The following is a 72,089-nucleotide window of genomic DNA, read 5'->3' on the forward strand; positions in this document are numbered from 1 at the left end:
CTTAAAGACAATATAAATGGCAAATATATTTTAACATGAGTTTTTCCAAATAATTTAGATCCGCTTGGCCCTAAATTAGAAATGCATTGTAAAAAAAAAAAATTGTGAACTTTAGGTGCAACTAATATTTCACAGGTGGACCAATATTCTGCAGCTCTTCTTATTTCAAAATCGGAGATCGGATTTTTCTCTTTTTATTTGTCCAACTTTGTCGCATAGAGTTACCAGCTGTAATTAATGGGTGGCGCAACCCATAACATTTTTCCTTTATTTTTTAAAATTTTGTTCTTATGTTGTTAATAAAAAAATTTTTAAATTTTAACTACTAAAATATTCATCTTTCATACCCCATACATCATTGTCTCAGAGCAAGCCTTCATCGCCCGCCAAAAGTTCTCTGGCCTGTAATAAGGAGTTAATTACTGATACGCCGAAATATTCTTCTTCTTCTTAGCTTCAAAGCCCGTGGTGGACCATAACTTCGTCAATAAGTTTTCTCCACTTTATTACCGAATTATTGACGATGGATTTTTCTCTCGCTTTTTCATTGAAGTCAATAATTCGTTTATTGACCAACTTGCCAACTCTATGTAAACTTGTCTTTAGTTATAAATGAAAAGTCGAGAAATAGTAATTAGTAATGAAAATTTGGTCAAAGGCTTAGTGTTTTCTTCATATATAAATATTATGATGAACTTTTTGAGTATGAATTATATACTTTATAAATATTATGATGAACTTTTTGAGTATGAATTATATACTTTTTCCCTATTCTTATTGAAGACATGAAATTTATATTATGGATATTATTATATTTTTTTAATTTTTTATTATTAATTTATGTACTTGAAGTACTTTCTCAAATGATTTCATATCTGAACGATCTAATCAATTTAAAAAGCAGTTAGAAATTTTGTTACCCTGGCTTAAAACCCAAATGAGTTATATATATGTATATATATATAATTGGCGCGTACACCCTTTTTGGGTGTTTGGCTTAGCTCCTCCTCCTATTTGTGGTGTGCGTCTTGATGTTGTTTCAGAAATGGAGGGACCTACAGTTTCAAGCCGACTCCGAACGGTAGATATTTTTATAAGGAGCTTTTTCATGACAGAAATACACTCGGAGGTTTACCATTGCCTGCCGAGGGGCGACCGCTATTAGAAAAAATTAATTTGGGTGTTTCACCGAGATTCGAACCTACGTTCTCTCTGTGAATTCCGAATGGTAGTCACGCACCAACCCATTCGGCTACGGCGGCCGCCCAAATGAGCTGCGGAGCGAAAATTTGTATCAAAATGTTATCTGGTTTTCTTTTTGAAATCATTTTGTATTACCTAAGCATCTGCAAGAAATATCGGTGTTTTATGACATCCTCATGATTTCACAGTCTTGGAATATCTCACTAACGAAACATCTTCGAAAATCCATAGAAACTCTCGGACCTATGGCTAAAAAAAAGTAGCGCCACTATTCTACCAAGTGTCATTCTGTACAATCCGTTATTATTGAAACTGTACTAAAAGAAAGATTTATTTATTATATTTTTTCTTAAACTCTTATTGGAGCACAGGGCGCCAACTACGCCTGTTTGCTAACGGACACGCCAAAACAACCACACACCTGCTTGGAGGGGCAGATAGACATCCTATTACCAAGCTGTGGTAGGCCAACTAGCAATCTCCTTATTTGAAACTTATTTGCTAACGAATCGTCGGCGGTTTAAATTTGAATAAAAATATAACCTAGGATTTCTGAAATTTACTTCTCTTACCGTTACACAGACGGACATAAATAAAACGATTCAGTTAGTTCGTCATCCTGATGCCGAATCACAGCATTCGTGAGCGAATGAATTTTGACTCGAAATTTCAGTTTGAGTTTGAGACACTCTATAGCGAATGTATTTCAACTAACCAAAAAGTGTAAGGAGAGAATATCATTTTGTCTCATTCGATCTCGTGTAATCTAATTTGGTTCCTGTTTGTTGTTGAGCCGACTATTTAGTTTTTAAAACTATCGGAAAACAGTCATGCCTCTGTTAAATTAAAAATGATTAATGATTACTTTCGTATTTAAATTAAGGGGGGGTAAGGGATAAAAATCGATTTTTTTTTTTGCATGTTATTGTAGTAAAACATTTCAAAAATACCGTGTTAAAATTTTAAGTCAATCCGAGCAAAACTTTTTAAGTTATAGAGCATAAAGCCGAGCCGCCTCAAACATCTGCCGAGACGCAGCAGTTGCGCGCGTAGTCCGTTACAAACTTTAAACGCGGTTTTCTCGAACCTTTTTTTTTTAAAGTGCGTAGTCATTGGCATTTAAAAACTACTCAACCGATCCTTTTGAAATTTTGCACACATATTTTACATATAAAAAACCTCCCCCCAACGTTTTTTTATATTAAGGTGGTTTTACACCTACAAAATGGCGGCATTTTTTCGTCAAAAATCACTCTTTACTTCAAACGACTACCAAATGGCTGAAAATGAAAATAAATCGTCAAAATAAACGTTGGGGGGAAGTTTAACTCATACTTTACATACAATTATTCGATTTTTTGATTTCAGATGATTCTACGCTGAGATATGCTGACTACTGCAAAATGTATTTTTGAAAAGACGTCTAGGTAAATGTGCTCTCATTCGCTCATTTTGCAATATTTTTACATGAAAATTTTATCAAATATTCTTGAAATGTTACTTTATAATATGCAACAACTTTTAATAAACTGACTTGAACCGTTTCGCTACAATAAATTCATGAAAAAAGTGTTTTTTTTAGCGTTTATCCCTTACCTCCCCTTAACAAAATCTCTTCATTTTGTACTTTACTTCCTTTGTACTTCATTCAATGATTGACATTTTTTCCGATTGTCATATTTGAATTGTTTTTAGGGTAATTTTGCTTTGGCGCCACTAATTGAACTTCAAACTCGAATATATCAAACTCAATTTCGACTCAATTTTCACAACTCAGCTCGATTTGAAATCCCAATTTTGGATTACGAAACTCAATATGTTTGAATTTCGTTAACCCAATTTCGTTTTAGAGAATCAGACGTATTCGGATAATGAAACGAGTAGTTTTTGGAACAGGAGTTTCGCTACTTTGCCTATCGAAAGTGACTAAGCAATGACTAATTTCGAACTGAGTTTTTAAATATTTTTTGCCAGTGCTACTCGTATAACTCTGCCCATGGCTCGATAACCGACTAAAAAACTTTCTTTCAACAATGAACGGCCGTGACTTTATTACGCGCCCTTTAGCGACTCAATAAAATATAAGCAAGTTTCTATTAAACTACCTGCGTTCAATACACTTCTGATAAGTTGTTTTGGTTGTGAAAAAACAAAAAGAGATTCAATTTTAAATATTATATTTTTATTCTTATTTATAATTAATTTTCGCACAACAAGACGCAATGCCCGCCGATCCGCCGGCTGATTCAGTTTTGGCCTCAGCGTATTTGGGCATTCATGCGAATATTTTTTACCTTCGTCTAAAATACTGCGCTCGTTAAGCAGCAGCATTCCTTTCAGTATTTTCTAAAATGTTTTGTGGCATAAAATAAAAACGTATAGGTAAGTATGTATTTTTTTCTTAATTTTTCGTTAAATTTCTAACACAACGAATTTTACATTTATTTTGATGTATGAAACTAAGTTTTTTAGGACTTTCGTTTGGTGATGCTATGTAAACGCTTTAAAAATGTGGTTGAATAGGAGGACCTCACGGCACCGGAGGAAATGCGCTGCTCCAATCATCATTTGCTCAACTCAGTCCCATCCTTCGCCGACACCTCAGTTGTTTTGCCTTCCACAGCTATGGCGCTGGTGTTAGTTTCCCCCGTTTCGTCGATTTTTGACTCCGCAGCTGGCTCACCGGACTCCTTCGACTCTGTACTATTTGCCTCGCTGGTAGCGGATGCCTCGTTTGCTTGCATGCCTTCTGGTGGTGGCAACGGTATGGGCGCTTGAATTTGTTTCGCATCGGCCGGCTCGGCCTCGGAATCTGCTGCTTTCGCTGTTGCCGTCTCTGAAACTTCAGTTGCAACTGCCTCGACTTTTTCTTTCGACGCACTCTTTCGCGTCGCAGCTTCGTTCATTTGCACTGGTTCTGTAGCTGCGGCGGTTATTGGCTCTTCAGCTGGTGCACCACCCTCTGCTGCCTGTTGAGCAGCCTTGCTGTTCTCGTTTGCTTTCGCTTCGAGCACATTGATCGAAGCCTGAATGCATTTGATGGCCTCCTTGCGTGCTAGACGTATGCTGTCCTTGCCGTTCGTGTCGATTGTGTCCAGCTTGAGTAGATTGCGTGTCAACATCTCATCAAGATAGACATATTCTTTGTCTTGGCGTGTGCCAGTGAACTTCTCAACTTTTCCCATGAGATCGAGCACATCACGTTGAATGTCTTGAATTTTACTGATCGAGTCCAACGTGTGTGGTGTTTGCGGTGGCACGCCAGCAGCGGCAGCGGTTTGCTGTTGCTGTGGCTGCTGCTGTTGCTGAGTATTGAGTGGAGTGGGACGGTGTTGTTGGGGCTGTTGTTGGGGTTGTGGTGGCACATGTGCCCTGGCTGATGCACTGGCTGCTGCCGGCGATTGACCAGGCGCGCTATTTTGATTCGGTATTTCCTTGTGAGCGTTAATGATCGGCTCGGAACGACCCTCGACAAAGATCGGTATGGTGCGCACATAACTGCCGCCTGGAGTTTGCGGCGGTGGTGGTGTCTGTTGTCGTTGTTGTGGATGTGGTTGTTGTTGTGGTGCATAGTATGCCTTATTGAACTGGGGTTGCTGGCCAGTAGTGGTGCCAGCCTGCACGTGTGGACTAGTTTGTGTGCCGAATTGCGAGTGACCAGCCTGTGGTGGCGGTGTCTGACGCTTACCATTCACTGGGATCTGTTGCTGTTGCTCTTGGGGTGGCGCAGAATGTGCGCGAGTACCTTGATCCGACTCCAATGCGGACTTTACACCCATGTCGACTGTGTTGCGCAGACCATGCTGCTTCAGGTTATCACCGTGCGCCTGCGGTGCAGCGCTGTCCACTTGATCGCCACCTGAACGAACAATGGGATCTTCGGTTTGTATGGCGGCATCGCAAAGCTTTTTCGAAGGCGATTGTGGTACGCCATTGGGCGGTGAGGAGGGAACAAATGACTGATAGTAAGCGGGTCCACCACCCTGTACTGGCACCTGTTGCGAATGCTGAGAGCTATGTTGGCGTGGCAAAGTAGCACTTTCACCACGTCTGCTGTGGCCAAACCCTTCGGGTATGTATTGGCGGAATTCCGAAGGCAGGCGATTGAAGAAGTCATCATCACGACCCATGTGGTCGGCAGCACGCCGGCGTCCTAGCGAATTGAATTGAGGAAAGCCAAAATCTGCAATAACATCAAAGAAATGAGAAAAAAGTCAGTATGCAATACGAGGGTCGAGTGCTAGATTAGAATGCTTACGTGAGTTATTGAAACTTCCGAATGGGTCATGCATGCGACCCAGGCGGCTGCGTGGAAACATGTCCATGTCCATATCCATGTCCATGTCCGGTTCGAAACCAAAGCCCTGCTAAAATGAAAGAAGATAATAAATTTATTTTAGTAAAACATGTCGGAAAGCAACTAAGTAACGGTAATATATCACTAGAAATATTTCAGACCTACTACTGCGTCGTTGTGAAGCAAACATTTCATAAACAAATGTTGGTATGGCTGGAATTTACTTCTTAATTGAGCATCCTATTAATCAGCGCAAATTCTCCTAATATATTCCCTGACTGTGGCTACTGACTCTGCAATAGTCACCATTCGTCTTTGTTTGATACCCTATTTGTATTCTAGCACCCACAGTTAACTAAGCATTGAGATACTGAGAGTGAAGAAAGTGATGACTTTCCAATTCTGGAGATATTTGGTGAGTATGCGCGGATAACTGGGATTCAATATGAAGATTGAAACTACGGTCGTGAGTTGGGACATTAGTTCAAAGTCGATGGACATAGTAACTGCCACTATCGGGCGACTCAGTGTTAGTTTCATTAGTAGTCATGGTCTATCTATACCAACCTTATGTACAGGAAGAATAACAAAAAGCCACCCACAAGGGCTGCGAAGGCACAGTTTGTGCCAATATTGCAGAAGATAAACCCTTGTGAAGCGGATTACCACGAAAAAACATAGAACCATAATGCGTATTAAACCCTGAAAGGCTTATGACTGGTTTCCTAGGTTTCTGAGGTGCTTCCGGATGGTTTCTTTTCCAATTGGAGTTCCTTCAGGCCATGCAAGGAGAAGTTAAAAGTCTAACAGCAACTCAAATTTATGATGCCAGTTAGTAGAAAACTTGACGACAAGGTAGATTTCTCGTGCATGATAAGCGCGAACTTTTGAGAGAGCGCAGACTTTTGTAATTTTGTAGAGCGCAGACAACGATAACTCGCATTATTCATCGAATATGATATTCGAGAAATATATCAAATATTGTAACTATCGACAGTGTAAGACACTCACATCTTAGTGTAGGATGTGGCTAACCGCCCATGTGAACTTAAGCAAGATTGGTTAGAAAAAAGGAGGATGGTTCCATATGTAGAAGTGCAGGCATGTGGGGAAAGCCCCTGATCGTCATTCACTTGGGAGTGACCAAGACAATTCTTCTGCATATACAACTTCCGGGCTTCGCCCAAATATCATCTGGGTAGCTTCCGAACATTCGTCCGAGAGAGTGCTAATGTGAGAAGGAGAAACAACCCTGAATGCGCTGTGAACCGTGGGAACCATCTCGTAAAAATCCTCCTCCAAAGCCTTAAGGTTAAGAAAAAAGATGGCGATTGACGGAAATCTGCTTGAAAATCTGACACATATTATAAAAATGGGATGGAACAGTGTATCGAACAAGTATAGATTGATTGAGGTGTTGCGCTTGAAGTCCGAAAAGGAAAAAAATGAACGCTGAGGTGGACATACTTTTGCTCATAATGCGGGGTGACTCAGTGAGAAGCACATTAACAAATTTAAAATCATAGCAATAAGAGAGCTAAGTCGTGGAAATGTTTTAGACTACCCAGCGCGTAGTAGCTTTGGAATTATTAAATTGACCGAGATTAACTTAAGACATAGATGTTCGTATTGGGCATATAATGCCGACTATGTTAAGGCTACGGCAGAGATGTAAAATTGATCGAAAAGAAAGGTTCTAAAAATCTCATTTTCTTAAATCACCCCCGTCTACGTCAAATGATTGCAAAGTATTACTGACCACTATCTAATGCGGAAGCATATCAGCAGCATAGGTTTGTCGACTAACGAAAGCTCCGAAGATCATCTCTGACACTGCCATTGTCATGTTCCGGAGAGGGAGAGAAGCCTCTTCTTTCACTACTGCTTTTTAGTGCTATCGGGACAGTAACATAGAAAGTGTCTAACGGACTCTTTCTCTACCTCATTCTTGCAGCATCTGCAATAGTCGAAATGAGGTACGTTCAATCTTTGATCATGGCGACTTATGAGACAAAGCAACTAACTCTGGAGAGGGAGAGAAGCCTCTTCTTTCACTACTACTTTTTAGTTCTATCGGGACAGTAACATAGAAAGTGTCTAACGGACTCTTTCTCTTCCTCATTCGTGCAGTATCTGCAATAGTCGAAGTGAGGTACGTTCAATCTTTGATCATGGCGACTTATGAGACAAAGCAACTAACATAGAGACGTTTTTCCTTGACCGATTAAGTAGCGCTGGAATTCTAGTACTAAATAACCTATTAATAGTCAACAGGGTGGTTTGGACCCAGACCGAGTGTTATGGGCGAGTGTTCCACCCCTATTTGCGGCAAGTCGAGCAGCAGTCGCAAGCCTGAAATCTGTTTACCAACTAAAGCGGAATCTAACGAAGCCACGTCATAAAATCTGCGTCTTGTATGGGATGCAGCGCGGGGTAACACAATTCAAATCGACTTTGGTTAGCAGAACAGAACACAAATGTTAAAATAGAGTTATTTTGTAAATCAAAGGTATCGAGAATGAAAATATACTAAAATATTAAATGAAAAATAGCAAATTTTAACAAAAGAGTCACCATAAATATTTACTTTCAGGGTCGTTGGGGTTCATCAAATTATTTACGAGCTCAAAAAAAAAACGCATACCAGCTGGTCTAAAATTAAAAACGTACACACTGACAAGTGCAATTTAATAATTGTTCATTAGACAGAGAATATAAAAAAAATATGTGTAAAATATTTGTTGCTTGTTTTTTAAAGCGTATCTGCGCCCACCTCCAATTTTTGGTCACACACAAAGACCACAAATTTATACGATCAACAATCAAAACAAGCAAATATATGTAAGTGTGTGCACACACTGCCAATCGTGACCATAGCAATACCGTTGATGAGTCATATGAATTTTCAAAGCAACTTTTCGCCAATAGTGCGTTGTGAATTTAAGTATTTGTGTATTAAGTAAATAAATAAAAAAAATAAAAAAAATGTATTAACAACATGATAAGTGCACAACATATATAAATATTAAAAAAAAAAAATGCTAAAAAGTAAAATAAATAAAAAAAATGGCAGTGAATATTGAAGTGTTTATCTGAATGTCAAACATTAACGACTCAAATTACATTGAAAACACAAACATAAGTCATCATAAATGCGGCAAAAAAATTTCACGAAAAGTAATAAAGTTAAAAACAGCAACAAGTGACGTCATTTGACTGCTGTGAAAGAAATATAGCTCAAAAAAGGTAATTTAAGACATGGCCAGACAGGTCGGCAGATGGGCAAGCCAGCAACACTGATTGGCAAGAAAGCAAAAGAACTGGATTAATCAGTCTATGTGCACGTATGTATGTATGTGTGTGTGTATATATGTATGCCTATATGTGCGAGTATATTCGCATGTCGGCGCTTTTGCAAATTACGTTCGACTTTTGTACTTGTTCGTCCAAGCCAAACACGGAATTGACACACTGGCATAAAGTGTTGAGCAGCGCGCGACCGGCTTGCATGACTGCCGGCCGACGTCAGGTAAAGGAGTGCGGGAGTTTCGGAGAGACATGCAAACATTTTAAAATTCAACAGCTAACCGCAAATTGGTTTTAGTTTGTGTTTTCCCCATTAAATATGTTTTCTCAATGTGTTTTTGGCTATTTTTCGTGAATAATGGAAACAAATTTATCCAACAATAACAGTCTTTTGGTTCCTTCATTGTTTCTGATACTGATTATTCATTATGTACAAATTTATGAGAGATTAGTATTGAATTACATACATACATATATCCATAAGTATGTACATGCATGCGCTTATTTTGAATAAACAAACAATTAGCTACATATTTACGAGAAATTTATTCTACAAAGCACTTCACTAATAATGCCAAAATGCCACACAATTAGACTTTTTATGAGAAATGTACATCAGTCAACTTGATTGAATGGATTCATAAAGGCCGGAACTGCATATGAATTAAATAAATATTTCGACTCTGCTGCTAGCGCTGCGTTTGCTTCGGTGTACCTAATAATTTATTATCATGTAAGCTTTTTAAAATAAAAATAAAAAAATAAAATAAATATTTCGACCAAAAAAAAAAAAAAAATGTAAATACGCAAAAACAAGTTAAGTTGAAGAAAGAAACATTGGACACCGGATATTTCAATTCCAGACATCTTTTTGAAGCTTCATGTCAGTAAGTACAGGGTGGCTGATGAAAGCCGCTACCAAAAAAAAAAATTGAATAACTTTTTTTCTTTTTAAGTTATCTGTTCCATTTTTGTTTTAATTTGCAGATTGATCTTTAAAATTTATTAAAATGGATAACTGGGACACGCAAACAAGAATTTGGATAGTCCGCCGCTATCACGCACTGGAGTCCGTAGTTTTGTTACAGAGAGAGTACAGGCGGATGTTTGGCGGCGATCCCCCGAGCAGATGGACCATAATGAGACTGGTGAATAATTTTGCTGAGCAAGGAACAGTCGCAAGAAGGCCTTATCATCGAAACCCACCAGTTCGGACGGAGGAAACGATCGCTGCTGTAGCTGCAGCTATACAAATCAATCCAAGGGTTTCAACAAGAAGCTTATCTGCTCAACTTGGTGTCAGCCGACAGTCTTTGCAAACAATAATGCACAAAGATTTAGACTTATTTCCCTACAAAATTCAAATGGTTAACAAACTGAATGCAGCAGACTTGCCGATTCGCTTGGAATTTTGCCAGAAGATCCTGCAAATGGTGGAAGAAGACCAAAACATGTTAAACTGCCTTTTCATGCCTGATGAGGCCCATTTCGATTTAAACGGCAATGTGAACAAACAAAATTGTCGAATATGGAGTACTTCTAACCCACAGATACTCCACGAGACGGAATTGCATCCTCTTCGCGTGACAGTGTGGTGTGCGGTTTCTTCACGCTGTATTGTCGGGCCTTATTTTTTTGAAGAAAATGGTCACACCGTTACGGTTACTGGAGACCGTTATTTGAAAATGCTGAAAGAATTTTTCTATCCAGAACTACACCGAAAGAGAATTCCTTTCAACTCTGTGTGGTTTCAACAAGATGGGGCAACGTCTCACATAGCCCAGTCTGTTATGACAGAGTTGCGACGAAAATTTCCCAATAAACTGATTTCAAGAAACTCCGAATTTCGTTGGCCCCCCAGGTCGCCTGACCTTACTGCACCTGACTTTTTCTTGTGGGGTTTATGTAAACAAGAAGTTTATAAAACAAAGCCAACAAATTTGGATGAACTAAAACAATCCATTCGGGCAACAATTGCGGCTATTCCTGTCGCAACTCTCAAAGCAGCAATGAACAACTTTTTACTAAGATGCCGCACTTGTGTCAACGAGCATGGGGGGCATTTAAATTCAATTATTTTTAAAACTAGTTATGTTACATTTAATAAAATTTAATGATCTTCAACTTGAAAAAAAAATAAATGAATTCCATACACTAAAAAAAAAGTTATTTGAGTTTCTTAATGTAGCAAAATTCATCAGCCACCCTGTATTTTAATTAGTACCTCCATCGAGCGAAATGTGGCACTTTACGCGCGAACCGCTGTGGTAAATATTGCAAATTTACTTCCATTTCCAAACCGAGTACTGCGTTGCTTATTGAAAATAAGTTTTGGTCGAAATAAAGCCTCTATTGGCCATTTGGGAGTGCGGAGGTTCGAATCTCCGTGCGTGAAACAGCAAAATAATTGAAGCAGGTTTTTCTAATAGTGGTCGCCCCTCGGCCTTGAAAAAGCTCATCATAAAAACCCATTTGCCGTTCGAAGTGGGCTTAGAACTGTTGGTCTCTTCATGTGTGGAACAACATCAAGACGCACATGATTTGTCAGCGGCATCTTAAAAAAGGAAAATACAAAACATCGGCTCATATTCTATCAATATTTTGTATTGGAAAACTGCGTTCGTCAGTGCAGTATTCGAATTTTCAAAACATTGTGAATACTTCAGACTATGAAAAAAAGTCAATAGACAACAGACAATTGTTTAAACGCACGAGTTTGGGAAGGGGGTATTCATTTGTGGGCAGTTCAGCTTAGATTAAGCTCTATAGAAGAAGTTGCAAAAATGGTGGATGGTAGCTGTTTGTTAGATGTTTCGTGACAGGAAATTAATGCAGTGGATAGCTTTAGCTCTCGCGTCTTGATGAGAAACACGGATCCACACGTGTAAGCATCTTACATTCCGCATACAAGTCCTTATGAAAAGAGACTACAGTGTTAACTCACATAAAACTACTTAATTAAATCTTTAACTTTCCAAAAATATATGCATCGAAGACTTTTACAGTTAAGTAATTAATACATTTGAGCAAAATATAAAGAAGCGAGCAAATTTTGGAAATTGAAAGTTTTAAAAAAATGCAAAACGTGTGAGTGACTACTAAGAAGATATGACCAAAAAGTGCACATGAAAATAACTAAATTTATGTATTAGTAAAAAGCTATTTTTTAATGTATTTATCGCTTGTTGTTTTTTTAGCTGAAAGCGAACTGTCCACATCAATAACTATGGTTTGACAGCCGAGGATGGCAAACTGTGTTGAATTTTTTATGTTCAGTAAGGTTTGGCTTACTTTGGCTTTCAGGCTTCCAAATTCTGTAAATCTGTTCACGAAGTTCATAGAGCACTGGCGGCATCATCACTTCTTATTTCTCTCGAAATGAGTAAGGAACTGTCGTTACGTTGAATGGAGCGCGCTATCGAGCTATGCTGACTGATTTTTTGTTTCCAAAACCTAATCAGCTAAACATCGACGACATTTGGTTTGGCTTAACAATCGATTTCTTGCAATATTTAAGCCACCAATAACGCCATATTTATAGGAAAAAGTAGACAAGAATTGACTTTGAAGGAGAGGTCAAAGCTCTTGGGTGTGAAGGTAACATTTCTCTGATCTGGGTTCCAGGACATACGAATATTGAGGGAAATAAAATTGCTGATGAGCTTGGTAGGAAGGGGACTGATTTGATTTCAGAGACCTCCTATCAGGTCATCGGCATCCCCCTGACTGTAGTTCAAGGGGAATTGTACAACTTATTTCTCCGGAAAGCGCAGAAAAGATGGCCCCGGTACAATTGTAGGAGCGTTCAGAAAGTCTACCTACCTAGTCCAAAATTGGATGATAGAATAGGCGGTATAAATCGTAGTCGCGGGGTACTTATGCCGGATATCAAAAAATAAATGCTATGAAATAATCTGCCAGATTTTAATGAAAAAAATGCATTCCAACAATATTTCTATTTTGTATATCATTTTAACTTCTGAAGCGCTTAAAAAAACACCCGATACTACGTCAATAATTCAAATAATAAATTTCACTGAAAATAGTTTCTTGTTAAAAAAGATATAAAAAAAATATAAAAGTAAAAAAAAATTAAAATACTTGGCTGACCAAGTCAATTATCAAACGCGAGGCATTTTTGTATCCACTGATTCATGGCACAATTTCGTTTTGTGAGTAGCGGCAATTTTGAAGAAAAATGTATGCACCAAACATTTGTTGAATTAGTAATGCTTTTAAAATAATTTTTTTATAAACAATTTTTATTAAAAACTTGCCACGCTTGAATTAGTAATGCATTTAAAATAATTTTTTTATAAACTATTTTTATTAAAAACTAAAAAAATAATTATAAAAATAAAAAAAATGAATAAGAAAAAGTTATAAAAAAAATCTAAAAAAATAAATATTCGAAAAAAATCTTCAAAAAGCAAATCAATTTCTAAAAAATATTAAAAACAAAAAAAAAGAAATAAAAAAATTAAAAGAAAATTATCAAACAAATTAATAAAAAATCTTATTCAACTACTAAACACTGCACAAAATCCCTCTATGCCAAGTTATGTATGCACATACATTTTCAAATTTGACCATTTCGTCGGCGTGCGCTTGTGTAATGTAGTTTTTACAAATTCGAAATCAAAATTCTGTCCAATTTCTGGAAACTCGACAGTTGTCGGTGCGTTACTCTATTGTTATGTATGTATATATATATATGTGTGTGTATGTGCGCTTAAAAGGCTTGCACAAGTAGCCAAATTTGGTTAGCACAAAAGCTGGTTAACTTGTCTTATTTTGGAGGATTTCGCTGTTTCGCAACCGTTTTGCTGTCTTCTTTGTTTGAAAAATTTTCACCTTACATTTTTAGTTACTACCAAAAAAGTCCAATCAATGCGCAACAAATAATTTTTTTTTGCTTTCAAATAAAATCACTAATACAGCACAAATTTATTGTTGTTTTTGTTTTTTTCTTTCTTTCTTTATTGTAAAATTTATAGAAACAAATAAGTATTTACTTTTACACTTGTTCTTTTCGGCCTTGCTGTTTGTGTGTGTGTTTGTAGCGCTCTGTGCTTATTATACAGTCTTTTGATTACTTGAATTAAATTCACTTAAAATACAAGTCTAATACTGAGTTTCTTTTTTTTTTTGTATTTTGTTTTTGCACTTTTTGCTCTATAAATAATTGTTCGTCTTTTTGTTACGCTCGTTGTGAACACGTTCACGTCTTGAATTCAACTGTTTGTGCCGTCGCCAAATGGCGTTGTTTTTATAGCGACGCCCTCGCATATTAAAACACTGGCAAGCGCGGTCTGTACATTGATTTGTATTTGGTTCGGTTGCTTGTGTGCCGCGTTGGCGTTCGTTTGCCGTTTGCTCACTGTGGCACTGTCCATTTTTCTAGATGTTCTGCGTAGCTTCTACGCTCTTCTCGAAGATAGACATTCACTGCTGGGGATATTGATTTTTCTTTACATACAATTTTCACGATTTTATGCACGGATTTTCAGCTTTTGCAATTTTTTTTTCAATTGTTGTGTTGCGTGCTTTTTATTGTTGATGAGTAAAGCGGTTTTCCATAATAATTATGAAAAGAGTGTGAAAAAGTAGAAGGAGAAATAAGAAAACGAAAATGGAAAAAAAAAAAACGTTAAAAGGCCAGAAGAAAAGTGGCTTTTTGAAAATGCCGAGGCAAAATTGAAAAGTGTGAAGTAATTTTTGGTTTTGCAAAGGAGTATTTTTTTATACAAATTTTTTATTTTGCTATGGATTAATTACAAGTGTGTACATATGTATGCATGTGTGTTTATGAAATTTATGATGTTTACAATGATAATTTGACTAAATTTTTTGCTCACTTACACTGCTATATGAATGTTTGTGAAATACTAAAAAATCTTATCGTAGCTGTTAGAGATAATTCACTTATAAATTTCAAAAAAAAACATATGCACACATTACACACACACATACCTACATAACTATACTACTGTGGGCAAAAAGTAAGGTGAATTTAACTCTAGTTATTTTTTTCATGAGTTGGCAGCACTGTTAATAGCATCTGGCCAGCTTTCATGTGAATGTCATTATCAGTAATATATTTACGCTTGTGTTTCCCAAACGACCAAGAGTGCATTTTTCGATTTTTACAATGTCTGGTTTGTTTGAGCAGAGAAGTGCCATCAAATTTTGTTTGCGGAATGAAATTTCGGCTGCGGCGTTGGTGATTCGACCATGTCGCAGAAAAATGTTTATAAGTGGTACAAAGACTTCAAAGAGGGTCGAGAACGTGTTGATGACTTTGAGCGCTCTCGTTTGGTACCGAAAACTCTAAATTTCTTGGAAAAAAGTCGTCGCGTTGATGTGTGTGAAACAATGCTTTCAGACTAACAGGACAAGCTCAAATGCATCATTACGGGAGATGAGACTTGTATTTATGCTTACGACCCTGAAACAACCGACCAATCAAGCGAATATCGTGCTAAAGACGAGGCCAGACCGAAAAGAGCACGTCAAAGTCGTTCAAAAATAAAGGTCATGATGACAGTTTTTTTCGATTTTCGTGGTGGGGTGCACTATGAATTCCTTCCACCTGGCCAAACTGTTAATAAGGAATATTATTTGAGCGTTATGCGTCGTTTACGTGAAGCAATGCGTCTAAAAAGACCAGAATTATGGGCCAACAACTCTTGGTTTTTGCATCACGATAATGCACCGTCTCACACTGCACTCGTTCTTCGTGACCATTTCGCCAAAAATTCCACGCATATCGTTCCGCAACCACCGTATTCGCCTGATTTGGCTCCGTGTGACTTCTGGCTATTCCCAAAACTTAAGAGACCACTCCGGGGAACGCGTTTCGAGTCGATTGAGGAGATAAAAGCTGAATCGAAGAAGGTGCTGATGGCTATACCGGAAATGGACTATTTGGTGTGTTTCGGGGATTGGAAAAATCGTTGGCATAAGTGTATTTCATCGAGAGGGGATTACTCGTATTTTGAAGGGGATGACAGTAGTAGAGCTGCACAACTGAATGGAGCCACAGTCTTATCAATTGACGAACAAAATACCAAATCATTGCTTAGCATGAGCTTCCATTAATTTGTCGCGCACGTGATAACTTATTTTAGCATGCTTAGTCAAAACATTTCCTTCATTGAGCAGACTACCTCTTATTGAGATCATCTACGATCAGCTCAAGAGAGTAGTCCCAAGTAGTAAAATTACATAATCCACTTACTCAATCCAGCAGATTCAATTCTTGCGACCATTCGCCTGCCAATGGAATGGAATTATGACTTAGGAAATGTTACCAATCATGGGATAGGATTCGAAAGTAGGAAAAAAGAGATTGACAGGCGGAATGGGAATTCATTATTCCTCAACAAACTGCCCAGACTCTTTTGTATGAATCTTAGCCCCTCCCCGGCATGAAACACTAATTGATAGAAACAGTTTTTTCTAGCGGGGATAGCTCTTCGGCACACGATTGCAAACTTCTGAGCGTATTTCTGCCTTTTTCATGGCTTTCATGGCTGTTCATAAAAAACAATTGCCATTCGCAGTCGGCGTAAAACTGTAGGTCCCTCGCTTTTTGGAAAACATCAAAACGCACACCACAAATATGTAGCAGTTTGTTGAGGAAAAATCAGGCGGAGAAGAGCTGGATTGCACTTGGTTGTGACCAATTGGCGCGCTTTGTTGCCCAGCACATAGTGGAACGACGATGATGCCTACGCGTGTAGCTACGGTGAGCATATGTCGTTACCATGGATTGTGCTCCGTCGTTTTGTCTCCATAGATCAGTCCCATCAGAGCTCGTAGCTCACTCCTCCTCGGCCTGAGAAAGAATTCTATTACCACTCTGACAGAAATTCTCAGGAAATACTTGATTTTTTGTTTTAGTAGGAGGGAGAGAGCTTTGATATTCCTGATTGGTTCCACTATACTTGGTCCTAAAATTTTCCTCGGCTACCAATAGTACGTTCTAGTAAAGTGATGTCTCTTCAGTTACTGATTTTTTTGAGAACGTTCCCGAATCCCCAAATTGGAGTCCTCAGCCACACTTCTATAGCGCGAATGATTTTTTGCGTACACAGAACTGAGTACTCAATAAATATGTATTGTGCATAAGGCTGAAATTAACCATAGCTTTACACATCGTTGTGCATATAAGCTGCAGATATAAATAATTTTGCGACCTGAATTGAAGAAGAATTGCAATTCCACAATGCATTATCGTTTTCTGGGTGTAATTGCGATTTATTTGAGGTTTACACTGCGACCTCGTGATCTTTTGTGCCTTCTGCTGATGACAGTACCTCATCCAGACCCAGTTCGCTTATTAGACTTAAGATAGATCTGGGTTGGACTGAGTTTATGTGCCTTTCTTTCAGCTGGAAATGATCGCGATGTCTCAATATTCTGTATTCAAGGAGTAGGTGCACTGAGATTGGTCACAGAAACGACAAGAGTAAGTGGGCCATATGCCGATCATATGCAGATGACTACGCAGTCTGCAATGTGTGTTCCTAGCAGACTCAATTTCACTCAAGAACCAGATAGGACTTAATCTCACAGGATGACAAAGCCTTGAGTGCCATACGACATTGCAAAAAGATCTACAATTGTGAGCTGTATGCGCCTTATAAAAGGCAAAAAAACTCGAGAACGTCTGCAAAGGATCGATAGGTCGAAGTGATTGAAGAAGGCTAAGGTTCAACCCGGACCGTCAAGTCCACAATGAAGATGACAATATAAAAATCTAAGCAAACTCCTCCCACCCCCAAAGTTAAACCAACTCAAACGCTATTTCGATATCTAAAGTAAAATGTGCGAAAATCAATAAAAAAATAAAATAAAAAAATTTACACAAACATATATGTATGTATGTGTGTATCCCCAATTTCAATACAATTCGAATATGGTTCTTCAGTTGCTGATTGTGCAAGTAGTTGTATGTATGACTGTGCAAGTATATCTTGAGTATATGGAAGTGCGTACTCATAGTTCTACTCCAAAATGCGCCTGGAAAATCTTATGTTCCACCGGCGCTTGTTCACTCTATTGCACTTATGAAAATATCCATGACAAGTTGCAAATGTACGTGCATGCATACATCCATACGTGTGGATGTGTGTGTGATTGTATGTACATTTACGCCGTCAGCCATTTGGCAGGAATAATGCAAATGTTTTGAGAAATAGTAGGTCATAACCGACAGACGACGACTTCGCCTAGCACGCCAAAGAAATAGTGGCATTTGATATACGCAAATCATGGAAGCACATACACATACAAACATACATAGACACATACACATGCGTGTATGAAATAATAAACATACGTAAGAATAGCGTAGCGGAGGAAATAGTTTGAGGTGCACTTTATCCACTGGACGCGTATAAATTTCAAAGAAGTAACCACTTGAAATTAGTAGTAATTGAAGTAATCAGATAAAATATTTTCTTTTTTAATTTGTATACGCTTTCTGCCCCCATTTCCCATATGTATGAGTATTTTAGATGACTATTTACTAAACTATTAAATATTCATGTTTTTTTTCCTTCTTTTTCCTTTTGGTGCTAAGTAATGTTAATTTTATGTATGTACCATTGCATATGCAAGTATTTATTTCCTGCTAAACCAAACTGCCTATTCAATAAAACTCATACATTCGAGTGTCATAAGTGCGCCACTGCCCATAAGAGGGCCACTGACGATCAAAGTCTATTAAACTCATTAGTGCCAAGAGGCAGCTGCTTTCCATTGTATTCTTTCTCCGCATACATGCACATACATATATACACATATGTAATGCATAAATTATTTTTCGAATTTTCTTTGTTTATTTCCAGCATTCAAAGTTTAACGATTTTCAAGTGGTCAAAGAGTTGTTTGCGATCTCATTAATTTTGACACGATTTCAAAAGCAAAAGTTAGTTCTCCTCTTTATCCACTAACGTCGAGCTCGCTCTGAACATATTATGTGTTCATATGTACGTATGTATGTAACTATGTATGTAACTATACACATTACAATGAAGAATTTGAAAAGAGAAAATAAATAACGGGTTTTCTGCAAATACTTTACACATGCAATTGTGCAATTTGCTCACTTTTTCCCCTGCACACATGTGCACATACATACGAGTACATTCATTATGCACGAGTAAAATACACTCTGGAATCATTTTTATTTTTCAGTGATCGCTCTTCATTCTTTTACGGTTACCTCTTATTTGATAAACTTTCCTCTTTTTATGAGCTAATATTTTGATAATTTACTTTATTTTCCAAGCAGAATTTTGTTTATATTATTTTTATATGTTTTTGTCTGTCTGTCCGACCACTTTCCGTTGTTGCTGTCATCTGCTGCTGCGGCGACTCTTTTCGACATTTTTAATGGCCGCATTGCTGTTGACAGATAATTTCTTATTTTATTTTTTTTTCCTTGGCGCTGTGACAGTTGCAGCTGCCAAATTATTATTAAACGGTCAAGGTGAGTAGAAAAAAATTCATGTTGGCCACCATAAAATTCCATAGTGCCCACTCGTGATGTGAAATGTTGAGCACCAAGCATTTACGCGAGTGCATTCGTGTAATTTTAGTACAAAAAATATCGCCCAATTCTTTCGAATAATTTCATAACTTTTTGAAGGTAAAGCCATTTTATTGTACTTTGTATTGTAATTTCAGTAAAATATATATTTTGAAGTATTTTTGTTATGATGGGCGAATAAATACCAATTTAAATACCTACGATACGAGCTTAAGGCCGATTCATATAAATATAAATCTAAATGAAACGGGGAAAGGCAACAATAATTCACACGACGAACACTTTGCTCTATGCGTAGCTGGTTAGCGTCCGGATGCTGCGAGTGTGAGCCTCGTTAAAGTATAGAAAGAGGAGTGATGTGCATATGTGGGTGTAAGGTGTTCCCCCTAACTTTTTTTAGATGTGCATAATTTTAACTGTTTTTACTAATATATTGTTGCTTTTTCATTTTTAATGGAAAATCAATTGGCTTTAAGCTCCTAAAGTCGGCGTCTCAAAATAGCGAGGAAATGGATTTTCATCGACTCTATCCGTTTGTTCCCCCGTGCACACGAGGCTTGAGTGAAAATTGAGATATCGGAAGCGAATAAAACTCGGTACACACACTTGTGGTTACATAATTAAGTCACTTTACTTTTTTACAATATGCGTAGTATTTTTTTTGCTAAATTTTTTTCGTATATTTTTTATAAATATTTAGTTCATTGCATAACAGAAAGGCATAAGTCAAAGCTCCAATTTTTATACGAAATTTGCAAAAATTGAAAAGATTTCTAAAAGACTTCATCAAAATTATTAACTTTTTAATTAGTATCTTTGGAAAATTTCTTTGTAAGCAGCTTTAAAGCCCACTTAACTGCATGTTTAAGCAGCTCAAATATTTCCCTAATTTTTGAAATCGGTTTTTTGACGGTGTTGCATGTTTTCTCCTATAAAATAAAGTCTGTAAAAATTCTAATTAAAGAGTTTGAAATTTTGACGATTTTGTTTTTAATTTTATTACAGTGTTGTTTTAAGAAGAATGAACTACATTTTCATAAAAAGTTATTAAAATTAAATCATATGCAAATGAATTGTAATCAATCTATGCCCTAGTTATTTCATACAGTGTATGTTGCCTACGTCCCAAGGTACATAGGTTGGCATTGGTAATAAGCATAATCGGAAATTTTTTTTTTGTGAGTAAGGTAGGGTTCAAAATGTCTGCGCACTTACAGCGGCCGTCGTCTACTGCGTTGAGTGGTGTGGACACTAAAATAATCGCTTCTCCCTTAAAATGCTGAAATGCGATAGTTCTGTAAAGTGCGAAGAAAATGTGCTCAATTTTTTTATTTTTTTTGAAAACACTTTTATTTTATTTATTTATTTAATAGCTTTTTATTTCTTATATAATATTTTAATTTATCCTTCTTATTTCATTTTTTGTTATTTTGGTTTATTTAACTTTTTTTAACTTCATTTTATTTTATTTTATTTTATTTTAATATCCATATTTACTGTAATTAAAATTTTTTTTTTAGCAACGTTCCTCGTTTGCTTTAATTTAATTTATTTTACTTTATTTTATTTTAATTTTATTTTCTTATTCTTATTCATCCATTTTTCATATCTACCTTTTTGTTTTACTTTTTTCGTTTGATATAATTAATTTTACTTTAGTTTATTGTATATCATTTTATTTTAGTTTTTTTGCTCTATTTCATTTATTTTATTTTATTAAAGTTTTTTATTTTATTATGTTTTTTTTATTTTAATGAATTTATTTTATTTTTTTCTTATTTTATTTTAATTTTAATATAGCTTTTTTTTTATTGTTTTCGATTTATATTTATTTTGAATTATGTAGGGGAAAATGGGGAGTTGTGAGACATTGTTACCTTTCGGCATTATTCATTTGTTTGCATTCGATTTTAAGTGTCAACAAGTTTTCTCGATGCGATCTCACTTTTCAGCTAGCATTGGTCATATTTACACGCATTCGACGCGTCTCTCCAGTTACTGTGTTTTGGAATTTCTCGGTAAGTTTTTTTCATCATTTGTTTTGCGATACATTCGATCATTTGTTGAAGCAAATTGCAAATGTTAATATATACAAACTATTAATTGTTCTATTAGCTTTGAATTTACACATTCACTTGGGCATGAACGTTCGATGTGTTTATGACTACGCGGCCATTTATAAAAAAACGATTTGGGGAGTTGTAAGACAACAAATGTGGGGAGTTGTGAGACACCGTTTTTTTCGACGTTTTAACGCATCTTTCATAAGTACCTCGCAATATTCATGCATTGTTTGTATATATATCATGAAATTTTTGGTTAAATTTGAGTTTTTATTGTTTTACGTTAAGCAGAAACAACTCCATTGCAATGTATGCGATCGAGCTGTGCACCTAAAGTGTGCCAATTTACGAACTGGTTATTATACATGTTCTCACTGCGAATCATCAGATTGATGGCATTGCATTTTTTATACACTTTTTTATAACAATTGTCTTTTCTTTTTTATTTTTCATCTTAATAAAGAACTAACAACTAAAATAAGTCATTTTTATTGATTTAAACCATGGTGTCTCACAACTCCCCACATTTTTCTATTTTCTATTATATTTTATATTATTATATACAATTTTAATTTTAAGGAAAATTGCAGTTTTGTTAAATAGGCCATACCAATAGCTTCCAGTATTCATTGACTAAAGATTCCATCGTTGACATATGCAGAATATTAAGATTTTGAGTAATACGGGTCCAAAAACAAAACCCGTCTCACAACTCCCCATTCTCCCTTATTTTTTTTAATTCAATTAAATTTATTTAATTTTTTTATCTTTATTTTTTTATCTATATTTTTTTATCTATATTTTTTTATCTTTATTTTTTTTATTCAAGATTATTTAATTTTATTTTGCTTATGTTTTTTTTTTTTTTTTTTTTTTTTTTTTTTCTTATCGCTCATAATATATTAACATTTTTTTTAATATTTTGATTTATATATTTTATTTTATTTTATTTTATATATTTATTCTTTTATTTAATTTTTTTTTTATTGTATATTATTTTAATTAAATTTAACAAAATTTATTTATTTTATTTCATTTCGTTGTGCTATTCATTTCACACTTCATTTCATTCATTTTAAATTTTATACTTTTCATTTCAATTTTAATTTACTTTTTTTCATTTGATATAATTTATTTTATTTTGTTTTGTTTCATTTTTACTTTTTTAGTATGATTTTATTTGGTCTATGTGGCACTCCGATGCGGGGTCACCCTTAAACCAACCAACCATGATTTTATTTAATTTCATCTTAACATATACTAGATTTTTTTATTATTTTAATATTTTCAATTTATCTTTTATTCTATTTTATTTCTGTTATCTGATTTATTAATTTGCTACATTTTCTTTTATTTTATTTTACTTATAAATAAAAAATAAAAAAAAATAGTTTATTTTATTTTACTTTATCTTTTTATTATAATTGTTTTTAGTTTATTTTATTGTAGGTCTTTTTATTTGATTTGATTTATTTTATTTTGTTTTCATTTTATTTCATTTCACTTTTATTATGTTTATTATTTCACTTTATTTTATTTTTTTTTTCATATTATTTTATTTTAATTAATTCCATTTTATTTTATTTCATTTTACTATTTAATATAGTTTTTACTTTTTAATATTTTCGGCTTCTATTTTATTTAATTTTTTCATTTTGTTTTATTTTATTAAATTTCCTTTAATTTTTCTTAGTTCATTTTATTTTAGATTATTTTAATATATTTCACTTCACTATTTCATATAATTTTTTTTTATTTAGATTTCCAAACTATATTTTATTTAGTTTTACCTGATTTTCTTTTAGTTTATTTTTCTTTATCACAAGTTTAACTTATTTAATTTAATTTTATCTTAGTTTAGATTACTTCATTTTGATTTATTTTATTTTATTTTATTTTATTTTATTTTATTTTATTTTATTTCTCTCTTTTGACTTTAATGTTTTATATTTTCTATTTCTTTATTATTTTGTTTCACTTCGTATAAAATTACTTCATTTTATTTTATGCATTTGGTTTTATTTCATTTTACGTTTTTATATTATTTTGGCTTTTTTATATTTTCCATTTCTATTTTATTTTACTTTAATTCTTTTCATTTGCTTAATTTATTACCTTATTTTTTTATATTTTTTATCTTGTTTTAGTTTATTTTATTTTATTTCATTTAATTTTTTCCTATTTTATTTAATTTAATTTTGGATTTTGCACTTTGATTAATTAATATAATTTAATTTAATGTTTTTTTTCATTTTATATTTCTGTTTTATAATATTTAGCTTCTTTTATTTTACTTACTTCCATTTTATTCTCTTTTTCATTAATTTTTTATATTTTATTTTTGTATATCATTTTTTTTTTCATTTGCTTTAAGTTGTTTTGTTTGTTCTTATTTTGGATTAAATTATTTTAATTTATTTTGGCTTTACATTATTTTACTATTTATTTTAATTTTAATTTGCGTTATTTTATTTAATTTTTTCTTTAATTAAATTTTAGTAAATTTTCGATTTATATTTATCTTATTTTATTTTTTCCATTTGACTTAATAAGGTAAACGTTTTTTGTTATTTTATTTAATTTAATTTCATCTTATTTATTTTATAATTTAATCTATGAGAATTTGACATTCACAGCTGGAATTCAGGCACCCGGATGCGAAGACCAAGGGTTGTGCTCTATTGCGATCTGTTATCGTATTAGTTATCGTTGTTTTCCATCATCTAACCATTAAGTTTACTATATTTCTCTCTCGTCTCTTGTATGATCGATGCTGCTTTTATGAGGGATGCTTTCTGCATCTGGGTGATTATTTTATATAATTTTATTTCACTTAATTTCATTTAATTTTTCTCTTAATTTAATTCATTTTACAATACTATCCTTATTCATACATTTTTTTACTTTTCTATTTTGTTTTCCTTTTTTATTTGATTTAATTTATTTACATTTTTTATCTATGTGAATTTTTTTCCTTTAACTTGTTAAATATTCATAAATAATGCAAATGTCATTAATGTCAATAAAGCAAACTATTATAAAAAAAATAAACCAACGAATAAAAATTGTTGTGGCTATATGTATGTAAGTGGCTTGAATAGTATCTGTGTATGTATGTGTGTGTGCATGTGAAATAGCGAGTCAAATAAAGTAAATAAGTGAAATTCGCGCTTACACTTGATGCTATTTTTAAGCTATTACCAGCGCCGTTTGAGCAAAAACTGATCTGATCACGTAGTGTTCACACAGGCGCGTACATACATACACACATACCTACCGATATTCGCCAATATTACTGCACATACACATGTAAAAATGTATGTTTGTACTGCCATATATTTAAAATAGCCAAATGCAAATTCATAACTTTTTCGAGTTGAAAATCCGCGTCTGAATTTTGTTTACAATTGAAATTTACGCATGAAATATGCAAAACAAGAGCAAATGAGTGGCATGGAAATGAAGGAAGAATGTAAATATACTCGTAAATCATTACTTGCTTTATGTGCTTTCATTGTTGATTTGTTTAACGTTAAGTTAATTTTTGATATACGCTCGTACGCCTGTATGCGTGTGTGTGCGTGTGCATACTCTTGATACTTTCGAAGCATGCATTTTCACAGTTTATTTTCATGATCTGCATTTGTGTGGAGGTATGAACGTGGGTATGAGGATAAGTGAAATTCTACTAAGCACCTCTGTAAACTCTTCTCTTATATCTCTGGCTTTTTAAGGAGCATAAAAAACTAGTCCGGAGCCAGCATCACCACCAAAATGCATTGAGCTTTTTGGAGGATGATGACAATATTTTTCACTTAAAATCCAACCATTTATACCAGCAGATCAGAGACGTTTTTTTATTCTTGTTATTTCAGAAGACGGCCGCCGTAGCCGAATGGATTGGTGCGTGACTACCATTTGGAATTCACAGAGAGAACGTAGGTTCGATTCTCGGTGAAACACCAAAATTAAGAAAAAAAATTGTCTAATAGCGGTCGCACCTCGATAGGCAATGGCAAACCTCCGAGTGGATTTCTGCCATGAAAAAGCTCCTCATAAAAATATCTGCCGTTCGGAGTCGGCTTGAAACTGTAGATCCCTCCATTTGTGGAACAACATCAAGACGCACACCACAAATAGGAGGAGGAGCTCGTCCAAACACTCAAAAAGTAAGTAAAAAGTATATATATATAATTTCAGAAGACCCCTCTGTTTCAGAAATCAGTTTCGACCCGATTGCAGTACAAAGAATTCCTGCAACGAGGGGCAGTCATTGACACTGACACCCTGCAAATCGTCTGGGAATCATTTCTTTGAACCTCGCAGCTAAACTAAAACAAATATATAGTGAGTGCAAAAAGTTTTGGCACAGTGAGTTCTTCTTCAATGTTTGCATGCCAATTTTTTTTTTTTGGTTTTTTTATAAAAATGTATTTCGTACTACAACAAAATCAACATATTTTAAAGTTTCAAACTTTATACAAATTAAAAAACATCATACAATTTTTAACAAAATTTGGCACTTTTTAATCAGAATTTTTAATTGTTTTTCTGCTATGCGGTTTTATAGTTGATTTTTTTTTTGTGACGGCCCTAACGTAACTACATATTTCTTCATTTAATGCTTAGATATACGCTGAAAAAATTATCAAAAAATAACAGGAACTTCCAAATTTCTAGCAATTTTAAACAAACAAAAAAAAAATTTTTTGAAAAAAAAACGATATACAAATTCAGAGCCACAATGCTTGTCTGCCAGTTAAATTGAGCACAGCCATCTCTGGTTACAGGACTGCTAGGGGAAGCGGCAACAAAATATATTATTGTAAATAGAGTATTTCCTTCACTGAAAAATATTTTTCCGTATTTTTCCGATTCAAATAAACAAGTTAGATATGTATAGACAAAGTGGCGCATCACTCTATCGGAAGATTTATAATTTTTGAAAATGACGTCGCACGCTAATCATATTTGACACTATTGACTGTCTAGTTTTACAGTAAATAAATAGGCAAGTAATGGAGCGCGTAACAGTAAAAAGAATAATTTCCATTACTCAAAATCAGATTTTTTATATAACAAAAAAGTTATTAAAAAAAAAATTGAACGATTAATTTTGCGCCACCTTGTAAATATATACCTTCATGTGTATAAAACAGTTTTCATTACGTCATATATTTACATTGTGTGTACGTATCTCAAAATTGCTTTCGAGCTTTAAATACCAAAAAATTTACTTTAAGCTCGTAAAAGAATACGCAAGAATATTTGTATGGGAGGAAGGCTTAAAATAAAATAGAAAAAATGGCAAAATAAGAACAAACAGCACAGAAGCATAAAAAAGAATACAGTTTATTTTCAAAGAAAAAACCAGATACATATTTAGAAATAAAAACCGGCAAAAATTCATTGCAACACAGTAAAAAATTCGTAACGAGGAGGCAGTCAAGAAAGAACAACAAATGAAATAGCAGAAACGTAATTAAATAACAACAGAAAAGTCATAATGAGAGAGCATAAATTAAAAAATTAACAAATAGGCATAGAAGTGTCTAAGTTTGGGCAGAAGTGAACTTTAAGATGATAAGAGGGGTTTCTTGGAAGGCGTGCAAGCTTATTTCGTGTTGTTATCTGCGACTTATAAATAAATGCGACTAAATAAAAATGAAGGTTAGTTAAAGTTACGTTAAGTTAGTTGATGTTTTAAGCTAATACATTATGTTGTTCGAGGCTACGTTGGTAGACAATGAGTTTTCAACTTCCCAAGCCAGCAGAAGGAGATTATTGAGTAGTGATCTCTTTAATTTGTTATGTATAAAACTTTTTTTCTAAGAGCAAGTTTGCTCGCATAACTCCACAACTTGCGCAGAAGTTAACACAAAATTTGACTCGAAGATATGAAGCCTATCTCCAAGGCAGCACAAAACTTTGGTAGTGGGGGTGCACAAATGTTGACAAGAGGAACCCAAATCGTGAAGGAAGGAAACAACAATCCTGCTGTTGATCTGGAAGGAAACCAAAATTCTGTTGTTTGAGATGAAACGACGGCCAAAATAATGCTGAAGGACACCAAAATCTTGCAGCTTAAGACAAAAAGTCCTAGTTGATTTTTACAGCACTTCAAATTACGTTTTACAATTTATTTTCAAAAATGTTCTCCTTTATCATGGTTTAATTATAGAAGGTTAGGTAAGTAAGCAGCTTTCTCGCTTCCTCACATGTTGCTTCTTTACAAGTACACGTATGTACATGTTTTATAAAAAAACTTTTAAAGTGTAGTAAAATTTAAACTTTTAGTGTAAATTATTATATCGGCAACACCGTTTCCATTTTGACGCTTCGCCTTATTATTATTCGTTGAAAATCGTAAACATTCAAACTGTAAACATTTGAGTAAGATAAAATCGAATTAATTTTCAAATTAATAACGTTTTTAATTATTTGGGTCGATGGTGGTCGGATAGACCAGCAGTTATCAAGGTCACCTCGGATATATGGGAAAACTTCAAAATAATACAATATTCCAATTATGTGGGTGCCATGAAAGAACGGAAAAAATAAAGAAATATTTAAAAGAAGTACTTTGGTGAAGAAATTCATTCATTTGAAAATCTTCGGCAGTCTAAAATGTTGACGTCCCACATAGACCAAAGTTTAAATTTCTTTTTACTATTGACGAACTGTTTTAACAGTTGCTCTCTAGATCCTACAAGCTGAAGTGGAACTTAAACTAGGAGGCATTTGGGGCTATTGTTGGTATAATCACACGATCCATTCCTTTGAACAATTATGCTTCGGTAAGACAATCTTCATGAAGGTGGTCCTATCGAGTTCAGCCCTCAGAACATTACTCGCTGTATTAATGCCATGCTCCACCTGCTTGAGTTTCAGAAACTTTAGGAATCATGGGACAATATGGACTGTTTGGAGCATTGCTGTGATACAATAAAAAAACTATTCGCTATGATAAATCTAGCATTCACATGCAACGAGTATTGGAGTGCCAGGTGGAACTCCCTAATAGATATATTTCGGACCAACTGTGTGTCATTAAGTATAAAAGGGTATTTTATCCCTTAGCAGCACTCACAATATATGTATGTACCTATACTAGCAAATTGTCCACTGAAATACGTATGTACATAGATCCATAAATTGAGTCGGCAATTGTAAATGCTTTTTTCATAAGAAAGCAAAATAATAAAATAAATTCCTAGTTACTGTAAAAGATAATCCTTGTGTAACTTAGTAGTGATTACATATAATATTATTAATCTGTGTTGTGCTCAAGTTATATTAATAGTAAATAAAGCTAAATGATTTAGTTCCTGCTGTAGATTAATGCTAAAGTTAATACTAAATGCTTTTTCTTGCTCTTTCTTCTAAATGCTTTCTTCTTAAGATTGAAAAGCTTTTTACACATTTTAAAAGGCGTTTAAATTTACGAATGACTGCGGATTAAAACCATAGAGGTGTAGTCGTTTCTTCCGGCCATCAATCCTTAGTGGGACATAGGGCATGAAGAGGTGTATTCATTGTAAAAATAAGCGACAAATTACCAGAAAATAATAAGAAAACCATACTGAAATTTTTACAAAAAGAGTAACTTATCTAGTTACATAACTTCAAATATCGTTCCCTTAACAAAAAAAAAGCCCCGCTTGACAAAACACTCATAAATTAAATTGTACATAAGCATAACACATTTATTTAAAAAAAAACGCACATTCTAAAGACAATTTGTCACGCATACAAAATTCTTTAAGTGATTCTATACAAATTTGGTGTTTTATTTTCTTTAAATGGGCATTTTAGTGCGTTTTTATATCCAAAGCTAGGTAACAATGCAGTAGCGAGAGAGAGATTTGACTGCCGAAAGCAGAAGAACACCAACAACACATGCACTCGCGGGCAATGCCACCAGATGTTAAAAAAAAGTAAAGCTAAATAAAACTGAGTGAATTATTTAAATAATTATTAAAAAATGTATATTTTACAAAATTATAAACATTACACTTTATTTAGAACAGGCTAGAAAAATGTCATGAAGAAAGAACTAAAACTGCGAGACTAATCTGGCCATATTGGTGCTAGAACCACGTAACTCATTGTCAAATTCGCTGAGAGCAAAGTAACGGAACCACGATAGGCGCCATCTCATTATTCTCTCCATCGTGCATTATGAGTGAATACATATTTAAGTATTTTAACATTCGTGGCGAATGACATTAGGGTGATCCATCACAGCTAAAGGCTGTAAGCTATACTTATACATTTTATAGAATATGTGGCGTGTAGTAAATTGGTATTATAAGCCGCACTTTGTTAGAATCGAATTGGTCAAATAGTTTCTAGGCTATGGCGGTCACGCCTCCATTAAACAGACTGTAGGTCTCATAAAATCGTTTGCTGATCTGCTGCTGTCTCTTGACAGCCCAGCCCAGCAACAAAAAACGCCTGAGTTGGGCTTGAATGCAAACGACCCATTCGAGAGAGCTCTAATAGCCTAAGAGGTAATAATCGGACGGAAGATTATATTTTACTTTTCATTTCAGCCTCCAACTCCGATCAACTAAAGGTGTTTCACCTTGTCGGAGTTTTCATGGACTGCCTTTCAAAAGGCGACTAAATCAAGGTTGAAAATCGTTGAAAAATTCATCACAATTGGATGAACTGTATGAATGATTGAACGAACAATTTTATATATTCTTATGTATACATATGTACATGTACGAACATAAAGATTATCTGAGATGGCAAAGAGAAAAAAAGAGATTTATAGATTCAGCACTAGAAAAAATATAGTGACAAAATTTGAAGAATTTTAGAAAAAAACATGAAATAAATTAAAAATATGGAAAAGATTTCTAACAAAACGAGGCCAGCGAATACGAATTCCAATCAGTGAATTAAGAAAACAACTGATTTTTGTCGCCGGTTGAAGTATATTAACACATGTGTGTGTGTATGTATGTATAAGTTAAAAATGAAAAATGCCCACACAGTCGTGCCTTCGCTCGATCAGCCCACAACAAAATCAGCAAAGCATATAGACAGACGTTAACTCCCACGCGCAAAATAATGGCAAAAAACTAATATTTATGTAGAAACGTCACTGTTTGATAGAAATGCGCGAAGTCGCTGGAGCAGCGCGGGTTAGAGGTGAGAAGTGTGGACGCCACCGTTGTCTACACAACTATGGCGATCGTTTGTGAAACGCTGACGTCTTGAACGTGAACGGAAGTGAGTGAGAATTTACTACGCGCGCATACGTGCATACAAACGTATGTATGTATGTATGTATGTATGTATGTATGTATGTATGTATGTATATTTGTGCACATATCAAAAGTAGGTAGGCGTGGAGGAGAGAGAGAGCGAGTAATCGATTTTTGATTTGAGCGATTTTTTAAAATACAAGTGACGTGTCCCAACCGTCAGATGGTGGAATGTAAACGGCGTAATGTTAAGCTACAAAACTACAAATCATTTGCACGCGAGTGTGCGTGAAGCGCGGAGGGAAGGAAATCGCTCCGCGAAAGATAATTCAATCGACTGAATTATGCACACGTACTATGATTTATTTCACATCTTATTTTATCGTACAGTGCACTTGGCCGGCTGCACCTCCCTACTCAATGTAAATATTTATAAATTTGCTTTTTCTGGCCTTATTAAGCTGGTATGCAAATGCAGCAGTTATATAAACAGAGTACTTCCAAGAACGTTTGCTATTTTTTTATAGTAGGGTATACAGGGGGGCCAAAACAAAAAAAACAACGTAAGAGATTTGAGACAGACACTTGAAAGTGCATAACTCATAGAAGGGAGCGAATAAGTAGCAAAAAGCGAGGCAAAGAAAAAAAGGAATTATATACAAATACTGAAAACAATGAAAAATGTGCTAAAGACTTGTTCTCAATGAAAACTGCAGGCTGGTTGGCGCTGAGTTTCGCAAGCATTGCAAAAATAGTGAAAATGACTCATAAGAAACACAGTTTATGCGAAATGCCACTGTGTCAATTAGTAGTTTTCATACATACATACATATGCACATATCTACATATCTATAATATACTCGCGTGTGTAGTTCATACTTTCAAAGAACCATCACAAACCCGTCTAATAGCGATCGTCGTCGTTGCGGCAGCGCTTCCACACATCCACTATTAATTACATTCATATTTGCGTATGTTTGTACGTATGAATGCGCAAATATACATACATACATATACGTTGTATGTGCATAGGATACTCATGCGCCAATATCTTAATTAAGAATCTCACTAAATCGTTGCAAATTAAATTACTTTAGTTGCGTCTCTGCCTTCTCGATGAACCCTTTATTTGTCTCAAAAGCTAGCCATAACACAAAATCGTCCAGGCGTTCGCAAAATATTGTATATTTGTGATATATACAGTGCACTCGCGATAACTCGAACTAATTAAAACAGGCGCTGTTCGATTTATCGAATTTGTTCGACTTATCAATTGAGTGTGCTATGTTAAAAAAACAGTCATCGATATCGATTTTTCGATCGATTGTTGAAAATGGAAGCCAGTAGAAAATTTCTGTAGTATAGTTTCGTTATACGAATTACATTTTGGTGCATTGGCTGGATCAATGGTGTCGCATTCGGCGGCATAAACATAGTTAAAATTAAACCATCCTCGGACTTTAATTCGATTTCGTTGGGATGTGATTGGGCATTATCAATTAGAAGAAGAGCCTTCTCAGGTAGTCCCCCATCTTTCAAATATTTTCTTACCTAAATATTAAAGTCATTTAACTTGGTTAAAAAAATTGTTTTAATGAATCTGGATTTTACCTGCGGCACGAACGAATTATGAAACCAGTCTTTGAAAATCGCCGAAGTCATCCAGGCTGATTTGGAATTTTTGTACTCCACCGGACAGTTAAAATTTTTGAAAACACGAGGATTTCTTGCTTTGTCAATAACGAGAAGTTTAAGCTTATGGTTGCCGGTAGCGTTAGTGCAAGCCATAAATTGCATTATCTTTCTTTTTTATAAGACTTATGGTGGACTTGGCTACCCCATATTCCTTCGCTAGAGAAGTAACACTACGTCCACGTTTAATTTTGTTAAGGACTTCAGCCCTCTCTTTTAATGTTAAACACTTCAACCTTTTACGATCCATTACTCACGTGCACTGATACACCACAAATGACAAATTTAAAGCAATTTGGTCAATGCAAGATGTTGTTCCCAGAAAACTAACGGGATATTAACGCCGAAATATTCATATGGACAATACACTAGTATACATATAATTTATATACATATATTATTACATATGTATCTATGTACAAAATGTACATGTTTGAAAAGAATGTGTGTACAAATAAATTTGTTTTTTTGTTCGAGTTATAGCGCTTTTTTATTGTTCGAGTTACAAAGAAGTCAATAGGGGAAAAAATGTGTTCGAGTTAGCACGTCGTTCGACTTAGCGGCTATTCGAGTTACCGCGAGTGCACTGTAGTAACTATATGTAAGAGTACTAGAGGGGATCGTTTTTTTGTGTGTTTTGGTGGGTGAGGTAGCGTTCAAAATGCTTTCGCACTTACAGCGATCGTCGTCTCTACTGCGTTGAGTGGTGTGGTCACTAAATCAATTCCTCCTCTCCTTCTGGGAGACACCCTTCCCGGACTACTTTATGCATTACTTCGAGACGGCTCAGAACTGCGTCCATAAAAGACTAATTCTATTCACCCACGTATGGGTCCATCATATTTGTAGCCAGCTTTCATTTTATAGGCTCGTCTTTTTGTGCCTTTATCTGTGAGGCTTCGCTTTGTTGCAATGTGTCGAGGTCTATCTTTTTTTCCGTAATACGTTCTCCATGTGTCTTTTAACCACGTTCCAGCTGTCCTCGCGTTCGAGCATTTTGCCTCCAATCTGCTTCCTCAGAACATCTCTTTCCGCGAGCCATCTGCCACAACTAAACAAACGTGTTTTCAGGACCATCGCTCGGCGCTTCGCAGCATATGCACTTGGGATCGCTTACCTTACCCATGCGGTATAGGTACATATCTCCGTGATCCGTAAGGAACTCAGTTAAGAAGTAATTCACTTCCCCGAAGTTCCTTTGCACTCATTTACCTATTAATGGAATGAGCTTCACCATCCATCTGCCACTCCGTTCAGAGGCCCATCGGCTTTGCCACCGCAACATAGTTTGGCTTCTCTGTTCTAGGTCGATAGTGACGAAGTGTTTCTTCTTGGAGTCCCACGCATTCATTTGTTCCCGGGTCATGAGGTCGATAGGTATCGCCCCGCTGATCCCAAACCCTGCAGCGCTAAAGACGGTGTGGTAGTCTGATTCGGTGTAACGCTCTTCAGTCTGCATGAAGTAATCTAGGTGCACACCTTGAACTCAAAAACAAACTTGGCGTGCAAAAAATATTCTATTTTTTAGCCTGTTAAAATTCAAAGTATTTTCAAAAGTTCAAAAATAAATTAGAGAGACAACTTAATTTTATTTAAGAGTTCCACGCTTTCGTTGTAATGATCCTTCTTGAATCTTAGAAATGAATTCTGGATTACGGTTTAGGTGGTTGTTCTTGGTCCATGTCGCTCCTTGTGAGAGTTAACTTCCATTGTTGAGCCAGCTCATTTTTTGTTCGGGTTCATTCGGGTGGAGTCCACGGGGAGTCTATAAGCCCTTTCGATACTTTTTTTATTCACTTCATGAGGACTTTAGAGTAGATATGTCGAATTAAGCAAAATCCATGGAGACGTAGATAGTAGAACGCTGCTGCGGTTGAGTTAAGATGGTGATGATAGAACTGCGAATCAGAGAATTGCGGAGATCTCATGAGGAGCTCAAGAGAAGAAAAAGAACCAGACAGGTGTAAAAAAGTAAGAAGGGTATTTGGATTAGAGGATAACAACCAACAGTGGCTATTTACGTTCGTATTAACCGCTTCAAGCTACTGATGGCATTATCCGCTTTATCCCCAGTTGTAGAGGAAAAGTGAGAGTCCAGATGTCTGAATCTTTGCCCGACGAGAGCAGGGCAGCTGAGAAGAAGGTGCTAAGATAGTTCCACCTCATCCTCCAGACAGTTTCTGCAGAAGGGACTTGAGACAATCCCAAGTCTCATTGCATGGACACTTAAGGGACAATGTCCGATAAGGATATCTACCAAATTCGAAAGCTGCGGCTTTATTTGTCTTAGAAGTTCCGTCGAATGTCCGCGATATAGCCTTGGCCAGAAAGATCTCGCGACTTTGTACATTTGCGCACTAGCCGAGCGCTCGCTGAGTTGGTGTGAGACCCATCTGTCCAGGAGAAGACCGCAGGTTCTCAAGAAAATCACAATCCTCTCAGTTTGTGATGACACCGTCTCCAAGGGCCCTTGTCTAGCAAGCTCATCAGCTCAGCAATTTTTCTCTATGAGACTGTGACCGGAAACCAAATAAGCTTAATATCAAAGAATTCGGATGCCATCGTGATAGAAGTTAGGTATTGCTCGATAAGTTTCGAACACACAAACAATGAGCCCAAGGCCCTAATTGCCGCTTGGATGTCGAAGTACAGTCTACAGTCCTCAGTGAGCAACCAATCCACTGCAGTGGTCCGGAAGCCCAAGTTTGAGCTTGAAGGGAGCTCCTCCCAGAATACTCGTCCACCAACTCTTCCGTCCAACCTCGAGCTATCCGTAAACATGTTTGCTATGCCCTCCTCCTTCTAGACGGAGTCAGAATCACAACTAAACAGATAAATCTGAGTAGACCTGATGGAAGTAACAACAAATTTTTGTTTGACGGGTTCCACTCACCACAGCTTTTTACTTCTTACCCAGTTTATAGTTTGGTCACATTATTTAAAATGTTTTCGCACAAATCGTCTCATCCTTATGTACACACATGCATAAGTGCCCACACGCACACACATAAGATATGCATTCATTGACTACTGGGTTAACACGCTTCGGTAGCTCCAGTGCGCCAACCATCAATACATTGTTCATATTTAGGTTTAACGGCGCACTTTTTGTTGTTGTCGTTTGTTTCTTTAGTTAGGTAACTTTAGTGCTATATCTTTTGTAAATGCAATTAACGTTGTGCAATCAGTTTGTATATACATACACACGTACATACACACACAAGCGCATATGCACATAACTGTGTACAAATATTCGCATCTATTAACCGGCACTCCCATGCACCCATTTCCTACACATTCTACTCGACTAACTTGCTTTGTGTTGCCGCCGCCATTTTCCTCATCCCTTCTGCCTCATCTAGTTGAGCTTCCCTTCCACCTTTGGCTGTAGTTGGACTTTGTACCCGCATTTACGGGCACTGGCGTACTTTTATACAAATATAATACTTTATGCGATTTCCCATCCAACTTATTGATTCTATTAAGTAACTGGGGCGCTTTTCGGTTTCGCTTTGTCGGTTTGATTTGAAAGCAAACTCGGTTAATTTCACTTAAACAGCAATTAGCTGAATTGACTGATAGCTGTGCTTAGCACGATCAAGTTTTTGCAATTACCTTGCAGCACAATCGGTTGTTGATGTTTTTTTTTAATTGAAGGAACTTCTAACGAACTTAGAATTAGAGTTAGTTGGCCTTCTAGGCAGGCGATTACACGCAAATATTAAAGGAAAACCTAGTTGATTACCTTTATGCAGAAGCAGATATTGACTGGCGTTGGCTTGAGACGTCCTTGAATGTTTTGTGTAAATGGATGGCCTTGATGAGATAGAGGTTTGAGGACTTCAATTTCAACTCTTCTATGGTTGAACTCCTGAGCATTACAAATTCACCTCAGCTTTGTGTTAATAAGAGCGGCGAAGGAAATTTGGGTAACCAGGTAGGCGGAATACTAGATAGAATCTGAACTTCATCTTCTGAACTCACCTCCCAAATCTCGAAGGCTAATTTTCAATAACATCTCAACAACCTGAATATTATTTTTACTATTTCCTATGGTTCCAAGAAGAAACAAATTCATGGCGCGCGTTTCCAACTACAACAATCGTCTCCAAGTGTTCCATGGCTTTTCTCGTCTTCGGTTGTCTTGGGGACTCCACTCAATAGCGACTCTCATGCGGTTGTCACATTGTCTACGAAGTACGTGGCCAATCGAACCCCATTTTCTTTCACAAATCTCAAGCAGTATTTGAGTTTGCTCTGTTGTTCTTCACAGATCTACATTCGAATTGTGTTTGACCAGAAGATTTTCAGGATTTTGTGAAGCCATGAATTAGTGACAACTTGCAGTGCGTTTATATCGGCCGCTATTGCTTTCCGCGTTTCACAGGCGTAGATTACAGATGATTTGACATTATAATAAAAAATCCTCAGCTTTGTGCGCTGCGAAAAGTGTGAGTCTTTTCAGATTGGAGGTAGGGAGCCAAATGTAATAGAGCTTTCCTAATGCGGTTTTTGATGTCTTCGCTTGAGCCACCTGACACCGAGTTGATACTAACTAGACAACAAAAAGATTACATTTCCTCCAGCTGGGCACCATCGATCACACATCGACGCGTATTTTGGAGGTTAGTACGTATCACTTTGGTTTTTGAGATGTTATAAACCAGCCCGGCGGCGGCTTCTTGTACTGACTGGAGTTGCATGGCCATGATGGAAAAAGTATGTGATAATAGGCAATTAAAAAATAAAAAAAATAAATAATTGGCGCGTACACTTCTGTTAGGTGTTTGGCCGAGCTCCTCCTCCTATTTGTGGTGTGCGTCTTGATGTTGTTCCACAAATGGAGGGACCTACAGTTTCAAGCCGATTCCGAACGGCAGATATTTTTATGAGGAGCTTTTTCATGGCAGAAATACACTCGGAGGTTTGCCACCGCTATTAGAAAAATGTTTTTATTAATTTTGCTTTCACCGAGATTCGAACTAACGACCTCTCTGTGAATTCCGAATGGTAATCACGCACCAACCCATTCGGCTACGGCGGCCGCCAATAGGCAATTATCGTCCACTAAGTCGAGGCCAGCAAGCCGGCTCTGATGGCCCAAGGAAATCCCACTTGCAGACCTTGTGGCGTTCTTCATAACGATGTCCAAGACGATGTTAAAGAGCAATGGTGATGGTATGCACTCTTAACATACGCCTGCTAAGACTTTTATCCTCTCAGCTAAGAGCTGATCATGCAAGTTATCGTCCGAAAGATTGGACGATGTAAAAAAAACACAAGTTTTCTTGGTCGACAGACCTTTATTCTTCAGATTCCAATTTACAACTCAAAACTTAATACTAAATCTGTCCTTAATATAGCTTATTTCTACTTATGTCAGCATTTTTGATAATTGATTTCATCGGCGCATGCCGGATGTTTATTGCTTATTGATTTTGTTGATCGAAGTATCAGTATATTTGGATATTGTGATTTTTATTGGTAAAGCTAGTTCAGCATTTTTTACAATTGCTTTACATCGGCGCATGGCGGATGTTTATTACTTAAACTTATATTTATTGATAAAGCTAATTTTGCTGATCGAAGTGTCAGTATATTTGGATATTGATTTTTATTGCTAAAGCTAGGCTCAGCATTTTTTACAATTGCTTTACATCGGCGCATGGCGGATGTTTATTGCTTACATTGTTGCGTTTGTTTATTCAGCATCTGAGATGTTGCAATTGCATTACGGGTGTGGGTATAACTTAAGTGGTGCTAACTCCTCCGCCGCTAAAAACGGACGTCCCCGTTCGTTCAAACTAATATCTATTATATTTTTGTTATTACAAATTCTTAAATTATTATTTTCTTTACATTTTAATTTAACAGCAAACATTTTTTGTTACAAGTAATAATATCCTCGTATGGGATTTTATTGATATATTTGTTCTTTTTAATTGGTTTGATTGTGACTGAATTACAAATTTCTTCATTAGTTAGAGGTATACTGACAATATAAAATATCATAGAACTATTTGTAACTATCTTTATATCTCCTAATTCTAAAGATTCCTCAGCATTATTTAATGTGAGGTTATTACTTATAAATACCGATTTGATTATTTCTAATTCCTCGTTTGATAAGATGTATGAATTAACAATTCCGGCCTTAGCCCAATGAATTGCATAATCTATATTTGTAAATTCTTCTCTTATAATCCTAAGTTTATATTTTAATTCTATTGCAAAATTTGTTTGTATGTCCTTATTGGTTTGGACAACTTTTAAGATTTTATTTGAGAATGCTGTTATGTTACTTATTCTATCAAAAATTATTTTATTTATAGTCACTTGCTTATTATTATTTTCTATTATGTTATTTATTTGATTATGTAGGACGATAAGGTCGTCATGATCGGGGTTTCCTGCGATCCATTTCCAAACTTTTCCTATTTCATTTATAGATTTTCTAAATCTTTTGGGCTTAAGTCTATTTAGTTGTGTTTGTGTAAGATTTAGTTCATTAATAAGGATGGGTAAGAGGGGATTTTCGGGAGTTATTTTGGACTGGATGGTTCTGCTTATTTCATTTAAGGTTTCCTGACATGTTTCCAAGTCTATTTTGTGTATTATTCTGTAAGTTCCAGTTTGAATTTTTGTCAGTCCTGTGTCGAATGTTGCCAGTTGTGAGTTCGTGTAGTCTATAATTTTGAAGTCTGCGTACACTAAGTGTACAAGAAATCTGTAAGGAAAGAAAAACCTGTTTACTATCGTCTAATGTTGCTTTTGTGTACTGTTCGTCCTTTCTCTGTGATCACTATACTGGATTTGTCCTCTTTTACTATTTCTTTCTTATATTTTGCTGTAATTTTTGATCCTAATCGTTTGTTTATCCTAACGTATATTATGTCTCCTGGGGCGTATGTTTTTATGGGTTCTCTCGTTTTGTTGTGGATGGTTAAGTCTTTTGCTTGTTTTTTTCGAAGGATTTCTATATTTTCTTGTCGTGAATTCTCATATTGTTCTGGGTTTATTGAAACACGTCTACCAAAAAATACTTCTAGAGGTCTTTTTCCTGTCGTGGAGTGTATGGAGTAGTTGTATTCGTATGTACATCGATCTAATAGTTCTTGAAAGGAACGGTGTGTGCTTTCTGCTTTGAGACAACGCATAATTTCAGATAAAGTGGAGTGAAATCTTTCCACTTGTCCGTTAACTGTGCTTGCATATGGGGGGGTTTTAAAAATTGTAATTCCAAGTTGGTCTTCTACCATAAAATGTATAGAAGCTGAGTTTAAAGACTTTTCATTGTCGATAACTATTGTTTTTGGTACACCGAAGGCGAAAAGTATCTGTCGTAAGGGTTCTCTAATATCTTCTATTGCTTTTGACTCTATTATTTTGACTTGAGCGTATTTGGAGAATTTATCCACTGCTGTTAGGACTAGCTTTTTTTCTGTATTGTAAATGTCTATATGTACTATTTCTCCGGGATACTGAGGTATTGGGGTTTCCAGTATGCGTGGTTTATTTGGGTTACGTTCATACTTATTTTCTTTGCAAATTTTGCAATGTTTAATTATGTTTTCTATTTTAGCTCTCATTTTTGGAAAGTAGCATCTCTGTATAAGTTGTTTTTTATTTTCGTCTCTATTTCTGTGGGCTCGTTTATGTTCCTTTAATATTTCCTCATTTTGTGTATCTTCGTTTACTAAGTCTTCTACTTTTGTTTGGGTATAACGGATTTTATAATTGGAAAAATGAAGTGGGTAAATTTCTTGAATTTTTCCCATTATTTCTTCGGAGGTAAATATGCCATTTATTACTGAAGGATTTAGGTAGCGTTTCAGTAATGCAGTTAGATTTTCTATTGAATAGTTTGGTTTAATTATTATATGCCTATGGTAGGTTGGGAATGGAATTTTAAACTGATAGCTGTCTTCGTCTCCTAGTGAGATCCAAAGTTGATTTTTAAAGGCATTTATGGGTCCTTCTACTGCTGGGATTAGATTGTGAGATGAGCTTTCGTCGGAGTGTGTAGCGACTGATAGGGAATTTATTTCAAATGGTCTTGATAACGTGTCGGCAACTACGTTAGATTTTCCGGGTTTGTATTTAATTTCATAGTTGTACTCTTCCAAAATTGCTTTCCAACGTTTTAATTTAGAATTATTATTTTTATTGCTTAGGGCGTAAGTGAGTGGCTGATGATCTGTATGAATAATTACTTTTGCTGTACCATATAGATAATTTCTAAAGGAATTTAGTGCCCAAATTATGGCGAGCATCTCCTTTTCATTTACTGCATAATTTTCTTCTGCTTTGTTCAATGTTCTTGATATAAAGGTTATCGGTTTTCCGTTCTGTTCTAGGACCGCGCCTATGGCATATTTTGAGGCATCAGTGGTCAGGTCAAACTCTTTGCTATAATCAGGATATTGAAGTACTACATCTTTGGATATTAGGGTGGTCTTTATTTTATTAAACGCTGCTTTCGCTTTTTCATCTAAATTTATTTGGATTTTCTTTGAACTGCTTTTTGACATTCTTCCTTCTTCGCCTCGAAGTAGGGATGTTAACGGCTTTGCTAACTTAGCATAATCTTTGATAAATCGTCTATAATATCCAGATAGACCTAAGAAGGATCTTAAGTCCTTGATCGTCTGAGGGTAGGGGAAGTTGGCTATTGCTTGTACTTTGGATGGGTTTGTTGAGATTCCCTCGGAGGATACTACAAATCCTAAGAACTCGACTTGTTTTTTAAAGAATTCGCATTTGTCGACTTGAACTTTCATGTTTGCTTTTGTAAGAGTATCAAAAATTGTATCTATGTGTTCGGAATGTTCTTTTTCATTTTTGCTAAATATAATAATATCATCTATATATACATAGCATATACGTCCAATATGTTCTCTTAGTATGTCGTCCAATGTCCTTTGGAAAATGGATGGGGCATTTTTCAAACCAAATGGCAGTCTGGTGAACTCGTATTTTCCGTTGTTCACGGAAAAAGCTGTCTTCTCCACGTCAGATTCCTTAAGAGGAATTTGGTGGAAACCGCTTTTTAGGTCAATCACAGAGAATATTCGGTTTTTCCCTAGCTGAGAGAGAACCTCATTTATTTCAGGTATCGGGTACCTATCTGCAATTGTGACTGCATTTAATTTTCTGTAATCAATAACCATTCGGAATTTCTTTTCGCCTGAAGCATCGTTTTTTTTGGGTACGATCCACACAGGTGAATTGTAGGGTGACCTTGATTTCCGTATGATTCCGTCTTCCAATAACTTTTTTACTTGGTCTTCGACCTCTTGTTTAAGGCTGATGGGGTATGGGTAGGATTTTGAGTATATGGGTGTGTCGGAAGTAGTACGTATTTCTGCTACTACTTTTGTTGTGTATGTCAATTTTTCGTTTGGTTCTGAGAATAAATTGCGGTGTTTTTGCATTATCTGTCTTATTTTGTCTTTACCTATCGTTGTCGTTTGTTCGTCTCGAATTTGTATTGCATTTACGTCCTGTATCTTATACTGTCTGAGATGGATTCTTCTTGTATTTGCTATAAGCATGAAATTTTCTTTGGTATGTATGACTGCTGAGAGTTCTTTTAGGCTGTCGTTCCCTAATATTGCATGGAATGTCTTTAGTGTGGGTAGCAGGAAAAATTTAAGTCTGCAATCTTCTAAATTAAAAAGGTTTAAAAAGGTGTGGTGGGTAATTTTTATTCTTCCTCCGACTGAGTTAGCAAAGAAAGGCTTTTCGTTTTCCATATATTTTTTTACTAAATTGCACTGTATATAATTTCTGTTTGATCCTGTATCTACTAGAATGTTTAGTATGTCGCCGCTCTTCGTCTTGCATCTGAAGTATGGTAACGAAGAGCTGTTTAGCCTAAAAAATGTACGTCCGTCAGGTCGTGGGTCTCTTTCATATTGTAGTCTGTCGGCTGGCCGTTATCATATTCGTCATAGTATTGGTCTTTGTAGTTTTGGTCGTTTGTGGTTTCGTCGGAACTTATATGAAAGTTCCTTTGAACTTTCGTGGGGGGGTGGTTTATCATTGATGCGTTTGGTGGGCGTTTACCTGGTTCGTGTGGTTTGGGACGGTTTGTATAGTTTACTGCTTTCGTCCTGATACTTTCGTCTACATCCATAGGTTGAGGTGGTTTAGGTGGTCTTGGAGGGGGGTGGTTTTGTTGTTGGTTATAGGGATTTTGTGATTGGTAATAGCGATTTTGTGGTTGGTAATAGGGATTTTGTGGTTGGTATCTATTGTATAGGTTTGATTGGTTTTGGTTTTGTTGTCCATAGGTTGGATGAGGGTGAGGTATATGGGCTAGTTCGGGGTAGAACCTTAATTGTGAATTTGTAGGTTGCACATATCTTGAGGTGGGAAGCTGTTGTCTAGGGATAGAAGAATTAAAAGTTTGATTTCTGAGGGTTGGTTGTGGCATCTGATTATATGCATGCTGCGCTCTAAAGCTCTGGTTTTCTAGTTTGAGGCAAAGGTGTAGGGCCTCTGGAAGGCTCTTCGGCTCTTTTATGCCTAGGAGTCTAGGAAGATCTCCAGAAAGTCCTCTGATGAAGGTATCAAGGGCTTTAGCACGGTAGTTATCTGTTAATAGATGGACTGCCTCTTCTCCTATTTCCATGCATCCTATTTTATTAAGGATCAGGGATAAATGGCTATAAACTTCCTGGTAGAATTTGTTAATCGTCATTCTTCCTTGAATGAGACACGTCATCTGGTATTCTAGGGTACCTATATCGCGTTTGTCTGCGTAGTGGGTAGTTAAGCAGCGGGAGATTGCTGTCCAATCTAAAGGTGTGTTGTATGATTCAAGGGCTATATCCGCTTTTCCTATAATTTTGTTTCGGATCACATTTAGGATACCGAAGTATCTCGGAGTGCCTTTTGAGGGTTCATATATCCTTAAAATACGTTCAACGCTTTTTTTCCATGAACTAAATTCGGAGGCATTTCCTGAAAATTCTCGTAGTGAACGTACTACGTCAGGAATTTTGTCCATTTCATTCATGTTGTTCCTAAATTGTTCCTCTATTGTTTGATCTGTTATTATGGGGGGGCTGTTATTGTTAAGGACATTTTGTATAAGATGAGGTCCATTGGATTCTATGGTTTCCCTAATCATATTCCTAATGAGAGTAGCTAAGTCTGGGGAAATTTGGGGGTTTGGGGGTGAAGGTGGTGCGACTAGCACTGGTGGCCTAATCAGATTGTTTGGGTTTGCCATGGTTTATTATTTAATACTTCGTTCAAAAAAAGATAAAATTTTTTTTTTTTTTTTACATTAACAACAGGTTTTCAGTAAACCCTTGTAGTTGCTTTATAATTCTATTATTTATTTTATTTTTACAAAAGTGGAAAATGTTTGAACGTTTGAGGAATTTAATTTCCTCTATTAACGTTACGCGATTTAATATTTTGAATTTAATTATTTTTTCTTTTTTACTATTGTAGGATTTAGAAATTTTAATTTGCTGTGGCAATATTCCTCGCTTAAATTTTATTCTACGCTTTCCGTTTTTTTTCACTATTTTAAAAAATATCATAATATTTTTGCAATTTCTTTCAGCAAAAATATTATCAAGTTAGACACGATTTAATTTACATTTTCCAATTTTATATTGTTACAATAATCTCATCTATGTGAGTTAAATTCTTAAATCTAATGTATTATGTTATATATAATTTATTATAATCTTACATTAATCTCAGCTGCATTTGGGTGCCGGCAAGTGTGCGTGGTCCTGTTTTCCGTAGGTACTGAGGGGCACTAGGCTTGCTCCTTGCTGATGAAGTTGTTGTTGTTGTCCGGGCTGGCTTCGTCTGGCTTGTCGTTGGGGCGTCGGGGAAGTTCCACGTTCCCTTTCACGCCTCTTTTATGTTGATTGCTTTTTTTTAAAGATTTTTTTGTGGCACTTTGTAGCTTTTTAGAAAAAATTTGTGGCACTTTCTTCTTATAACTTAGTGGCACTTCGTAGCTTTTTAGAAAAACTTTGTGGCACTTTTGTAGTTTTTAGAAAAACTTTGTGGCACTTTCTTTTTATAGCTTAGTGGCACTTATTTGTAGTTCTTAGAAGAATTTTCTTTGTGGCACTTTCTTTTTATAGCTTAGTGGCAGTTTTATTAGTAGTTCTTTGAAAAAAAAATTTTGTGGCACTTTCTTTTATAGCTTAGTGGCACTTATTTCTGCAATAACTTTTGTAAGACGTTGCCAAGCTTATTTGTCTCGGGCGCCAGTTATCGTCCGAAAGATTGGACGATGTAAAAAAAACACAAGTTTTCTTGGTCGACAGACCTTTATTCTTCAGATTCCAATTTACAACTCAAAACTTAATACTAAATCTGTCCTTAATATAGCTTATTTCTACTTATGTCAGCATTTTTGATAATTGATTTCATCGGCGCATGCCGGATGTTTATTGCTTATTGATTTTGTTGATCGAAGTATCAGTATATTTGGATATTGTGATTTTTATTGGTAAAGCTAGTTCAGCATTTTTTACAATTGCTTTACATCGGCGCATGGCGGATGTTTATTACTTAAACTTATATTTATTGATAAAGCTAATTTTGCTGATCGAAGTGTCAGTATATTTGGATATTGATTTTTATTGCTAAAGCTAGGCTCAGCATTTTTTACAATTGCTTTACATCGGCGCATGGCGGATGTTTATTGCTTACATTGTTGCGTTTGTTTATTCAGCATCTGAGATGTTGCAATTGCATTACGGGTGTGGGTATAACTTAAGTGGTGCTAACTTGCATGCACTCGGCTTCCTGCCACGGGGTAAAATGCTTCAAATACCTGGATCCGCTTACGTGGGACCCTCTTACCAAAAAAGTTTTGTGAAGTGAAGTGTTGATTCTAGTGTTCTCGATTTAAAATTCACTTGTTTTTAACACGAGACTTTCTTAGATATTAGCTTTAGAAATTAATAACCACTTTACCTTAAGGAACATGAAATCAAATGAAATAATTTTTGATTGTTTTTTTTTTATTTTATACTTTTATTTAATTTGATATTTTTATTTATTCAAATATTTTTTATATTTTTTTTTATTATTCAAACTATTAAGATTCAAAATCTATATATATAAAAAGAAGTTACATTTCCTTGGTAATCTTATAACTCAAGAACGGGCCCACCTATCCAAACCAAATTTTTAGGCTTTGCTTGGACTATTCAATAGATGGTGTTTTGAAATTTTAAGAATCGGATACCAGGGTCTCGAGAAATAGGCCAAAACGTGAACCCGGGTAACCCTAGGATGTGTTTGTACAATATGGGTAGCAAATGGAAGCTGCTGATGATTCTATAGTATAGAGTATTTTTGATGCCGCTCCGTGACTAGGGTCTCGAGATATCGGCCAAAATGTGGACCCCGATAACTTAAGGATGTGTTCGTACAATATGGGTAGCAAATGGGAGCTGTTGATGATTGCTATAGTATAGAGTATTTCTAATGCCCCTCCGTAACTAGGGTCTCGAGATATAGACCAAAACGTGGACCTGGATAACCCTAGGATGTATTTGAACCACATGAGTATCCATTGTAAGTTGTTGATAAATGCTAATGAAAAGAGGACTTTTCTTTTCGCTGGGTAATTAAGGACTTCAGATATAGACCAATTGGGAACTCGCCTTCAGGTTAAGAGATTGCATTCTTATGTACAATACTACAACCAGTTAAAATGTTTTTAAAAATTCAGATCCGTTATCTACATATATTTCTCGAACTTTACAGATTCAAGGTCAAATATACCATAGAGCTGGGTCTTTGCTACCATTCCCAGATGGTGACTATCAATTTTTGCAAATATATTTTATTGGTGATGAGAATCGTGAATTAGATCAACGCTGTGCAATTTCGACGAATACGAGAAGATCAATCGTGAATGAATTGCAAACAATGTTCCATCAACACAATGAATTGGTGAAATTGTTCAAAGTGGCACTCGATCTGATCCTCACCGATGGCCACAAAATCATAATAAAAGCCGATAAAACACCAGTTGGGAGCACGCCAGACGATTCAGTGTATCAACGATTGATGAAGTAGCTATTGTTGTGGTTGGTGAACAGTTTCAGCCACGAGATATTGTTTTGTATCGTAGAAATGAGCAATTACAACGTATTTCAGAAATCCATCTCTGTTATGATGCATTGCAATACCCCATTTTGTTTTGGAGAGGGGACCATGGCTATCATATCAACATACCAATGATAAATCCAACAACTGGTACATACACATTTTATTTTTGTTTAAATATGATTTTTAAATAATTTTCATACGCTAATTAATTTTTGCATCGCAGGTCAAAAATCAACGAAAACCGTCAGTGCGATGAATTTTTATTCGTATCGATTGATGATTCGCCCTCAGGAAAACAATTTTATTTTGCGATGCAATCAACTTTCGCATCAATTTTTTATCGAATTGCAAGTCATTTTGGACGCAAATATAATAAAAAATTGAATGCTCCAGGAGGAACTGGAAAAACATTTTTAACTTTATTTATTTTAGCATAATTTATTTAGCGTAAAAAATTGAAATGGAAATTAAAGAATCAAAGTTTAATTACAAGTTTTTATCGGCTCTTTCACATTACCTGTATATATGTAGGTGACCACCACAATCAAATTTTAAAAAAGTACAGAAAAGGCTATTGTGACATCTTTAGAAAGTATGTTGAATGAAAAAAATCAACTAATTCAACTGTTTAAACATTTTACGAGTTCTATAAAGAAAACTTAATATGAAAAATTTCTTGCGATATAAAAAAAACATTTTATGTATGGTGGTGCGAAGCCCACTGGGTAATGCTAGTTTATTATATATTTTTTGTTTTAATAAAGGTTAATTACACAAGATTAAATCACTTCCATTTCGACATCTAATTGATATGGAAACGTACAAGTTAATGTAAAAGTTCATTTACTTAGCAACGACACAAAAAAAAATTAAAACTAGATAAAAAAGTAGGGTACATTCCGAACCAAAGCACCAGCTGCTTCATAACTAAATACAAACACTCTTAAATACAAGTTTTGTGTATGAGTATAAATTAAAATTGCAAAGAAAATTTAAGTGCTGCCAGGAAGGTTTTGAGAAAATGGTTAATATCAAATGATAAAGAATGCGAGAACTCAATTTGAGAACAAAGGACATTGGACAATATTTTTTCTTGTGTTTGCTGGGATTATATGTTTGCACATCTGTACATGAGTTAATCTTTTGTCTTCCATCTTGCATACACTCTAACTTTCCTAGTCTTTGCGCTTCGATGCTCTTATCTTATCTCAGCCGACTGTTAAAAAACTGAAGCAAGCGCTATGGATTCTGCTGTTTATTATGGACATATTTTACTATCGCTTAAATATTTGTAGTCTTGCCTATTAAATGAATACTTTTGTGTACCTGACAATCGTGAAATAAAGTAAACACATATCTTTTAGTTTCCACTGTACACGATTTGATAACAGTTGGCTCACCAAGCGAATTACATGAGTAAAAGTGAAGGCACAGATAATTGGGATGAATCACAAATGACAAGCATTTACTTTTTATAGTTTTACACTTTTATTATAGTTAGGAAATTTAGGTTAGATCAGGAATATAATTCCATGATTACAAACAATAGCGCGTAACTCGAAAATCAGATTAAAAAAAAAAAAAGTTCTTATATCTGCCGTTTAATGGTTGCCCAGGCGAGAGTCTGGACAATAAATCAAATTTGTCTTTTGTGATACCGTACCAAGAATGATAGAAAGAAGATTACGCCCATAAGAGAATGCGTGACGTCACGTTTGCCAAGTAGTGCAGTGTTCCCAACCATTTGCTCTTTACAGTAAATTTAGTGCTTTTTTATACTCAAAATGCGAAAATTTTGAAGTTTTGTGTTTGTTTCTTTTTTTTTGATTTAAAGCCACCGAAACTTAAAAAAAAACTGTATTATTAAACAAAAGAAGGTTAAAAAATGCCACTCTGAGAAGATTTTAGTGCTAATGAAAATTAGTGGGTTCTTATAAAATATGACATTTTGAAAGTGTGAATTTAATTTTTTGCTCCTTTTAAGGTTATGCAAGAATATTAAATGCCCCTCTCTCAACTCTTCTTAAGATTGAAAACCTTTTTACACATTTTAAAAGGCGTTTGAATTTACTGAATGCGGATTAAAACCATAGAGGTGTAGTCGTTTCTTCCGGCCATCAATCCTTAGGGGGACATAAGGCATCAAGAGGTGTATTCATTGTAAAAATAAGCCACAAAATACCAGAAAATAATAAGGAAACCATACTGACTTTTTTTACAAAAAGAGTAACTTATCTACTTACATAACTTCAAATATAGCAAATAAGTCGTTCCCTTAACAAAAAAGGCCTCGCTTGACAAAAAAACTTATAAATTAAATTGTACATAAGCATAACACATTTATTAAAAAAAAACGCACATTCTAAAATCAATTTGTCACGCATACAAAATTCTTTAAGTAATTCAATACAAATTTGGTGTTTTATTTTCTTTCAATGTGCATTTTAGTGCGTTTTTATATCCAAAGCTAGGCAACAATGCAGTAGCGAGCGAGAGATTTGACTGCCGAAAGCAGAAGAACACCAACAACACCGGCAATCGCGGGCAATGCCACCAGATGTTAAAAAAAGTAAAGCTAAATAAAACTGAGTGAATTATTTAAATAATTATTAAAAAATGTATATTTTACAAAATTATAAACATTACATTTGAATTAGAACAGGCTAGAAAAATGTCATGAAGAAAGAACTAAAACTCCGAGACTAAATAACAAAAAAATGCTAAATCAAGTTTCGAAAATGGTAATCTGGCCATACTGGAGCTAAAATCACGTAACTCGTTCTCAAATTCGCTGAGAGCAAAGTAACGGGACCACGATAGGCGCCATCTCATTATTCTTTCCATCATGGGGGTTAACAGGTGTTATTTTAAATAGCCCGCTATTTCGGTAGATGCCACTTTTGATGCTATCATTTTTTGATATTTAACAAGTGGAAACTACGCCATTAATAAAAATGGAACGATACACGCTTAAACAACGCATTGAAATTATTAAAATTCACTATTAAATTGGTGAAAATGTGGCAGAAATGGTTCGTAAAACTCGAACATTTTTGGGTCATCGTGAAGCACCTTGTCGGACCGCAATACAGAAATTGGTGAACAAATTCGAACTGCTGGGGCAAGTTAGTGATGTGAAGAATAAAACCCGTGCTCGCCGCTCAAGAACAGCCGAAAATATTGCTGTTGTAGCCGAAAGTGTTGAAGAAGGCCCAGGTTTGTCCATTCCTCGTCGTTCTTTGGAATGAGGCATTCCACAAACGTTAATACACCGTATATTGCATAAAGATTTGGGTCTTAAGGCTTATAAAGTCCAGTTAACACAAGAACTCAAGCCGGCCGACCATCAACAACGTCGTGTCTTTACTGATAGGGTCGTTGAAATTTATGAATATGATCCGGAATTCCAACAAAAAATCATCTTGAGTTATGAGGTCCATTTCTACCTCGGTGGCTTCGTCAACAAGCAAAATTGTCGGATCTGGGGCTCAGAAAATCCAAGAGTTATTGTTGATGTGCCTTTCTATCCTCAACGTGTGACCGTTGTTTATGGTCCGGCGGAGTCATTGGACCTTACTTTTTCGAAAATGAAACTGGAGCAACAGTTACGGTGAATGGATTGCGCTATCGAGAGATGTTTAACGACTTTTTATGGGCGGAATTGGATGGTATTTATCTGGGCAACGTTTATTTTCAACCAGACGGCGCTACGTGCCACACAAGCAACGAAACCAGTGATCTTTTATCAAAATAACACCTCTTATTGGAAAACCCTGTATTAAGCGAATATCTTTTTTTCATTAAATTTTTAAACCTACTATTAAAAAGATGGGGATTTCAAAGGCCGTCAACATCCGATTGAGAAGAGCTTTTAATCTTTAACTTTAAGAGCTTTTAATCTTTAACTAAATATGTTAAAGATTAAAAGCTCTTCTCACTACTTAAAAATTGCCGGCCTATGGTGCAACCTTTTACACAAATTTTTAATAAATCCTTGGCTGAAGAAATATGTAATGATGATTGGAAGCTGCTGCCTCTAAACTCTTTGAATGTGTTGTAAAAGGCACATTTTATTTTAAGGTAAAACGTCTGATTAGTCCTAGACAGCATGGTTTTGTAATTGCAAGATCTAAGTTATCTAAATGATCGGCTTTTTCTGATGATTGCCACGCAGGCATACAGAGTGGATACCAAATTGACGCGATATACACGGAGTTCTCTAAAACCTTCGGTAAAATCTTCCATACGATTTTAGTAACTATAATAAATTGGCATTTCTCGGGTTACATTCGACTTTCCTGGACTCGACTCGTTGCTATTTAATAAAGAGGTGCACCATTGCAGTTATCGACGGGGTTTCTTCGGAACAGTTTTTTGCCACTTCTGGTATGCCTCAGTGCAGTATTTTACGTAACAAAGGTTGATTTGTTATTTAATGATAACTGTTCACGTTTTTCCTTTTTATTTTTCTTCTCTATGCTGATGATTTAAAAGTTTATGCTGAAGTAAGATGTTCTAGTGATTCAGTCGTCCTACACTCTGAGTAGAGTAATTTATTTTCGTGGTGCCTTATGAACCGTTTATTTCTTAATATTGAAAAATGTCATAAAAAGCTTCAAAAGCCCCTTAATACCTCTTATCATATTAGTCATACATATCGTGCTTCGTTTAATGAGATTAAAGATTGAGAGGTTTTCTTTGATTCGTGGCTTAATTTTATCACGCACTTAAGATATGCCATTTCCAATTCGCTTGCTATGTTCGCTTCGGCTCTTCTAGAAAGATTACAGTTTAATGTTCCTTGCCGAAATTTTCGGCGATTTAAGATTTTTCGCGTTGGCTTTAGTAGGACACTGCTAATGCGCCACTGGCTAGGACGTTCTTCTTCTTCTTAATTGGCGCGATAACCGCTAACGCGATTTTGGCCGAGTTTAACAAAGCGCGCCAGTCGTTTCTTTCTCGTGCTAACCGGCGCCAATTGGACACACCAAGTGAAGCCAAGTCCTTCTCCACCTGATCTTTCCAGCGCAGAGGAGGCCTTCCTCTTCCTCTACTACTACCAGCCAACGTAGCCGCTGGATCTTTATTCGCTGCTCTATGTCTATGTCGTCGTAAAGCTCATACAGCTCATCGTTCCATCGTCTACGATATTCGCCGTTGCCAACGTGCAAAGGTCCAAAAATCTTACGCAGAATCTTTCTCTCGAACACTCCAAGCGTCAGGACGGGCATGATGAGAGTCTTGTAGAGTGTTAGTTTTGTTCGTCGAGAGAGGACTTTACTGCTCAGTTGCCTACTTAGTCCAAAGTAGCACTTGTTGGCAAGAGAGATTCTACGTTGGATTTCAAGGCTGACATTGTTGTCGGTGGTAATGCTGGTTCCCAAATAAACGAAGTCTTTTACAACCTCGAAATTATAACTGTCTACAGTGACGTGGGTGCCGATACGCGAGTGCGCCGACTGTTTGTTTGAAGACAGGAGGTACTTCGTTTTGTCCTCGTTCACCACCAAACCCATTCGCTTTGCCTCTTTATCCAGTTTGGAGAAGGCAGAACTAACAGCGCGGTTGTTAAGGCCGATGATATCGATATCATCGGCATACGCCAACAATTGTACGCTCTTATAAAATATTGTGCCTGAGCGATTAAGTTCTGCGGCTCGTACGATGCTCTCCAACATCAGGTTAAAGAAGTCACACGACAGTGAGTCACCCTGTCTGAAACCTCGTTTGGTATCAAACGGCTCGGAGAGGTCCTTCCCAATTCTGACGGCGCTGCTGGTGTTGAGCAACGTCATCTTACATAGCCGTATTAGTTTTGCGGGGATACCAAATTCAGACATCGCGGCATACAAGTAACTCCTTTCCATACTGTCGAATGCAGCTTTGAAGTCGACGAAAAGGTGGTGTGTGTCGATTCTCCTTTCATGGGTCTTTTCCAAGATTTGGCGTATTGAGAATATTTGGTCGATGGTAGACTTTCCAGGTCTGAAGCCACACTGATAAGGTCCAATCAGTTGGTTGACGGTGGGCTTCAGCCTTTCACACAATACGCTTGCTAGAACCTTATAGGCGATATTTAGAAGACTAATCCCGCGGTAATTTGCATAAATTGCAGGGTCACCCTTCTTATGGATTGGGCAGAGCACACTTAAATTCCAATCGGCAGGCATGCTTTCATCCGACCATATTTTGCATAGGAGCTGATGCATGCACCTTACCAGCTCCTCGCCGCCTTGTTTGAATAGCTCAGCCGGCAGTCCGTCGGCGCCCGCGGCTTTGTTGTTCTTTAGCCGTGATATTGCTATTCTCACCTCGTCATGGTCGGGTAACGGAACTACAATTCCGTCGTCATCGATTGGGGTATCGGGATCTTCACATTCTCTACGACATGCGCAGCTGTCACTGTTCAACAGGTTCGAGAAGTGTTCCCTCCATAATTTAAGATTGCTCTGTACGTCAGTCACCAGATCGCCGTCTTTGTTCTTACAAGAAAACGCCCCGGTCTTGAAACCTTCTGTAAGCCGCCGAACTTTCTGGTAGAATTTTCGGGCGTTGTTCCTATTGGCCAGCATCTCAAGCTCCTCGCACTCACGTATTTCGGCCTCTCGTTTCTTCTGTCGGATAATACGTCTCTCTTCCTTTTTCAGCTCTCTGTAGCGATCTCACATGGCTCGCGTTGCGCCCGATCGCAGCGTCGCTCTATAGGCGGCATCCTTTCTTTCTGCGGCAGCATGACATTCCTCGTCGTACCAATTATTTTTTCGGGCTCGCCGGAATCCGATTTCTTCTTCGGCAGCGGTACGTAGGGAACGAGAAATGTTGCTCCACTGCTCGTGCATGCCGGTTTGTTGGGAAGTGCTCTCTGAGAGCAGGAGTGAGAGTCGAGTGGCGAATCTTCTGGCTGTCTGTTGTGATTGCAGCTTTTCGATGTCGAACATTCTTTGCGTAGGTAGATGTACGTTTTTTGCTGCACAGAGGCGTGTGCGCAGTTTGGCTGCAACAAGGTAATGATCCGAGTCAATGTTGGGTCCTCGGATCGTACGTACATCTAATACACTAGAAGCGTGTCTTCCATCTATCACAACATGATCGATCTGGTTTCGCGTTTTTCGATCAGGGGACAGCCAGGTAGCTTGGTGGATTTTTTTATGCTGGAATCTGGTGCTGCAGACTACCATGTTTCAGGCCCCGGCGAAGTCGATCAGCCTCTGTCCGTTACCGGATGTTTCGTTGTGCAGGCTGAATTTTCCGGCTGTGGGACCAAAAATTCCTTCCTTGCCCACCCTGGCGTTGAAGTCGCCAAGCACGATTTTTATGTCGTGGCGGGGGCAGTGCTCATACGAACGCTCCAAGCGTTCATAGAAGGAATCTTTGGTCGCATCGTCCTTCTCTTCCGTCGGGGCGTGGGCGCAAATTAGCGATATGTTAAAAAAACGTGCTTGATGCGGATTGTTGCGAGACGCTCGTCCACCGGAGTGAACGACAGTACTTGGCGACGAAGTCTCTCTCCCACAACAAATCCGACACCGAATTTGCGCTCCTTTACATGGCAGCTGTAGTAGACGTCGCAAGGTCCTATGGTTTTCTTGCCTTGCCCCGTCCATCGCATCTCTTGGATGGCAGTGATGTCAGCCTTTGCTCTTACGAGGACATCAACCAGCCGGGCAGAGGCACCTTCCCCATTAAGGGACCGGACACTCCAGGCTAGGACGTTGCCTGACTTTAATTCACTCTCAACCTTTCTGGATTTGAACAAATGCAAGTAAAAATTACATCCAGTGTAACAAATTAAAATAATACTTAGTCTATATTTGTTATTTTAGTTTCATAATTATTTAATGGTTTCGTGTGTTGGTAATTTAACTGTACTACACTTTTTAATCTTAAATATGATAAATATTTGTACTGTAGTTTTGAATTCATCTCTTAAATGTCTGGTGTGAATTTTGTTAGATAATTTTGAATAAATAAATAATTAAATATAGACCTGGGTTAGTGGCATACAATCACTTAAAAGGCAGTTATTACTTAAGTCGACTTAAGCTGTTATTGCTTTTAACCACAGATTTATTGAATGCGAAGGCCCCAGCTTCGTTGAGAGTAATCTTGAGCTAGTAGACTTGTGCAATCAGTGATAATCTGTCGTATTGCAACAGCCGCGTTATCGACAGCTGCTTACGAAGCAGCCCAGATAGTTGAGACAGTTAAGTGAACGCAATGAAATTTCAAGTTGCTGTGCTCAAGCATGAGGTGCGTAAGAATGAACCTCTACGCCATCATTATCTATTGCGAAGCGAACGTTCGTGCGACTCTGACTGTATTATTCGCCTATTTGTATTCCGCAATTCGAACACAAAAGCAGCCATAGTGGCTTCTTTCGTGGCTATACCGTAACAAAATAACATTTCCTATTACGAATAGTAGCCAGAACAACGAAGGGTACTACAATATAATGTCAAATTCAAACAAACACAATTTTGCTACCGTTGTGTTATATTTTAAATTGAAGATTCTTCAAAAAAGAAGGTAGTGTAACAAAAATTTCAAGAAATACTCCTTTTGCGGTAAAAACTGTTCTTCCTTCGATGCACACAGTTTGAGATGCTAGTTAGAGAATTGAAGTTTAAGAGATGATGCTGTATTCGGAGCTGAAAAACTCACATCACGAATAGTCCTATAAATTAATTACATTTGGATCTTCGCAAAGAAGTGGGATTGAATGGAAAAAGGTAAATATGAGATCGGCACGAATTTCGATCGTTAGGAGTTCGTCATTTATTAATATAAAGGCTGATCAGATTGGAGGTACTTTTTCCACGCTCTGTGAAAAGTATTCATTGTGCGCTCAGGCCAACTTATGATGTACATAACCGTTCTACGGAACGCACTATTCGGCAAACCATCGGCAAAATTGAGAACACTTTTACATTTTTGGATGATACTTGGCCGACTAGACTACGTACAGTCCGAAGTGAGTGGAATATTGTGGCTGTAAATGAGAGTTTTGCCGAAGAGCCGGAAGAATCGTTTCGGTGCCGCTCTCAACAACTTGGCCTATCGTATGACACTACCTAGGCGATTTTACTCAAAGATCTTGGTGTGAATAGAGCTAGTCCAAGATTTGAAGCCGGCCGATCTCTCAAAGCGTCATAATTTCAGTCGTTGAGCTCTTGAAAACTCGCCGAAGATCAGCATTTTGCGATCCTATTCAAGAACAGCCATTACATTCACCATTCACCATTCACAACAACCATTTGGTGCGGTATATGGGCCCATATTTTTGCAAAGACGAGGTTTACACCAAAGTAAGAGTGAATGACGAACGCTATCGCGTTGAATGGCTTTTTGATTATGAAAATTGAAGTGTGTGATCTCCACAATATTTGGTGCCAACACGATGGCGCTACTTGCCATACAGGCCGTCATACAATGGATTTAATGCATCGTCCTTTCGGTGAGCAATTTATTTCTCGTCTCGAACCAGTGGATCGGCCACCAAATTCATGTGATATCACACTTTTAGGCTTTTATTTGTGAAGGTATATAAAGTCTAAATGCTTTGTGTATAAACCAGCTTCGACTAAGACATTGGAAGCCAATATTACTAAAGTTATTCACGAGATATCGACTGAAGTACTCCAGTGAGTCGTCCAAAATTGGAGTTTATGGTTGGCCGAATTACGACGCAGTTTCGGCTATCATTTGAAAGGAATTATCGTAAAAAAATAAATGTGAATACTCAAAAATAATAAAGATTGCCTAATCAATTTGAGTTATCGTTGTTCAATTCCAATTTAAAATCTAATACCTCTAAATTGATCACCCTTTAGATAATATAATAAGTCAATGTTGTGTAAAACATTAAATTTTGTTAAAAAAAAAGTTTAATTAATTTTACTCTCAAGTTGTCCTCAAATACCGTACGCACCCTGTATATAGGCACGAGAAATATTCTCTGTGTCGTTTGTAAGTTTCACCTCCAGCTAAGTCGATTGCACAATTGCTTTAAATAATATGAAAATAACGAACTAATCGATTATGTACGGCAACAAGCAGCAAATACAAAAATCTGAAACTAAGAAGGGAAGCAGTCATCAAAAAGCACGCAGCCGACCTTGCCATGCTGACGCCCCACTTTTTGGCTTCGTATTTTTTTCAGAAAGCAACCAGCAGAGCGGCACAAAAAACAAAACGAGACGAAACGAAACGCAGGAATGACAGCAATTATATGCGTGACCTTGACGAACGAAAACTCGCAGCGCCAGTGCACACATATTTTAGTTTACAAAAAAAAAAAAAATAATAACAATAAGAAACATGTGCATTTTGGGCCACTTCCAGTTACATGAATACATTTACGTGCGTTGGTGTGTGTGAGTTAACTTGGTTTGCTACCAACCTGAAAATGTTGCGGAATTTGCTGGTGTGGATGTTGTTGTTGAGCCGCTTGTGGCGCTTGCTGCTGCGCATGATATGACTGTTGTTGTGGTGATTGTTGTTGTTGTCGTGGCGAACCATATGCGGCTGCATTGGGATCAGCATAGTAGCCGGCTGCTTGCGGGTGCACGCCGCCGCCGTTGCCGAAATCGTGTTGCACGGGTATGTTAATGCCATTGGTGGTGTTGCCGGTTGTACTACCGCCGCCCCCGCCAACACCCGCTGCGGCGTTCGCATTCGCATTGGACAATACGGTGGGGCGCATTGTTGTTGCTGCTGTTTTATTTGACCTGCCGATCTGAAGTGTGTTGCAGTTGTTATTAATTGTTATTGTTTTTGCTTATTGCCCCAAGAATTCCACTTATTAAAGCGTTAAGTTTAGATTTGCAGTTACGGGTATTAATTTCGTTTTATTTTTTTGATTTTTACTTTCGATTTTTGTTGTAAAATTTTGTGTTATAAGAAAATTGTTTGTTGGTTCCGAGATTTTTGTTTTTTTTCTCACTTTGTTTTGCCTTTGTTAATTGACTTTTCGTTAGTTGATTTCTTATTTTGCTGGAAATGTTGTTGCCACTTTAATGGAATATAAGAACTTTTAGTACAAAGTTTAATTTTCAGCCGAAAATACTTGATTGAGTAAGTTTTTGTGAGCTTACATGTTTTTGCAGAAAAAAATGTTTCTTTGAAAAAAAAAAAATTCTAGAAATTAAAAATTTTTACAAAAAATCTTTTTTTTTAATGTTTTTAAAAATATTATTTGAAAAAATGTATGAATGTGAATATTTAATCTTTTAACTAAAATATTTACATGTACTAAATGTTCAATCTACTAACTACGTTAAAGTTCACCAATTTTTCATATTTCTTTTTATTTTATTTTTATTACTTTTTGCGCTTGAGCTGATTATTAAATATTTAATTAATTTTCAAAACTAATATAACTTTGTTATCTTTTCAATTTTTTATTTGTTTTTGGGTTTTTATAAACTCATAGGTATTTTTTATAGTAGTGTGTTTTTATGAGCACTAAAAAACTTTCCGCAAACTCTCCGCATTACGCAGAACTGTGAATTTCATTGATTTTCACCAAGTTATTTAGTATATCTTATTTTAAATATTTCTTTCATGAATTTCGCAATTTTTGATATTTTAAATTTGAATATTTTATGACTGTCACTTTTGCTGCTGCTTATTAACAGCTGTCTCAGCTGTTGCGTCGTTTTTCCCCTCTCTCAATGGTGTGGGTGGCGTATGAGCAACCACCAATGCGCGCATTAAGCTCTTAGCACACTTCCTCTGCCTGTTTTGCTTGACCGCTGCTGCCAGTATGCTCACCTCATTCATCTATTGAGCTTGACCGTTCTGTCAACGGCTGCTCCAATTTGTACGTGGCGATTACTCGGCCGAAATTCGACTGTGCGATTACTTGACTGCACAGCTGCTTAGTCGCTTGCTGTACGAACTGCTATTTATGCACCCTTCCCGCATCTATTTTCTGACTCACTTTATTAGCTAATTTCTTGGGTGGTGAGCGGCGCTCAATTTTCGTGGCACTGGGCAGTGGGGTTGTTGCTGGCCGTACACTCACCCTGTGTAGTTTGCTTTTGCTTTTGCTGTTCTTGTTGTTCTGGCCGCCTATTGTTGGTGGTGGTGGTGGAAAATTCTATTGCGATGTTTCTAGTAGCTTTTGGATTTTAGCGGAAGTTTTGAGAAAAATTTTGTAGCAGCTCGAAAATACACACGAAATAGATTTATGTATATTATTTGAATTTTTTAGTTCTTTTTATTTATTTTCAATTCAAACTTTTCATTTTAATTTACTTTCGACAACTGCTAGTGTTGTATAATAATACGAAACAGGAATTTCAAGCGCACAATTATTAGAACAAAAAAAGGAACTCGCATTCAGTTGGCATTCTTACTATTGCGTTGTTGTTGTTTTGTTGAAATTTACACGCACATCAACCTTGAGCAAAAAAGACGCAGTAATTTAACCTAAAAGCACTTGCAACACCAAAAAATTGCGTTTTGACACGCAAATGTGCCGAATAATTCAGGATCTACTTTTTGTGGGGGGTTTTGCAAAAATCAAAATCCGCAATGCAGCGATTTGGAAATTAGTAAAAAAAGAGGAAAAACCGCAAAGCCAAATATGACGTCACTGTGTGCTGCTTTTTGCTGTGGCTTGTCGATAAGTAAAATTTTAATTTTAGTTTCACTTTTATTTGTTGTTGTTGCGAGAATTGTTAACTTATCCGGCTACAGCTGACACCCGCGTGCTCGTTAAATAAGCTTTAGCTTATCACGCACACATTCTCAACGCAAAAAAAAATATTAAAAAAAGTAAGTACTTCAGTTGCCAGCCACACACGAAAAATTAAAAAAAAAAACTCAAACAAACAAAAGCAATTAAAATTGCTCTAAGTAATTTCTTTTTTACTGCATCTTTGATTGTTTTTTTGTTTAATTTCTTTTTCAGCACGTTTCTCTTACAATTTCTTGTCTTATTGTTGTTGGCGCCGTCTGTTTTATTCGATTCTCAGATACAATATTTAATTTGCTTTTACTTCCGCCGTACTTAATCGCTTCGTTGTTACTTTTAGACTGTCTTTCAATTGGGTTTCCAATTGTTACCTTATTGCCAGCAAGTCGATGATATACCAAAACTCACGAATTTGCCGTTGAAACTCACACTTCTCTTGTACTTGTCTCCAACTGCTTTACGCAAACACTATGAATACATAAGTATATGTGTATTTGTGTGTGTCTTTTATTCTCTCTCTCTCCCTATCTGTTGCTTTGCCTCTATGCGATTTACACTTTCTCCACACTTTCAAAAGTATTTCTCACTTTGTTGGTGAGTGAGCGACAATAATTTAGTATAGAGCGCGTTGAGGTTAGCTTTTGAGAGTGAGTGCACGAGAAACCGTTTAGAAAAACGTGTGCAGTTAACCTTACACAGTGGGTTAGTTACTTGAATTATGGACACATTTGAATATGGAGATGCTCTTACAAATATGTACATATACATGTACTCAAATATCAGTTGGTGGTGAAATAATTATAACGGATGATTAGTTGGTGATATTTATCGCGGGCTGTATCTTCTGAGCTCGATTTTGGGAGAATGATCGATACAACTTGAGCTTGTAAAAATAAAATAACCTGTAACCTAGGTGGAAATTGTTTCAAGTTAAATCCATCAGGTGTCACTCAAATACGAGGTGAGGCTATTAAATAACGCAACTGATGCAGTGGAGCCTTCATTTCGAATGTAGTATCTCTCGTTTATGCAAACAAATCAGTATAGTAGACATTGCCTCTGTTCACATTAGAGTGGTTTGTTTGTTTCGTCGAAATTATGTTAAGTGTAACAATGCAGATGAGAATTATTATTGTTTTTTCGATAGTCAACATTCCCACCTTTATGTTATTGTTGAGCTACATGAAGGAATAAGCAGAAAAAGCGAACCGCGATGCGGAAGGCGAAGATGGACTCTTCAGCGCAAGAAGTTGCGCTGCCTCAAGGGAGTTCATATCGTCAGTTATTTCTTTTCCTGCCAGCTATTTCTTCAAAGTGACGCGCAAATAGTAGTCTGAGAGATGCAATGGAGCCAATTCTGGCGAATAGAGAAATGTGAAACGAGTTAGAGCCATATTTCCATTAATTTTGCGATATCAACTGCTGAGGCGTGAGCTGGTGTCTTTTCATGACAAGGAAAATCACTCGACTTCCTCGATTGAAACATATGCCAAATACAAATAAATATACATATATACCGATCTGGCTGAAACTGGTTGTGTGTTTTGCCAAGAGTTGCTACTAACTCAAAATAACTCTCTGACTTTCGCTCTTTGTTCGGCTCCTATCGTTAGCTGCACTTTATGTAGAGATTTGACAACCTCGTGACCTGTAGTAATTAGTAATACCACCTGGTATTATAGCCAAGAAAAAATCTAAAGTTTTCCGGTTATTTCTATTCGAATCAGTATTGCGATACACGGCAGTGCAGGATCCTCCTAATGCATTAGAGTTCTAATTTAAATCTTATCGCGTCAGTACATATTTATTTTTTATAGTTGATTCTCTCAAACAACAGCCTTTAAAAACTCTTTTAGATAAAATCTATTATTACAGACGGGCAGCAAATTTATTTCACTAATCTGCTAATGTTTTTGAAATTGAAATTTGAAAAGTTGAGCCGAGAAGCATCGTGAGTTTTGGTAACTTCTAAAACACGCAGGCAAAAAAGTCCGCTGTATTTAAAGTTTTGGAAAGTGAAAGGGCAGATGGTCAAGGAGGAAACCAGAGAAGTAACAGAAGGAAAAAGATAGGATAGAATAGAGAAATAGAGGTAGTTAGTCATGTGAGAATTTTCCCGATTCTTTGGTAAGTTTGAAAATATCCTCCAGTTTAAGATATCGAATTTTACTCGTTCTCATGACATCGGAACCTAAAATTCACAGCCTTGCTCTAGCAAATGCAGGACACTCACAGAGAAAAGGCTTAGTACTATCCGCCTCCACTAAGCATAACTGGCAAATCGGGTACTCAATGATTCTAATGGTGGTTATATGTTGATCTCCCCCTAATGATTTTTATATATATATAATTGGCGCGTACACCCTCTTTTGATTGTTTGGCCGAGCTCCTCCTCCTAATTTGTGGTGTGCGACTTGATGTTATTCCACAAATGGAGGGACCTACAGCTTCAAGACGACTCCGAACGGCATATATTTTTTTATGCGGAGCTTTTCCATGGCAGAAATACACTCGGAGGTTTGCCGTTGCCTGCCGAGGGGCGAAAGAAGAAGAAGAAGCGAAAAAGAAAAAACTTTTTCTTAATTTTGATCTTTCACCGAGATTCGAACCGACCTAATGATCTTAGTGATAGATAATAAGAGAACGAGTGGCATGAGAAATAAGAGAGGCTGAGAAGTAAAGGCCTTTTGGAGTCTTGAGCCTCTCTTCTTCTGACTAAAAGGTCCCTAATTGCCGCATTCATAACGAAAATAGTATCAGTTAATAAAATATATGTTGAGACGTAATCGGTCTAGGTGGACAGGTGTTTGGATGAGCTTTTGCTTGAATTTTGTGGTGTGTGATCTTATGTTTTCCCGAAAAGAGAGCGACAGCTGTATGCCGTCTCTTAAAGGTTGATTACCTCTGAGAATCTTTTTTAAGGCAGAAAAGTATGCGGAGGTCTGTCATTACTTCTCCGAGGACGATCGCTATTAGAAAATATAGTCTGATGCTTTATGTACGAAGTGAGAATAGAACCTAGAGTGTAGTCTATGTACCGCAATATGAGTTACGTCAAGTAATTATTTGTGTAGTGCCAACTGGAGATGTTTGGCGCATTGCTGTCATATGAGGTTCGAGGATGTTTCTTCAAGTACCGGACCGAGTGGTGATAACTGAAGAGGGATCAGCTAACATGTACGGATCACTTTCTGGAACCAAGAAATGTTTTTTTTTCATATTCCAGTCGTGCTCTTTAGATTCTGTACGGAAGCCGAAACGGAATTGGCTGCGAGTCATTGTAAACGATTATTGTTTTTCCATCATTGATATTTATGATCCCGGCATAAGAATTTTCTACCGGCTTTAATACTGGATTTTTTTAACTCTGCCATCAGCTAATCGGTGGTACAAAATCAATGGCATTTCAAATAAAAAAAAAGTTAATTGCGAATATGACGCTAAGGCCAAACAAATCCAATCGATCAGCAGCTATACCGTCATTCGTACTCAGCTACCGAATCATGCAACCGGTGCGTAAGAGAACCTGTACATGAGCGGTATGTCACCCAGTCACGCCGGCCAGAGTTCGAAATGGACGGAATAATTGAATGGACGTTTTCGCATTCGCATTCGAATTGTATAGTATTGAATTGTATTTGTGCAAGCGTTTCAAATTTTGCCCACATTACTCGTTGATACACACATCAGATTTATAAATAGATACGAACGTGGGTTCCGATAGATTGCGATGAGAGCACAATACCAAAAAGCCGAACACACAAAATTTTTAACGCCAAATACCTAATACCAAACGGCAAATGGCAAAAACGGCTAACGAAAGTATATTACAATGAAGAAGATAAAAAAATATATATGTATAAAGCAAAAAAAAAAAAAAACAACAAAAGGCGCTGAAAATAATCGCATATTTTCTTGTTGTTTTTTTTTTTTGTGATGACGCCGATCACCCGAGTACTTAATAGCACCAACAAAGAATTGAAATTTTATTTGCAGTTTTAGCGACTGCGCGTTTCGGGTGACTACATTCGCGTACATGCACATACACATATACTCGTACATAGAAGTATGGTATGCTAACAGCTAAGTTAGCTCAGTTTTGACAATATTTATATGCGAAGGTCTGTAGAGAAAGATTTTAAGATGAGTGATCGTGCTGAGAGCGCATGGCTAAATGTAGAAAATAATCGGCTCATTTGGTATAAAGAGAGAGTGTTAATGGAGCTTAGCTAATCAGCTGGCAGGTTAATTAGTAAGTTTTTTTTTTGTAAGCGGGGTAAAGGCGCATTATTTAATTAAAGTATTCCAAGCATTAAATAGAATTAAAATTTCCACATACAAAACCAAACGAAAGGAACAAAAACTTTGTGTTGTTATTTTCAATGCACACTTACATACATACATACATACACACATGCAATAAATAAGTACAATTGTGTGTAGCAAATATAGTATAACTAATTTCTACAAAACTCTCATTGCTCTTTAGCCAAAATATTCTAGACACCACAAAGCTACACAAAACATTCATACATACAAACCAAATTTATAGATGTTTCTCGAATAAAAGCTGCTGATATATAATAATAAAAGGCCGGAAAATAAATTTTGTTCGTGCAGCAGATGATCGTTCTTTCACTTCCATGAAATTATTCTATTCGTATATGCAAAGTTAGTAGTTGTTTGGCTCACTAAATTGTTGCTGTGCACCCTGAATATTGCATTTGTCGTTTGCTTACTTATAGTTTGTTAGTAGGCGAATTGCTTTGTAAAACCGTAAGATAAATTTGCGTGCATAGACATATTTTAATAAAGTAGCAATTGTAGTTTATATTTAAGCGTATATTAGAGTATAATCTTAGATGAGGCAGTAAGTCAACTAGTCGTTGCGATTAGAAGTGATGTATAGGGTGAACAAATAAGAACTAAGGAAAATATTTTGGATTTTTTTTGCAGCTACATATATTCAGGTTAGTGATGGTAAATGATTTTTTGAAAAATCCCTACACAGCCCAAAAAAATTCCCTACTTTTCCCTACGCTTTCAAAAAATTTTCCCTACAAAATTCCCTACATTTTTTTCTCTTGTGTTTACACTATAATCAGACACTTGCAACGTCAAAATTGAATTATTTGCATAAGTTTTGGACTTGGTGCTGATTTGCCACTTTATAATAAAAACAAATTTTAATTCAAATATACATATTTATCATATTATAAACACTAGGCCGGGTCGATTTGTGGGGAGACAAAAAAAATCGCCCATTGCTCTGTGAAAATCATATTCTAGGGATCAAAATAAGAAACTTTGCCGAAGGAAGCATACCTCTAAAACGAATTTTGATGTCCCCCAATTTGGGTCGAACTTTTTAGTTTCTTTTCTCATGTAAAGGCCTAAAATGGTGATATTTTGAATTGATTGTATGGGGACCCCCCAAGGGAAGTTCCAGGGGGTGTGCCACTGGCATGGGTGGATCGGCCGTCCAAAGTTAGTGGGGGTCGGTCATACATTTGGACTCGATTGGAGCACTCTAAATGGGTCAAAGTGGGATTTTTCGTTCGACCCAGTTTCTACATTTTTTACTATGCTGGTGCACTTCTTTCCTCCGAGCTCACAATTTTTTATTATTTCCGAATCCGGCACGATTTCTTTTAATAGTGGGATTAAATGGTCCACTACTTGCAACGCGGCATTATGCTCAGCGAAGAACATGCTAAGTCTTATTTCGAAATTTTTTGAACCATTTGGTTTACTCGGATTTTTCTTAAAAAAACTGTTTATTTTAGGCGTCTTTTTTATTGCCTTCAAATTTTTTTTGTGCATTTTTGTTTCAGTCTGCTTCTGCAAATCGGACTTGCCGCAGTTCAAAACTTTGTCGCACGCACCGCATTTCCATTTAAATACATCGTTAGCTACAGCTTCCAATCAGCCACTGAAATTGTCGTCGTCAAGCCACTTGTTTTTGAATTTTTGTTTTCTATATTTGCATTGCTTTTCTTGGTGTTCCTCCGAAGAGTCAGTCGAAGAGAAGGAGCTCATTTCTGTAAAGTATATGCATTTTAAATATAAAAATAGCTAAAACTAAAATAATTGCAAACTTACTTTAAAAGTGAAAAGCAGCAGAAAACGTAGGACAAGTAACAATTATCGCGCGAAGAAAAAATTCCGTTAGCGTTAACGAAGAAAAAAATGGCAATGCTGCCGTATTAACGCTTTTAAAAGTATGCTGCCATAAGGAAAAAAGTCCGGCATGAAATCTTACTGCGGATTTTTATTTTAAATGAACTTTTTTAATTTTTTCCGCAATTTTTAAATTTTTTCTGTTCTTCTTGAAAATTCCCTACATTTACAGAATTTAAAAAAAAAAGTCCTTCTTTTCCCTACACCCTCATTTTTCAACAAAAATCCCTACATGTAGGGAATTTTCCCTATGTATCATATGTTGGCGGCGGCCAATTGCTCCACACTCGCAGTGAAATTACGCAGTCGTCAAATTTCTCCTTCACATATAGCGGCATGAAGCGTCATTTTATTGGAACCACAATGCAAATCTATAGATATTGGCAGTAGCGGTGTCTCTCTCATAATTTCGAAATAAATAAAATCCTATAAACTATACCAAAGGGTCAATCTTGGTGTTTACATTGATACAGGGTGTTCCATAAATGCTTGGCACATAAGAACTGTGAATAAGTTTGCTTCTTCTTCACTCCCGTGTGGAGTTGCCTGATCTCCCATCGGGCGCGTCCCAGGTGGTGGATAGGGAGCCCTGGCATCACAAGAGTGGCCTTCCCTGTTGGGGTGGGTTCAACACTCGTGTGATGACTCAAAGTTGGCATAGAATCAGGGTGCCATCCGCGAACCAAACTGGCTAGGGAGGAGTCCCGAAAAAAACCAAAAAAAGGTAATGGAAAACAAAGGATCTATTACTCCAGGTGGAATCCACACAAGTGGCAATCCACCCGCTTCGGCGGCAGGGGCATGGATTCTGGAGGCCCCAACCATTACCCAAGTCTCTCAGCTCTACGAGCGAGAGCGCATCCTGGAGGAGACGGGGGTTGCTATCGCAATCTCCTCTCCTTCAGAGTCTGAAAAACGTTTCCCTGCTTCTGAGGGCCTGAGTTGTGAGGTCTCTTCGGTGGCTGCACGACCTCCCAAAGAAGCAGGGAAATCGAAGAGCGCGGCAAGGAGGAAGAGAAGAAAGCGGCGGGCAGAGCTCATGCGGGAGAAATCCTCATGTGGCTCTGCCGGCCCTTCTGTGTCTGTGTCTTCCAAACGACCTCGGTCAGCGGAAGTGACACCCACGGAAGCTACCGAGTCTTCGGTGGGCACAGGCACTCCCAAGTTGTCTCGCTCTCGAGGCAAGCGGAGAAAGACGGCGGCTGAAAGCAGCACACCTCCCTGCCCTGCGGTTGCCGCCAATGACCGAGCCACGACCCCCCAAGGTACGAGCGCGGTCTTGGCGCCAGTCAATGTGGCGGGAAAAGGTTCTGCTGAGCCACGTCTCTATCGGCGCCTCGACAAAAAGTCCAGCACAGCTGTCTGCCCGGCGAAATCTTCGTCAGTGGAGGATCGGGAGCTGGACCTTCGCCCAAGCACATCCAAGTGTGCGGCCAAGCCATCCTATAGCGAGAAGGCTGCTGGCCCACGACCTGTGGCTGTGATTGGAAAACTGGGGCCCGACCATCAGCTGACGGATGCAGAAATCAAATACTGCAAAAGCCAGCTGATGCGTTGGGTTATTGCCTCCGGTCCGGAAGCCAACGCGAAGGGCTTTGAGACAAAGGACGGCACCATAAAGGTGACGTGCGCGTCTCTGGCCAACTTCGAGTGGATCAGGACCGCGGTCAATAACGTGCCCCCCATGGGGACCACTCGCTTCGCAGTCTACAGCGAGGAGAGTGTACCCCTCAGGAAGGCCATCTGCTGGATTCCGGATCCAGACCTGTCTACGGCGGATGTTCTATCCTGTCTACGTGCCCAGAATCCGGGCATCAACACGAGGCTTTGGCGAGTCGTCTCGCACACCAAGAGTAAAAACCGGGACGGGAAGGAAGGTGCTACTCTTGTGGTGCGAGTGGACGAGGCCAGTGTTGATGTCATGGGCTCACGGTACGGGAACCGTCTGAGTCTCTTCCTAGGGACGGCCAGCTTTCATGTCTTTCCCAAATGATTGACTCGGACGACTCCTGTAGCTATCGTCCCTTGACGGTGACGCAAATTAACTTGCAGCATTCCAAAGCCGCTACTGCATTACTAAGTAGAAGGCTTTCCCAGCTGCACACATTACCCCACATAACAGCAGTGCAAGAGCCCTGGGTCTTTAGGGGCCGTCTCTGTGGCTTAAGTGCGCTGAAAGGGGCCACGTTACTATATGACAGGAGTTCTAGCAGACCTAGGACCGGTCTTATAGTATCATCCCATCTCACTGTGACGGGTCTTGAGCAATTCTGTTGCCAAGACCTGGTAGCGGCTGAGGTGTGTTATAGAGGTAGACGCGGATGGTCGAAGTTTGTGATTGCATCTGCTTACTTTCCTTACGATGCTCTGGAAGGGCCACCACCCGGGAAGGCCACTAGTCTCGTGAGGTTCTGTGAGCGGCGCAGTCTGGGCCTCATCCTATGTTGCGATGCTAATGCCCAGCATACAATCTGGGGCAGCAGCAAGTGCAATGGACGGGGCTCTCGACTATTCGCATTTATCGCGTCCTCCTGCCTAGACATACAAAACAAGGGCTCACAGCCAACGTTTGTAACGTCTAGAAGACAGGAGGTGATTGATCTAACCCTATCAAACTCAAAACTTGGGTGGTCAATCAAGAACTGGAGAGTCCTTGCCGAAGATTCGTGCTCGGACCACAGGTACATTGAGTTTCAGTGTGGCGAGGAGGCACAAATGCTATTGCCCTCTAGAAACCCAAGAAAAACAGACTGGCAGAAGTTTAGGGAGGCGTTGCGGGACCTTGACGTGACGCCACCAAGACTTCGAAAAGAACAGGCCATTGAGGCGGCTGTTGAGAAACTCAACGCTGCCCTAACCGACTGTTTTGAGTCAGCCTCTCCAACTCGACCTCTCCCGAGCCGGACTCCCGTTCCTTGGTGGAACCAAGAGCTCCAAATGCTGAGGCGTGAGTCGAGAAAACTTCTAAACCGGGCCCTCAAGACTAACCTTGCAGAGGACTGGGAGCGATACCGTGATGTTCAGAAGAGCTACAAGAGGCTTATTCGGGAATCGAAAAAAGCCTCATATAGGGAATTCTGCAGCGGTATTGAATCTCTGAGTGACACGGCGAAGTTGGTTAGGATCCTGAAAAGGGACCCAACGGCAAAGCTGGGGTCACTTAAGAAATCTGATGGCTCCTTCACGGAGCGGAAAAGTGAGACACTCAGCTTGCTGATGGAGTCTCACTTTCCTGGTAATCAGATAAGCATCAGCCGGCAACAGCCCTTATTGATAGAGGCAGTTGTCAGAGCTGCTACACCTTCTCGGCATGACTGGTTCGTTGCCAGATCTGTGGTGAATGTGGCCGCCATTCGATTTGCCATCAAATCTTTTGGCGACTACAAGTCGCCCGGACCAGATGGCATATTTCCTGCCATGCTGAAGGAGGGTGCAGAGTTCGTGACAGCAGCCCTGAAGAAAATCTTCTCGGCATGCCTGGCACTGGCTTACATACCACGCTCTTGGAGGATGGTGAGGGTCGCTTTCATCCCAAAGGTTGGAAAAGACGACTACACCAGCCCCAAAAGCTTTAGACCAATCAGCATGACCTCTTTCATGCTGAAAAGTCTCGAACGACTAGTGGAACTGCGCATACGTCAGAAGTCGCTGAAGGCTCACCCTCTGTCTCTATTTCAGCATGCCTATCAGAGTGGAAAATCCTGCGAGTCGGCACTGCAAAACCTCGTTGCTAGGATAGAGCTGGCCATCGACAGGAGGGACTACGCTATGGGTATCTTTTTAGACATAGAGGGGGCGTTTGATAATGCCACTTTTGATAGTATGTGTAACTCTGCTAGTAGGCACGGCGTAGACCGGGTGCTAGTAAATTGGATTCGTTCGATGCTGGCCCAAAGAATCGTTTCGGTGCGAGCAGAGGAAGATCTGCTGGTGTCATCTGGGGTTAACAGAGGCTGCCCCCAAGGCGGTGTGCTGTCTCCGTTGCTCTGGTGCATGGTAATCGATCCTCTACTCACCACCTTAAACGATTCGGGAGTCTACGCACAAGCATATGCGGACGACGTTGCTTGTTTGGTAACAGGCTCTTCGCTTATGAACATCTGCAGGAAAGTGCAGAAAACTCTGGATCGGATTGACACTTGGTGCTGTGCGAACGGGCTGTCGGCAAATCCCGCCAAGACTGGTATTGTCCTCTTTACCAGAAGGAGGAAGCTTGACGGAATCGTTCTGCCAAAGCTAAAAGGAGTCACAATCCAGCTATCCAAGGAAATTAAATATCTAGGAGTAATCCTCGATAGTAAGCTCTTATGGAAATCACACGTTGAGACAAAGGCATCCAAAGCGCTGACAGCTTTCTGGCAGTGCAAAGGTGTCTTTGGGAAAACGTGGGGTCTCTCTCCTAGCAAGGTCCTATGGATCTACACAGCTATGATAAGACCCATTATCACCTATGCATCAGTGGTCTGGATGAGTAGACTATCCCTAGTGGGAGTCAGGAGGACCTTATCGAGACTACAACGCACTGTGGCCATCTGTTGCACCGGAGCTTTTCCGACTACTTCAGGCCCGGCACTAGATGCTCTGATTGGTTTACCACCACTTGATGCTTTCATCCGAGGAGAGGCCCTGAAGGCCATCTGCAGACTGAAACACAGTGGGAACTGGTACGGCCCTTGTCCGGCATTGGAACACAGAGAAGGTATGGACATCGATCCAACGATTCTCTCCATGCCCCTTGACTCAATGCCATCAAGAGTCGTACTTGAAAAGAGATACAGTGTAGTGCTACCAGAGGCTCAGTTGTGGGGAGACTCAGAAAATGAGCCCGGCAAACACTGTTTTCGCATTTTTACGGATGGCTCCAGGACCGAGCATGGCTCCGGCTCTGGGGTCTACGTGGAATCCAGCGGGACAAAACTGCACTTTGCTCTTGGAATGCATGCATCTGTGTTTCAAGCGGAGGTGTATGCAGTTCAAGAAGCGATGAACTTTGTTGTGGAAAAACGATGGAGAGGCAGATCTATATGTGTCTGCAGCGACAGCCAAGCTGCGCTTATGGCCTTAGACAGCCCTCAGACCACATCAGGGGTAGTGAAGTCCTGTAAATCCAGGCTGAACTATGTCGGCAGACATAACAGCCTGATGCTAACATGGGTCCCGGGACACGTGGGTATCGCGGGTAACGAGACCTCTGACTCCTTAGCTAAGATGGGCTCTGAAGCCAACTTCTTTGGCCCAGAGCCCGCTTTGCCACTCCCCTCTGCGGCCATCACGGCCACGGTTAGCAAATGGGTAACTACTACCCACAAGCGAGCTTGGCAGGCTGAGAGAGGCTGCAGATGGACAAAACTGATGTTACCTGTCATGTCCGATCGACTGTCGCAAACCCTTCTGTCATTAGGCAGAGGGGAGTGCAGACGGCTGGTTGGACTAATGACGGGCCACTTTCTGTGGAAGTGGAAAGGTTGGGCATCTCAGACAGTGTACTCTGCCCAGCTTGTGAAGAGGAGGATGAGACGGCGGATCACTTCCTGTGTGTCTGCCCCGCCTTTGCCCGAATCAGGTTTGAGGTCTTTGGCACTGATGTGTTAAGAAGCGACCATCTTGGCTCCTTGGCACCACAAGATCTACTCAGATTTCTTCGGAGATCGGGTAGATTTAAAGAAAATTAAAAGGGAATCCAAGTGTAGTAATATACAATGGACTCAATTAATGTCTGAGTGCTGCACTTGCTAGTTGTCCCGACAAAAAAAAAAAAAAAAAAACAAAAAAAACGTAGATTAGGTCTTCCTCTTCCTCGTCGCCCATCAGTGGGTTCCCTCTCGGAGGACTACCGTGCCGGATCACTTACGTTCATCCTCAAGACGCTCTACTATGCCCACATCTCGGTTTAGCTCATTCAGCTCGCTGTTCCATTTTCGCCTACGCGAAGAGTACCAAAGATTTTTCGGAGAATGATCTTTCATCAGTAGTCGTCATCGTCAAAGTTTCTGCGCTTGCTTGGCCACTTCGAATTTGCGGCTGTCAACAGTGGTTTTTTTGTATGTTGACAGCAGTCGTTTTACTCTCATTCACTGCAAGACCCCCTTTTTCTGCTTCCTTCTCCAGACTGGAGTACGTTGAACTCGGTTGTTCAGGCCGACAATATCAATATCGTCAGCATATGACACTTTTGTAGTAGATAATCCGAAAGCGGTTCAAAGGGGATAGCCTTGTCTGAAACCTCGCTTGACATCGAACGGTTAGGAGAGGTTCTTTTTGATCCTGACTGAGCTTACCGGAGATATCAAATTTAGACCTAGCGGTGTAGAGCCTGCCCCTGTTTGTGCTATCGAAAGCAGCTTTGAAATCGATAAAAAGGTGGTGTGTGTTGATTTGTCGTTCGGGGATTTCTCCAGGATTTGGCGCATCGTGAAGACCTGGTCAATACTCAATAATGCATCAGTTCTTTGACGATGGGTTTTAATTTCTCACATAATGTTTGCAGTTAATACTCCATAAAGCAGAAATTGCTTTATATGCCTGAAAACGTATGCTTGGAAGAAGATGGGGTCTTCAACCTAAGCATACATTATGGCTGTATAAGGCGGTTATACCTACGACCCATCTTATCCTATGGTTCGGTAGTTTGGTGGAAAGCTCTAGTGAGAGAGTACAATACCAAATTACTCGGCAGAATACAAAGATCAGCCTGTGTAATAACGGTCGGTGCAATCAGATCATGTCCTAGAGAGGCTCTCAATGCACTGACACACGTTATTCC

General features: G+C 37.6%; 1 protein-coding gene across 10 annotated transcripts; it reads right to left on the reverse strand.

Moving 5' to 3' along the window:
- Window positions 1–3,363: 3,363 nt before the first annotated feature.
- Window positions 3,364–59,494, reverse strand: LOC129240204 (BAG domain-containing protein Samui). 10 transcript variants are annotated; one of them, XM_054875837.1, is made up of 4 exons: window positions 59,377–59,494; window positions 56,846–57,456; window positions 5,462–5,570; window positions 3,364–5,386 (listed from the first exon to the last, which is right to left on the reverse strand). In XM_054875837.1, the coding sequence occupies exons 2-4, from the start codon at window positions 57,146–57,148 to the stop codon at window positions 3,768–3,770; spliced, it is 2,031 nt and encodes a 676-aa protein (XP_054731812.1). In that variant the 5' UTR covers window positions 57,149–57,456; window positions 59,377–59,494; the 3' UTR covers window positions 3,364–3,767. The 10 variants fall into 10 exon arrangements, with proteins under 10 accessions (XP_054731812.1, XP_054731817.1, XP_054731813.1 ...); XM_054875842.1 differs by lacking the exon at window positions 59,377–59,494 and adding an exon at window positions 58,472–58,655; XM_054875838.1 differs by lacking the exon at window positions 59,377–59,494 and adding an exon at window positions 58,219–58,655.
- Between the last annotated feature and the right edge of the window lie 12,595 nt (window positions 59,495–72,089).

This window comes from Anastrepha obliqua, chromosome 3 (assembly GCF_027943255.1).
Source record: "Anastrepha obliqua isolate idAnaObli1 chromosome 3, idAnaObli1_1.0, whole genome shotgun sequence".
NCBI lineage: Eukaryota > Metazoa > Arthropoda > Insecta > Diptera > Tephritidae > Anastrepha > Anastrepha obliqua.

Coding starts and splice junctions, on each gene's coding strand:
- LOC129240204 (XM_054875837.1), bottom strand. CDS start 57,148: ATGCGCCCCACCGTATTGTCCAATGCGAATGCGAACGCCGCAGCGGGT. Junction 5,571..56,845: donor AAATTCCGCAACATTTTCAG/GTTGGTAGCAAA, acceptor CTTTCATTTTAG/CAGGGCTTTGGTTTCGAACC. Junction 5,387..5,461: donor CGGAAGTTTCAATAACTCAC/GTAAGCATTCTA, acceptor ATGTTATTGCAG/ATTTTGGCTTTCCTCAATTC.